The sequence below is a fragment of the Anopheles gambiae genome, chromosome 3 (genome assembly GCF_943734735.2).
Source record: "Anopheles gambiae chromosome 3, idAnoGambNW_F1_1, whole genome shotgun sequence".
NCBI lineage: Eukaryota > Metazoa > Arthropoda > Insecta > Diptera > Culicidae > Anopheles > Anopheles gambiae.
Genome location: NC_064602.1, coordinates 65,766,794 through 65,827,741, shown reverse-complemented (window position 1 = coordinate 65,827,741; position 60,948 = coordinate 65,766,794). Strand labels below are relative to the sequence as shown.

The 60,948-nt window shown below is 45.8% G+C and overlaps 1 protein-coding gene across 1 annotated transcript; it reads left to right on the top strand.

The window, feature by feature from the left end:
* Window positions 1-2,328: 2,328 nt before the first annotated feature.
* Window positions 2,329-8,883, top strand: LOC4577753 (uncharacterized). The gene is made up of 10 exons (XM_001230576.2): window positions 2,329-2,480; window positions 6,204-6,251; window positions 6,338-6,542; window positions 6,623-6,748; window positions 6,827-6,918; window positions 7,010-7,158; window positions 7,289-7,674; window positions 7,747-7,955; window positions 8,013-8,530; window positions 8,597-8,883. Exons 1-10 carry the CDS (start codon window positions 2,423-2,425, stop codon window positions 8,624-8,626), a joined length of 1,821 nt encoding a protein of 606 aa, XP_001230577.2. The 5' UTR covers window positions 2,329-2,422; the 3' UTR covers window positions 8,627-8,883.
* Window positions 8,884-60,948: the final 52,065 nt, after the last annotated feature.

The window sequence follows — 60,948 nt, the reverse complement described above, 5'->3', positions numbered from 1 at the left end:
AGCTTTTCCCCCCCAGCAGGTTGCATTTTGGTTTGCATGCTCCATTAACAAGTTCAAGAGTTAGGGGAGAGGCGAGAAAGGGAGTTGCTGGATAGTCCAGTGTAAGAGAATAACATTATTTTTGGTTATCCAGTCTTACAAATTGTAAATAATTGTCAAAGTATTATTTGTTTTTGTTTTTAACATGCAGCATTTTCTACAGCCCCTTTTCAAGCCTCAACTGCCTGGCAAATCACGGCCCTTGATATTTAGCGCTATAATTACTTGCCCCGCCTTAAGAACGGATTCAAACAAAAACGGTACAAAATTAGTAAAACATGATTTTCTGTTGGTACTAATCTAAAAGTCATACTTCTAGCTTTTGTTTCATTTTGCTCGATCATGCTGAATTTAAAGGGAGTTTTGGACCAGAAATGTTTGGTTTCAACAACCTTTCAGAATGTTCAGTTTCATTTGATTATTAAATTGGTCGTTTTTAATAAAATTAAGAAAGAAAGAAAGAAAGAATAAAATAATTTCTCCTGGGTCCTTGCTCTAATCAAACGTTAATTATAATGATACTGGTTTAAATTAACTCTAAATGATTCCACATTAAAAAAGCTACTTGTTAATTATCTAATACAAAATCCCAAACTTTTGCTCAATAGCTATAAGAAATAAAGTTTATGTGAGAATCATACGCTAATTATTCTAAAATTCTAAAAGTAAATATTTGATGCTTGATTTTGCCTTTAATCTTTTTTTCTGCTTAATCCATCTTGTGAATCACGGGTATGGGCCTTAATGTGTACAATTATTACGCTTTTGTATACGATTTTTTTAGATTGTATATTTCAAGTTTAACTAAAAAAACATTGTATCCTGTAATTAAAGCATATTTGTATGGCATGTTTTTTTGATTGCTGCCCGTGAAATTTACGCAGTAATAAGTACAGTTACTCCCCTTCATTACTCAGCAATGTATAGAGAAACTATGTTTGATTCCAATCCCTGTTTTTCTTAGCCTAGTGCTACTTAAAATATGGCTTCAACAACACCTCGATTCAACACAACCACTCTAAGAGATAACAATGTACAATGTACGGCAAAAAAGAGAAGCGTACATCTCAACCCAACAGCGATAACCATCGAAACAACTGTATTCCTTTTTTGTAGTTGGAGAGTGAATCTTCAAAAGGTACTCATCTTAAGAGGTAGAATGGTAGAACATTCTTCTCCCCAAGATGAGTTATATGAGATTTATCGTGACCCAAAACTCGTGAAGCGGGTTAAGAATCCGATGCGACACACTAAACCACTTCTCGATCTATCCAAAGCTGCCGATGCGCTGTGATGCGTATTACTTCTTGCAGGGTCGTTCGTGTGGTGCACCCTGATTGTTGACGCACATCTGCCACGAATATCCAAACATTCATTGATGCTAGTTGACACTGCATTACATGGTGAGGTGCAGAATAGATCGTTCCCCCATATGTAGGACTGACTATGCTGCTATGGTAACAATAAGTCACTGAAAGCCATGCTCACTTAACTGCACTAGTGAGTACAGGCAGGCCTTGACCGACATCGGTTGTTGTGCCAAAGAAGAAGAAGAGAAAGGAAGGCGAAGGAGGAGTATAATAGGAAAATATAAACTAAGAAAAGAATAACGAATTATAAACTAAGAAAAGAATAAGAAAAAAACTGAAAGGATAAGAAAAGAATGGAAGAACTTCTGTTAGTCGCTTTTCAGCTTATTGTAGCCCTTGCGAAAGTGGCAGTTGCCGAAGGTCTAAAGGACCACCATTTGCGTCCCCTTGCCGTTTACGCCACCTTACAGTTTGTGGACTCTCCACATTGCACCTTACTTGGAGTTTGGTGAAAATTGTCTTGGCTGCCGCGCGGACGGCCTCCCATGTTTCTCGACTGGCACACATCTCCGGCACAATGTTATCCATTATTAGTTAGGAACGGCACCGCTGCTGCATCTCAGTAAGGGCCTGGTCGAATCATGGACAGAGGAACAGCACGTATTCTACGTCTTCCACGGCGTTCTAGTACTGCATGCCTAAGAACCGTAGAACTCTCCGTAGTTTAATGAACAATAAGCTCACCAAAACTGGCAATTTTAATTGCAGTTAAACTAATAAAAATATATGTCTTTTAACATAGTTTAGAGTTTTATCACATTCACGAGCAAGGGCATAGTAGAAAAAACTGCTTCGTAGCAAGTTACAGTGTATGTAACGGTCAATGTAGCCATCAAATTTAATAAGCTCCACTTAAGTCATAATCAATATCAACTGCACTCATTATCATGAATTATGGTCAAAGTTCATTTCCGGATGCGTGGATGCAGTATAAATCAGAAAGCAACAGTTCATTCAACGTGTAACGTACCCTTTGAATTATCAGTCAGTCTTAGTTTTGTCTCTGGTTGAAGATGTCAGCATATATTTCTGTGTTTATAAGCGTGATCGTTTTAGGTTTAACAGCGCAAGGTAAGTGGAAATGTGTTTTTTATTCATTCCCCTCTTTACATCAAGAAAAAATCTTACCTCAAAATCAAGAATCTTCTTTGCAAGTCTTTTGCCGCTTGCATGTAACTTCTCCCGAGTATTCTCGGTAGAGTTGATATTTAAAAAAGTTTATCTGGTTTATATGAAGCATTGGTTATAGTTCTTTCGTAAAGATTAGTGATCCGGAAAAATAAACATTCGCTGGCCATAGGTTTCTGGTGACTGGATAGTGTCGATGCTGGTGTCTATCAGGATACGTTCCGCAGTGTAACCATTGCATTTGGTTAAGATGTAGTAGACGATGATGTCATAGAGGAGGGCTGGATTTATGAAATTATAAAGTGTAGGTATGCCGGGTGTGTTCATCCAAAAACGTGATAGTTCTCTTTTATGGATAGCCTGTCCAGGATATTGTTGTGGTCTTGGTGGTTCTCAAGAAAGAACATAGTAAGGCCGAAGTCAAATGAAGTCTCGGCGTGGAAGAGTGTTATGGTAGCAGGACGGGTTTTAGCGTCCTGCGTTCGCTAGTCGAACTGCTATGTCGTTTTCTTAAATTCCTGTGTGTCCACAGCCAGTCCATGAGTCCGAAGTATTTTTTTTATCGTTCAACCGATTGTGGTAAGTACCAGCACTAGGGACGACTACCGATTTTAATGAATTTGTTGACTGAAGGAAGAGTTGATTATGCCATCATGGAAAAATCGGCATTTGCCCAATGCATAAGGACATGAGGCGGTCCCGTCGTACAGTCGTTAACTCGAACGATTCAATAACATGCCCGTCACGGGTTCAAGCCTACAATGGACCGTCCCCCCGTAGCGAAGATTGACTATCCGGCTGCGTGGTAATGGATTGAGTCTTGAAAGCTTGTATAGGCCGGCATGTCCGCGTAGAACGTTACTCCAAATAGAAGAAGAAGATGATAAGGGCCGATGCTTTGATGTTTTTCTCGATCATTCCTATTGCAGCTGCTACTATCTTGTAGGTTTTGATGTGGTGGAGAGGTTAAAGTCCACTTTCACACAGAAGTTATGGGGCTTGTAATGAATGCCCCGGTAGCGCAGCTGATGGCGGTATGGTAGAGTGGTGCTATTTGTTTTTGAAAATGTTTCTGTTGTGGATACTATTTTGATACCGTAGAGAAGTTTTGGTAGAAGCCAACTGTTGATGATTTATAGCTGTGTTTGAAGGGAGGCGCGACGTTAACCAGTACCCAGTGTATCGATTAGCATGGTGGCTGTTCCTTTGCCATCCTTAATGCCTGCGGAAGGCGATGGACTCTCCCAAAAGGGGGATATTATATACCACTAATTGCTTGTCTTTTTGGTTTTGGTCTTGGTAGTTTCCGTGTCTTCAGTATCTGATGATGAGTAAATTCGTCCGATCTCAATCTTTTTCCAGTGTGTGTGTCATTACAGGGTTTTCGATGATATTATTGATATGTTCATCGAGTTGTTGATTCGTTCGAGCATATAATTGACTCTTTCAGCCTCTCTTGGTCAACTGCTCAGCATGATCCAAATTTGCCATTTCTACACTATGAGCCACTTACGCGGTTGGCTCTCTCCGCTCTATTTACGGACGGGATGCATCATAGCTGACTTCTCCAGCTCAATGGTCATCTTAACACCAGCGGACGCGTTTAAAACCTGGTATTTGTGAATAGTGCTGTTGCTTCTGTTTGCCTTCCGCTAGAACTGTGCCTCATCCCGGTGTTAGCAATTAACGCCTAACATCCTAGGCTTGAGTTGGCTATCCCGGTACCACGAGAGAATTCAGCCGTTGCTGCGCTATCACCACGCCTTCACTACGCGCGGACGGACTTTAACAGTCTTCTACCGATGATCGCCTCGTTCGCAAATGTCTTCGATTGTTCCAATTACGCCAATCTTGATCTCGCCGTAAACGATTTTGAGCGGTTCATGTCGCAAGCCCTTAACGAGTGCACCCCGGTTAAACGACCTAAACGAGACCCTCCCTGGGGTGACCGAACGCTGCGCAGGCTCAAAACGGCTAAGACTGCTGCATATCGTGATTATCTGTTGCGTGTCCCGCATCAATGCGCTATTACAGGGGTTTCGATGATAACAGGTTGGCTGATAAGTCCCCGGTCTGACACATAGATGGCGCCGCTAGTATTAAATTGATATTATTTTTATATAGTACCAACCTTCAAATGATTCGTGTCAAAATTTGACGTCTGTATGTCAATTAGTTTGTGAGACAGAGCGTCTTTTGTCAAGCAACTTTTGTTATTGTGAAAAAAATGGAAAAAAAGGAATTTCGTGTTTTGATAAAATACTGTTTTTTGAAGGGAAAGAATACAGTGGAAGCAAAAACTTGGCTTGATAATGAGTTTCCGGACTCTGCCCCAGGGAAATCAACAATAATTGATTGGTATGCAAAATTCAAGCGTGGTGAAATGAGCACGGAGAACGGTGAACGCAGTGGACGCCCGAAAGAGGTAATACACCCGAGTTTTTGCGTCGATATGTGACAATGGATGAAACATGGCTCCATCACTACACTCCTGAGTCCAATCGACAGTCGGCTCAGTGGACAGCGACCGATGAACCGGCTCCGAAGCGTGGAAAGACTCAAAAGTCCGCTGGCAAAGTAATGGCCTCTGTTTTTTGGGATGCGCATGGAATAATTTTTATCGATTATCTTGAGAAGGGAAAAACCATCAACAGTGACTATTATATGGCGTTATTGGAGCGTTTGAAGGTCGAAATCGCGGCAAAACGGCCCCATATCAAGAAGAAAAAAGTGTTGTTCCACCAAGACAACGCACCGTGCCACAAGTCATTGAGAACGATGGCAAAAATTCATGAATTGGGCTTCGAATTGCTTCCCCACCCACCGTATTCTAAAGATCTGGCCCCCAGCGACTTTTTCTTGTTCTCAGACCTCAAAAGGATGCTCGCAGGAAAAAAATTTGGCTGCAATGAAGAGGTGGTCGCCGAAACTGAGGCCTATTTTGAGGCGAAACCGAAGGAGTACTACCAAAATGGTATCAAAAAATTGGAAGGTCGTTATAATCGTTGTATCGCTCTATGTTGAATAATAAAAACGAATTTTGACAAAAAAAATGTGTTTTCTTTGTTAGACCGGGGACTTATCAGACAACCTGTTATTATTGACATGTTCAGCAAGTTGATTCGTTCGAGAATATAATTGACTCTCTCAGCGAGATATTGAATTGTTCGGAAGCAGGTATAACTCTTGTGTGTGAATTATCAATTAACATTTATTGCGTCCTGTCTCAATAACGGTCAGCGAGCAAAGAGATCGAGCTAAGGGCCGCATGTCCTTAGTTCCCTAATTCTCACTCCGGTTGCCAACGCAGTTGGCAACCATGGCCTAACTTGATTCAGTGGAAGGTTGAGGTGCACAGCGACAGGTGGCGTACATGCTATAATTTGTTGCCTGCTAGGCGAAGATCGCTAGAACTGGTCTAACGCGAATCGAACGGTTAGAACTGGTCTAACGCCGTAACGGTCACTACACAGGCATTAATATGTTCGGCGATACTATTGAGCTATCGTTTGTTTTGTTTACACCCTGTGCCGAAGCGTGTAATTTTTCATTCCTAGATGTCCTATCAGCAGTCAATGTATTGTCAATGGTATTTGGGGTAATGGTTTGTAATCACTAAATTATTAGCATGATTATTCTATTTAAATCTCTCCATTTTCGTTACAGTCACCGCGAATTCACAGTTCACGCTTTATCAAAATGGGGAAAGTGTTGGTAAATAGGCTTGTTATATTAGTTAGTCTATGTGTATTAGTTTGAATTGATGAAACAAATCTTTATGTTTAATATTTTTTTGGCAGACAAAAAAGACGTATATCTTAACAGATATAAAAGGCAGGAAGCTACGCATAACATTTCTACATACCAAGACGCTGATCATATATTGTACAAAGAAATTCCGTTTTTAGTTTTCGTAGAAACTGAAGTGCCGGGAATTGTAAATCCAGGGATATTAATATCAGAAAATTTTGTTCTGATACCGGCCCACCTCATAAAACGAAATACGTAGTGTATTATCTCCATAGAATAGGTTGTTACAACAATGAGTAATCATTTAATTAATTCACTATCTTACATAATTACAGCAAAGTTACATTTGTACTTATCGCTAGAGAACGTTTTACAATATCAAAGAAAATTCGTCATCCTATGTACCGTGGGAAACAAAAGCATTTTGACATTGGATTGCTAAAGCTCGAAAATAACGTCAAGTAAATTTTTCTAATCTACGAATTCTTTCATATTAGTTATGTTAAACATTTCAAACTCTTATTTAATATTCCCTGTAGCTTACAAAGCAATGTTTTACCCGCTTGTTTATGGCTGAATGATGAAAAAAGCAACGCTGAGTTGATAGTCGCTAGATGGAATCATCGCGAAGGTATGTTTTTGGAAGAAAAATTTACACACATCTTTTCTTGACTAATTATCTACTATCCTTGTTTTTTTTTATTATTTTTTATTACTGCCAGGCATATCATCATTAACGAAGCAAACGGAGATTGTTGTAAAAGATTTTGAAAGTTGCATTTCCTTCTTTGACCCAAATATCCTTGCAGCAAATAATATATCATTTTTAGATCATCAGATGTGTATCGTCAACGAAATGGAGGACGCAATGGTATGGTTGACTTTACTTAAAATAACCAATATACTTGTCAAATTAAAGTAGAAATAATAAAGTTGAACCTGAGTAACAATATATAACAAGAGCGATCTGTATGCATTTGTATCTATTCGTTTCTTTTCAGGATTTGAGTGGTGGACCGTTGTACATGGATTTGGTTCATGACGATCATAATGTTCCATTTGTGATTGGAATAGCTTCAACGGCCACAGGAGCTAATTTGTACGAAGTCGATATATTCACAAAACTCTCCAAATTTGGTAATTGGATTGCCGAAACAATGCGCGAGGAAGGTGAAGAAGTATCGTTTGAACCATTAGAATGCGCCAAACGTCATTTACAGTATCGACGTCAAATTAACGGTTCTAAATTATTCGATTCGAGCAACTCTATTGACTACATGGTATCCATTCACGGCAATCCAGATACAAATCAGACAATCAAATGTACTGGAGCATTAATCGGAAAAGATGTCGTGGTCACATTAGCACTGTGTGTGATTAATTTCATGTGAGCACATAAGTTGAAACTTTATATGAAAAGCTTTCAGCAAATAATATCGTTATGGTAATCTCTTTCCAGGCCTTATTCATCCTATGTGGTTTTGGACGATCGATCAACCATCAACGTAAAACATATCATCATACATCCTAACTACACGGCCAATACTCTATATAATAATATAGCAATATTAAAGCTTGTGTCGGAAGCATCTATTACTCCCGCTCAAATAGCAGCAATTCACTCAAAACATAATAAAATAACCTTGTACGCTACTGACGGATCAAAAGGCAAGCTGTTTTATGGGAAGGCTACATACATTATTTAATGATGCATTTTCTCTCCAGATAAGCACTACTTCTCCGTCAATGGACTTTCACTCAAGTTCAGTGACGGATGCGTCCTTTCCGACGACCACCGTTTTCTACTCCTAGAAGGATTGCAGCCGGAGCATATGTGTCTTCAAAGCGAGTATTCACTTGTTCCGGGAAGCTGCGAGGCACACCCAGGTTCACCTGTGTTTTGGGAGCGGTATAGTACAAAATACTTGGTAGGGTTGTACATGGATGGGAGACACTGTGGCTTTGGAGAACAAGCAATCGGTCTTTACATTTATGAGCATAATCTCTGGATCAAGTCGGTGATAAATTCACCATTAAGCAAGTCACGCGAGTACATCGATCCTTTCTTGAATCTATCACATGTATGTTCGTATGCAAATGGAAGGAGAGGTACATGCGTGAACCAAACGAGCTGTCCTAATGTGCGCCAACGGATGGAAAATAATTTGCCAATATTCTACTGCAAGAACAGATCAGTAGTTTGCTGTCTCTCAGATTCTGAAACACAACTGGAAGCGGAACATGTAAGTGAACTGTTACAATATGGATGCTGCTAAATCATTGAACCTTACGTTGTGTTTTTGTTTCAGGAAATAACGTTTGCGATAAATCGCTGTTAGACACCACTCTTATTGTAAATCGACGAATAATATTACACATATGATTATATTACCATGCTTTGTTTACTCATTAGATTATAAGAAACATAATCAAACTCTGTATAATATTTCAGGGGATCAGTTTTGCAATTTTGCACCATTAAAACTAAATATAATTTGGCTGAATGTTCATCTCAACATAAAGATGTTTCTATTATTCTCAATAAAGAGCATGAATCCTGTTCAGGCAGAATTCAGCCACCTTTTTTTATTTTTAATATGGTCACCAATTGTGCTACATGAAACTTATCCTTGGTAATTTGAAGGTATTGGAGCATACTATACAATTTTGCGGGCTTTCATAACCAATGACATAACAAAATCAAACATTTCTAAATAATAGTGCCTGTATCGATTACAGGCCATATCGGATTAACAGACCATAATCGTATATTAATAGACATACCATATCGGAATGTTCTTTAAATAAATAAATTTAAAAAAATAATACTCCTTAATAAATGAACTTTGTCTACTATCAAGAATTCGTGGCTGAGTAAAGCACTGACCAGCATTACCGTCGGGAAGTGTTAAAATGGTACAGCATTATAACTGCCCTAAATTTTTACCTAAAGTAAAATATTTGAAAATAATTCAACAAACATTAAAAAACAATCGAGAAAACTACTAAAAGACCTTTACAGATTGCATACAACTAGAACCTTAACAAGATGATACATCGGTTATGTGAAATCTAATGATAGGCATCGTCGGATAAGTCGTTACATTCATCTCTACAACAACATAATGAAATGTCAATGGAATACCTTTCGTTTGAAGCCAAAACACCGAGAAAGGCCTACATTCGCATAACCGCTTAGGGCCTTCACTCGTGTTAATCCGCCATTGCTTAGGGGAAAGCGTGACAAAATGGGCATGTGGGGTAATATGGGTACCCTCTATTTAAGCATTATTTCACTACTATTTCACTCAAAATGTATTCATCAGAGTGTTCTATTCACACCATGTAAGTTTCATACCCCTTACATAAGAAATAACTAAGAAAAATGCAAAATAAGCTAAGAAAAATGCTAAGAAAAATGCAACACGCTTAGCCGCAACCCAGCATGCTTCAGAAGGATTACTAACATTACGACCAAGTATTCCCGTACTTACAGCAATAGCTGGTCGCATACACACCGATATGTATAGAAGAGCACCAACAAGACTTCTAAATTGAGTAGTATCTTTCAAAATAGAGCTTGCTGCTTGCTGCTTAAAAAATCCTTCATCCATCGGATTTTTCGCAGTTTTTAATTAGCTCAATCCGAACTTACGAATCAATTTTTCAATGTAACCTTCGAGGCTAACGCCCTAGTTACCTTTTCCACAATTAACCTCCATTCCCAAAAAGTAACTAACTGGTCCCTGGTCCGTCATTTCGAAATGTTCGGTTAAAGCGTGATACACACAATCAATGAGAGTCTCGTCCACACAACCGACTATCATATCATCCATGTACACTAAAATGTAGACTCTTTTTCCATCTTCAGTTTTAATGTACAGACACTGATCAGCAGCACTTTGTTGCAAGTCAATCTCTATCAGAACACCGTGCTGTTTCTGGTTCCAACATCGAGCTGATTGTTTCAGACCATAAATACTCTTTTGCAATCGACAAACCAAATGCTTTTTGCCTTTTATCTCGTATTCAGGTTGTTGCATAAAAAGCTCCTGATCTAGATCACCATATATAGGCCGTTTTAATATCTAAATGCCATAATTTCATCTGTGTTTTAGAAGTTATAGCGAGCATCAAACGAAATGTTGAATGGCTTGTGACCAGAGCAAATACTTGATCATAGTCTTCGCCAAATTGCTGGGAATAGCCTTGCGCCACTAGACGAGCTTTGTGTTTGATTACTTGTCCAGCTGCATTTCTCTTCAACTTAAAAATCCAGCGGCAACCAACAACCTTTCTGCCAGCAGGTAGCTCTACCAATGCATCACATGTTCCGTTTTCTTCGTGTGATTTCAGCTCATTTTCCATTGCCGATATCCAATTTTTCGCGCGCTTCACAGACGAAAACTTCTTTCAAATTTCTGGGTTCTTCATTTTGTGCAGAAGATTCCGCCATATAACTTTCCTCCCTGAATCGAACAGGTGCGATGCCTTTTGTAGTTCGCATAGATCTTCGTACACTTTGATGCATTTCAATAGCCCCTGGTTCATCTGATAGTTCGCCATCAGATGCACTGTTGTATGGTGTAACATCAAGTTCCTCTACGGTATCGTTCATGTTCGATTCCCTAATGCAGGAGGATTCAGCAGAAGCCTCCATTTGAACGATGTTTTCTCTCGTGGTAGTTTCTTCTGCGCGACATAATGAAGGAGTTGGTCCAAGTGGCAGTACCGCTACTCCTCCTGATGTCGTTGGTTTCGGTTTTGTTCCAATTTTCTCAACCACGCATTGTTCTAAAAATTTGCGTCACGACTAATGATGATTGTTTTCGTCTCCAGGTCTACGAATGGATAGGCCTTCTGATTTTCCGCGTATCCGACGAACACCAACTTTTCAGCATTTTTATCCAACTTACGCCGTTTTTCTTTAGGAATGTGTACGAAAACTTCTGAACCAAATACTCGAAGATGTTCATACGAAGGATTCTTTCCGTACCACATTTCGTAAGGTGTCGATTACAGTAAGGAGGATGGCAAGCGATTTTGTAAATAATTGGCAGTAGTGATCGCTTCACCCCACAACACCTTGTTCATGTTCGATTCTGTCAACATGTATCTCATCATCTCAACGAGGTACCGGTTCTTACGTTCAGCACCGCCGTTTTGTTGTGGAGAATATAGGGCAGTTTGTTGATGCACGATGCTGTGATCTACAAAAAATTCCTTTAAAGAATTGCTCCTGTACTCACTACCACTATCCGATCTAATGACTTTAGGATAGTGTCCAAACTGTGTTCATCATTCATATCACATTTCTGGGTCCTGTTTTTGAGTTCGTTTACAGTTCTTCCCTTAACTGCTATGGCCATGTCGTCGGCGAAGAGAAATAGTTTACAACCTTGAGGAAGAGGTGGTAGGTCTGATAGGTATATCATGAAGAGTGTGGGCGCCAGAATACTTCCTTGAGGAACTCCAGCCGGAATGATGGTGTTTCCAGAGGACTGCTTACCTAACGAGACTCGAAAGGATATCTGGCACAGATAACTCCGAATCACATTAATGATGAAGGTTGAATTTTGCATGTTGTTTGTTGTGCTCGATAGTGTTGCGCAATCGGACTAGTTGATGTGTAGACGAGTGACCCGGACGAAACCCGAACTGTTTGGGAGGAAGGATACGCAGTTCATCGATTATCTCGGGTCAGTCAGATGAACTACGCGAAGGAGTTAAGTCGTAACAATAAAGGTTGTGCGTACAGGAAATTTACCGTGTTCATTGCGATAGAAAATATCCGCTGAGATAACATAGCGTGTGTACCCATTTCCAATACAACGGGTATGGACTAGTGATGTTTCGGGCCTGGTGGCAGCGGAGGTTGGAGGCATTACTTTCATCAGCTGCTATGCTCCTCCTCGCCTCAACGTCAATGAGTATGAGTGCTTGAAGCCTGTTCCCACGCAAAAGTCATAATCGCCGGCGATTTCAACGCATAGCACGAGGAGTGGGGAAGCACTAGATCCAATGAGAGAGGAAAACTGCTTCTCAACACCATCGAGCAGTTGGTTCTCCAAGTGCTAAATCGCGGTGTCACCCCTACATTTCGGAGCTATGATGAGATCAGATCAAGTGTCATCGACGTCACCTTCGCGAGCTCGTTCATCACCCACGATGATACATGGTCAGTGAGCCCTCTATATACGGCATCAGACCACCGATATGTGTCTTATTCTGTTAGGTTAACAGCATCAGCATCATCCGGACAGCGAACACAGCCACAGCAAACAGGATTGCCACCAAACCATCAGCCTTCACAACAGAGCAATGATATTCCACCATCTCGAAATCGCCTACAGCACGCCGGCAGGAGGTGGAAAACAACACAATTTTCCGCTGAAGCGTTCATAGAGACACTTCGCTCACTACGATTCGAGCAGCGTGCGGTTACGCATGAGACCATGGTCGCAATCATGCTGAAAGCGTGCGATCAAACAATGCAGCGCGCATCTAAACTCCACCGAGAGCCGCATGCCGATATGTATTGGTGGACACCGGAGTTGGCGCAACTTCGCAAGGACTGCGAAGCAGCGAGAGATCGCGTGCAGAGAACGATGGATCTGGAGGAAAGGAGCTTCGCATCGGCGGACTACAGGACAGCTAGGAGTGAGCTAAGCCGAGCAATTAGAGACAGCAAAAGAACACAGTTCCAGGAGCTAATAAATATTGCGGAGGAGAACGAATTCGGCACTGGTTTTCAGGTCGTTATGTCTCACCTCCGTGGCAATCGAACGCCACCAGAGACGGAACGAGATAGACTGGAGCTTATAGTGTCCGACCTTTTCCCGATACGCCCATCCTTTGAGTGGCCCGAGACCACTGATCCAGCAGAGACAGACACGTCATCGACCAGTCCTGTGACTCCGGTAAATGAGATCGAACTAAAACTCATAGCCAGTCGAATGAGTAACCGCAAAGCTCCAGGGCTGGACGGTATACCTAATGCCGCCGTGAAGACTGCCATCATGGAGTTCCCGGAGGTCTTCAGAGCATTGTATCAGGACTGTCTCAACCGCGCCGTTTTTCCGGGGCAATGGAAGCGGCAACGCTTGGTACTTCTTCCGAAGCCAGGGAAACCTCCAGGAGAGAGTGGTTCGTATCGCCCCCTGTGCATGCTTGATGCACTGGGGAAGGTACTCGAGCGCCTTATCTTAAACCGGCTGAACGAACACCTGGAAGATCCTGCTGAGCCGAAGCTTTCCGACTGCCAGTTCGGCTTCAGGAAAGGGCGCTCAACTATTACCGCGATTCAACAAGTGGTCGACGCAGGAAAAAGAGCGATGTCGTTCCGCCGCACGAATCGGAGGGATAAACGCTTCCTATTAGTGGTCGCGCTGGACGTCCGCAATGCCTTTAATACGGCCAGCTGGCAGTCCATCGCCGAAGCATTGCGGACCAAAGAAGTTCCTATGGTCTTACAGCGCATCATAAGGAGTTACTTCGAAGATCGCCAGTTACTTTTCGAAACCAGCGAGGGCACCGTCGAACGGCCCGTCACCGCCGGAGTTCCACAGGGGTCCATATTGGGCCCCACGTTGTGGAATATAATGTATGACGGCGTACTAGACATGCAGTTTCCATCCGGGACAGAAATCGTCGGATACGCCGATGACTTGGTACTGTTGGTCCCGGGTACGTCAACGGAAGCGGTGCAGGCAGCAGCGGAGGAGGCGGTTGCACAAGTACAGCAGTGGATGGCGCAGCATTGTCTGGAACTTGCTCCGGCGAAAACGGAAACCGTGCTAATTGCCAGTGTGAAGCGCCCGCGAAAAGTGGTCATCCGCATTGGAGATGTAGAGGTACGATCGTCGCGCTCCATTAAGTACCTCGGCGTGATGCTGCACGATCACCTCTCCTGGCTGCCACACGTTCGGAAGGTGACCGAGAAAGCGACTCGTGTTGCGGTCGCTGTCTCGCGACTGATGCGGAACCACAGCGGTCCAAGGACGGCCAAGTCAAGGTTGTTAGCGCATGTGGTAGAGTCGATACTGAGGTACGCGGCTCCCATATGGTCGGAGGCGCTCGAGACCAGGGAGTGTCGTCGGCTGCTGCAACGTGTCCAACAGAAGACAGCAATCAGGGTGGCACGAGCATTCCGTTCTGTAAGGTACGAGACGGCCACCCTGCTCGCCGGTCTGACACCGATATGCCTGGTAAAAGAAGATGCCCGCGTGTATAACCGCATACATGCACCTGAACGAACGGAAACACGGGACGAGATTCGAAGGACGGAGCGTCAGCAGACCATCAGCAACTGGCAACAAGAATGGGACGATGACGCCGCCAGCGTCGGAGCCAGTCGATACACGCGATGGGCCCATCGTGTGTTACCCAACATTGACGCCTGGCAATCACGGAAACATGGAGACGTGTCGTTCCATCTGGCCCAAGTGCTCTCGGGACATGGTTTTTTCCGGAGGTATTTGTGCATCAAGGGCTTCACGTCGTCCCCGGACTGCCAGTGGTGCGTTGGCGTCCCAGAGGATGCCGGGCACGTCATCTTCGAATGTCCTCGATTTGCATCAGTCCGTCAAGAACTGCTCGGCGAGGGAGGGCCGGACCCAGTAACACCTGACACGTTGCAGGAGTACTTGCTGCGGGATGCGGACAGCTGGAGCCGCGTATGCGAAGCCGCTCGTCGTATAACGGCTGAGCTTCAGCGGTGCTGGGACGAGGAAAGGGCTAACCGAGCAGAACAGGTGATAGTCGAACACGACGAAGAAATCGTGAACATGGAGGCGCGTCGTACGGCAGTAGCAGCAGCACGAAACGAACGACGCAACGCTGCACGGAGAGCGGCTAGAGCGCAACGCAGGGAAGAACAGAGCACCGGGCTTCGTCTAGCTCCACCAGCGTCACCAACGACGGCAGCTCGCCGTGAGACAAACAGGCCGAGTTCGGCGAGGTATACACAGAGGCGGCGACAACAAACAGGAAGGGACCTGCAGCGCCTTTATGGAGATCCGGAGCGGCAATCCACAACGGATGACAGCAGCGAGAGCAGCCAAGGCGATGACGGTAATGGCAGATTCCTCGCACCTACTATAGACGGACTATCTGGTGTAATGTCAGCTGGTGGGCTCAGTGCTGCAGAAATGGCAGCAGCGATCGAGGCAGATGTCGCTTCCCGCTAGCAAACTGCAACGGCGAAGCATCTATAGTGGCATAATGGGGGCTATTTTACACTGAGATGGGATAAAATGGGAGATAAAAAGATAAAGGGGGAAATACAGGGAGAATAAGTGCGTATTGCACAAATGTGTAAGGTCCATGGACCACAAACCCCTCACAAAAAAGCCCTCGCGGGACAGTTTGTAGGGGACGGGAGAGGGTTTTTTTTTATATATATATATACATGTAATATAATAAAGAATCCGCTGTTAAAAAAAAAGCGTGTGTACCCATTTTATGTCGGACTCAAAATACAGAAATACATTAGGCACATTTAATACATTCCATTATATTGTTTCATAGAAAACTATTTCATTTCAGCTTAATTTGGAGACAAATGTGCTGAGCTGTTGTAAAACACTTTTGCTTAATAATTCTTATTGTGTTATCCGAGCTTGTTGCGCACGCGAAAAGGGTTTTTGGAACGCTTAGTACAGGCGTAGTACACGCTGTCTGTAACACAAAGAAAAGAACGCATCGATCGATTTGTAGCTATTAACATTTTTATTCGTAAGCATATATCCTATTTTTTCTCTTTACACTTTTCTATTACAAGTGTCCCCCGAGAAACGGCTGTATTTGGGACCGAACAAATGTCCCAAAGCAAGGCGTAAGTCGAAAAAGTCATATGTCGAATATCTATGAATATAAAGTTTACAACCGAAATTGGAGAGTTGCAATCTATGATATGGTGTATTTTATCTATATCTATATATATATATATATATATATATATATATATATATATATATATATATATATATATATATATATATATATAGAGAATCGAACATGTCGATTAGAGAAGGACGTGCGCCCAATTCTAGTTCGCCGGAGTCCTTGATGGTGGTGAATCTCTCCACCTATCGGATTGAAGGCGAATTCGATGCTGGTGGCTGCGGCACGGTGTTGGTGGGCAGCCATGCCCGCTCCAAGCAGCTGGTGGTGATGAAAATGGCCAGCAAAGAGGTGGACCGGCTCCTGCTCGCCACGGAGCGCCGGATCTATGCGCGGCTGCCGAAGGCCCGTGGATGGCCCAGACTCATCGACGCCGGTACGTATCGCAAACGCGACGTGCTGGTTTTGGAGCGCCTGGGGCCATCACTGCAGGACTTACTGAACTTGTGCGGAGGACGCTTCGGTCTGAAGACGGTTTCGCAGCTAGCGCTGCAACTGCTCGACAGGCTGGAAACATTCCACGAGCTGGGGTACGTTCACCGCGACCTGAAGCCGGACAATGTCCTGCTGGGTCGCGGAACGACCCGCAAGACGCTGCACTTGATCGACTTCGGTCTTGCCGAGCCGTATCGGCACCCACGCACGGGGGAACACATAGCGCAGGATGCGTTTTTCCCGTTCGCCGGAACGATCGAGTTTGCACCAGTGTTCGCTCATCTGGAGTATACACCGAGCAGGCGAGATGACATTTTGTCACTCGCCTACATGCTGGTGTTTTTGCTCCGCGGTGGCCTACCGTGGTATGGTACCGAGGAGCGATTTGATCCGGACGAGGCACTGCTTCTGAAGTTGTGCATTACGCCCAGCGAGCTGTGTAGAGGACTGCCGGCTGAGTTTCAGCGGTTGACCGAGTACGCGTTGCAGATGGAATTCTGTGACGCGCCGGACTATACCGAGCTGAAGCGGATGTTCCGGAATCTGCTGCGCCAACATTCCATGCAGCACGATTTGCATTTCGATTGGAACCGGTTTGGCTGCTAAACCAGCACCTAATTTCTTTTCTTCTCTCTCTCTCTCTCTCTTCGTTCCAGCTTTCGTAAAGTGACGTGTAAGTCACCCCAGTATAAGGCGCCGTGAAGGAACAGCCCGATGCTGGGACGGTGGCCAAATCCGATCCTCTGCCTCCTCGTGGCGCCACTGGATGTTGGCCTCTGGTGTTGTCAGACTCACCAGCGGCCTAACCAAAGAGGACGGTCAGTGGGACACCAAGCGTTTGCTCAACGAAGCTACACGTACATTTGATGCTATGGGGGTTGAAGGGAAATAAATATGTATTTATTGTATTTTAGTGTAAGATTGAGGCCATGTAAAAATACACGTATAGCATTGGAATAAATTGAAATGTACAAATGCCTATATAAAACGAGTTAATTTTCGAGTTTGCAATGATTGCGATTTTCCACTCTTTCTCGCCGGACAGCATCAACTTCAAACGTACATTGTGGGGATGTTTTCCACTGCCGACGCCGATCCACGCACAAATTTTGATAGGCCACCTGTACATGAGCATAGCTTTCGAACGCGAGCTTATATAAGGGCGTGCGTGCGGGGCATCGATGGAAAGCTCTCGCCAAGTACTATCCGACGGTGGGGTATTGCACCTCCTCCCGCCCTCCCTGTTCCATACTGCAGGAAGGAAAAACGTCAAATTGATTTCGAACGGAAGCTAATACAAAGCTATATCAGGCAGCGACAGACGCGTCGGTACAAGTTGTGCAACTTTTGTCTCACAAGCGTGTCCTCCTAGGAACCACTCAGGTCAACTCTTCCAGTCAAAAAACGTGATTTTGTGTGAAATTTTCACCGTTTTACACACAGGTGTGGGAATGTTTTTCCCCCCTTCCCGGATCCATTGCTATCCCTCGTTGGATAGGGCGCGGCTAGTAGACCAAATTTGGTACGACCATTTGCGTAGGTACGACCAACACTCGTTACTCAAAATCGGAGTCAAAGTCCTTCTGCAGAACGCGCCACGGGCTGTCATTTGAAAACGGCCTCCGGAAAATGAACCGAATTTTTGTGATTCGGTTTCACATGTGATTCGTGATGGAAAAAGCCATCGAACACTTCAATTTACATCGAGATTTGGATGCGTGTAGCGAAAGAGAACGTTTCTCCTTCGACGCTTAGATAATCGAGATAATTCATTTGCTGCTACTCGCCATTTGTCTGAAGCATTCTTACCCCGGTTTAGTAGCGATGTCCAAATCTGCAACCGAATGTAGAGGAAAGAACTTCATTCCGGAATCAATGGCCTACAAAAATGGACCACTAAAACGAAATATCAGGGAAATGTAAAATTGTTCACACCAAACAACCTTAAAGCTTGGGTTGTTCCAAAAATATTTTATCGAATAGAAATAATGTCTCCGAAAGTCTCTGGCTCCTCTTTACCGTACTGCTCTGAGGCATTCTATCGGGGCCTTTATAGTCCAGTCCTATTCCATCACTGTTCTGCAAAAGCGGGCAGCTTTCTTTCTCACATATCATCACAGATTGGATTACAGAAGCCTTCATTGAAAGTGCCAAACAGGCATTCACGGAACTGACGGAAGGAAGAACGGTTGCCACAAACTGCAGAACAATCACGAAATGGAGAAAGGTTATGGGTCCAAAACAGCCCCAGAGTTGATTGGGAAATGCAAAACAGAACCGATAAATGATGCTAAATTCAGATGGTTCGTGTTCGAAGAGGCGAATGACCTGCGATTCGTGCGCGATCGGGTTTCTCGCCATCGCAAATTGAAACTCCCTACCTTCGTTGGATCGAACACGGATCATGCGCTAAGAGAATGATGCGAAGCGCATGTCTCCCATGGAACGTGTTGAGACTGTAACGCAGATGAAGCTGTGCCGCAAACCACGTAACAAAGCCTTGTCGATCGAGATTCTCCTGTGTCGTGTACCGGGTTGTGCAAGCGTTGAACAAGCGAGTGCGAGACACGCACGCAATTTCTGGATGAAGGATCATCATTGACGCTGAAGTTATCCTAGCAGCGAGTATCAGATTGAAGGGCCAGCCGGGCCCCCACTTGAGTTGCAGTGGACGGCCAACGTGAAACGCAAGGAGACGTTTCAGCTTCACGTTTGACCTGGAGCCTGGAGATTGCTGCACGCGGGGGAGAGCGGTCGTTCACGGCGACGGTTTCAACAGCTAAGTTTGCCACAACAAAATATTCATTATCCCACACTGACAAGTTCGAATGATTACTTACAGGATCGGCCAGCGGAACATCAGGAGGATGATACACCGAGAACCAGGCTAGGAAAATCCCAATCGGCTTGGAGAATGTGCTCCTACTACTTCCACCGCTGGAGCCTCAATCTGGGTGACCGATTGCAGTGAGGACGATGTTGGGATGGGCTGTTTACGGGACACAAAAGGGAAACACCACCAGGCGAGTGACGATACCGGGTGGTGAGATAGTATGCACCACCAAACACACAAGCAGCGGGAAAGGCAGCGTCGACGTACCAGGACCAGGGCATCCTGCAGCAGCACAGCGGTGTCTATGAGCAGCTGTTATGACGGCCGAATGCCAGCGGTAGCAGCCAACCTTACGACAATTCCAGCGGCAGCAGCAGTACGTACGATCCACATTAGCCATCGCGCAAATATCCGGCATAAACTCGATCACATCGGCTGCTGCACAAATACTCTACCGCTACGACCGCAGACGGAAAGCGAAACACGAAAAAAGTTATGCGACTAGGAAGAGCAAACCAGAAAGCGAGGAGTAGGTTAAGTTTACAGATGGATACGCCAAAGCACATGGAGTACAGGCGTGCACCGAGTTACAATCCCCTCGAGTTACGACGATTCGCAGATACGACGAATTTGATTTTGAGAGTTAAAAGTTGTCATTGACAAGAAATGGATATATTTTTTTTATATTTCTGAGTGATAACCGTTATACACACATTTCCAAAGATTTCATAATTACCCAATCTTGAATATTTTTATTGTGTACGGCTTTTGGAATATAAATATTACATTATCGAACATTATTTTAAACTAGCTGACCCGACAAACTTAGCTATTCAAAAAAAAAAATAAATATTTTATTATTGATATGTTACTTGGGATAGTTATATCGTGCCCGTAACCCCTCAGAATTCGATGATCGATCGTAAACCGCCAGGCTCCTCACGCCAAGTGTCAATATGCCGTATACAACACAACAACAATCCTGCTCTTTGTATGGGAGTTAGAAAATCATTTTTAAATTAAATTTAGTGTAACATCTGAACGATTTTTAGGTCTTAAAACCTATTCTCATACCACCATAAGGTGTGTGCAAAGTTTCGTTGAAAATGATCCAGCCGTTTCGGAGTTTGCTCGCAACAAACACCGTGACACGAGATTTATATATATATATATATATATATATATATATATATATATATATATATATATATATATATATATATATATATATATATATATATATATATATATATATATATATATATATATATATATATATATATATATATATACAGGCGGTCCCCGAGATACACGGTTAATGGGGACCGAAAACGGCCACAAAATACCGCGTATCTCGAATTTCCGCGTAAGTCGAATCTCGTGGTTTCCAGCTAAAATATCACAAATTTTCGTGTAATTTTGCAAGTAAGGGGAGGTTATAGTTACTTTATGAATTAGTTGATGTGATTCTTACAGAATATAACAGTTTTAAACCAATTGAAATAGTTTTTAACATTCGATCAAAACGGAAATTATTTGGCAATTTAAAATTGATGTGTCAAATCAGTACAATTTGCTCAAAGAATTGTCATATTTAGAAAACCGCGTATCTCCGAATCCGCGTGTAAGAGGTACCGTGTATCTCGGGGACCGCCTGTATATATATATATATATATTTCTGGTTTGCTCTTCCTAGTCGCATAACTTTTTTCGTGTTTCGCTTTCCGTCTGCGGTCGTAGCGGTAGAGTATTTGTGCAGCAGCCGATGTGATCGAGTTTATGCCGGATATTTGCGCGATGGCTAATGTGGATCGTACGTACTGCTGCTGCCGCTGGAATTGTCGTAAGGTTGGCTGCTACCGCTGGCATTCGGCCGTCATAACAGCTGCTCATAGACACCGCTGTGCTGCTGCAGGATGCCCTGGTCCTGGTACGTCGACGCTGCCTTTCCCGCTGCTTGTGTGTTTGGTGGTGCATACTATCTCACCACCCGGTATCGTCACTCGCCTGGTGGTGTTTCCCTTTTGTGTCCCGTAAACAGCCCATCCCAACATCGTCCTCACTGCAATCGGTCACCCAGATTGAGGCTCCAGCGGTGGAAGTAGTAGGAGCACATTCTCCAAGCCGATTGGGATTTTCCAAGCCTGGTTCTCGGTGTATCATCCTCCTGATGTTCCGCTGGCCGATCCTGTAAGTAATCATTCGAACTTGTCAGTGTGGGATAATGAATATTTTGTTGTGGCAAACTTAGCTGTTGAAACCGTCGCCGTGAACGACCGCTCTCCCCCGCGTGCAGCAATCTCCAGGCTCCAGGTCAAACGTGAAGCTGAAACGTCTCCTTGCGTTTCACGTTGGCCGTCCACTGCAACTCAAGTGGGGGCCCGGCTGGCCCTTCAATCTGATACTCGCTGCTAGGATAACTTCAGCGTCAATGATGATCCTTCATCCAGAAATTGCGTGCGTGTCTCGCACTCGCTTGTTCAACGCTTGCACAACCCGGTACACGACACAGGAGAATCTCGATCGACAAGGCTTTGTTACGTGGTTTGCGGCACAGCTTCATCTGCGTTACAGTCTCAACACGTTCCATGGGAGACATGCGCTTCGCATCATTCTCTTAGCGCATGATCCGTGTTCGATCCAACGAAGGTAGGGAGTTTCAATTTGCGATGGCGAGAAACCCGATCGCGCACGAATCGCAGGTCATTCGCCTCTTCGAACACGAACCATCTGAATTTAGCATCATTTATCGGTTCTGTTTTGCATTTCCCAATCAACTCTGGGGCTGTTTTGGACCCATAACCTTTCTCCATTTCGTGATTGTTCTGCAGTTTGTGGCAACCGTTCTTCCTTCCGTCAGTTCCGTGAATGCCTGTTTGGCACTTTCAATGAAGGCTTCTGTAATCCAATCTGTGATGATATGTGAGAAAGAAAGCTGCCCGCTTTTGCAGAACAGTGATGGAATAGGACTGGACTATAAAGGCCCCGATAGAATGCCTCAGAGCAGTACGGTAAAGAGGAGCCAGAGACTTTCGGAGACATTATTTCTATTCGATAAAATATGTTTGGAACTACCCAAGCTTTAAGGTTGTTTGGTGTGAACAATTTTACATTTCCCTGATATTTCGTTTTAGTTGTCCATTTTTGTAGGCCATTGATTCCGGAATGAAGTTCTTTCCTCTACATTCGGTTGCAGATTTGGACATCGCTACTAAACCGGGGTAAGAATGCTTCAGACAAATGGCGAGTAGCAGCAAATGAATTATCTCGATTATCTAAGCGTCGAAGGAGAAACGTTCTCTTTCGCTACACGCATCCAAATCTCGATGTAAATTGAAGTGTTCGATGGCTTTTTCCATCACGAATCACATGTGAAACCGAATCACAAAAATTCGGTTAATTTTCCGGAGGCCGTTTTCAAATGACAGCCCGTGGCGCGTTCTGCAGAAGGACTTTGACTCCGATTTTGAGTAACGAGTGTTGGTCGTACCTACGCAAATGGTCGTACCAAATTTGGTCTACTAGCCGCGCCCTATCCAACGAGGGATAGCAATGGATCCGGGAAGGGGGGAAAAACATTCCCACACCTGTGTGTAAAACGGTGAAAATTTCACACAAAATCACGTTTTTTGACTGGAAGAGTTGACCTGAGTGGTTCCTAGGAGGACACGCTTGTGAGACAAAAGTTGCACAACTTGTACCGACGCGTCTGTCGCTGCCTGATATAGCTTTGTATTAGCTTCCGTTCGAAAGCAATTTGACGTTTTTCCTTCCTGCAGTATGGAACAGGGAGGGCGGGAGGAGGTGCAATACCCCACCGTCGGATAGTACTTGGCGAGAGCTTTCCATCGATGCCCCGCACGCACGCCCTTATATAAGCTCGCGTTCGAAAGCTATGCTCATGTAAAGGTGGCCTATCAAAATTTGTGTTCGTGGATCGGCGTCGGCAGTGGAAAACATCCCCACTATGTACGTTTGATGTTGATGCTATTCGGCGAGAAAGAGTGGAAAATCGCAATCATTGCAAACTCGAAAATTAACTCGTTTTATATAGGCATTTGTACATTTCAATTTATTCCAATGCTATACGTGTATTTTTACATGGCCTCAATCTTACACTAAAATACAATAAATACATATTTATTTCCCTTCAACCCCCATAGCATCAAATGTACGTGTAGCTTCGTTGAGCAAACGCTTGGTGTCCCACTGACCGTCCTCTTTGGTTAGGCCGCTGGTGAGTCTGACAACACCAGAGGCCAACATCCAGTGGCGCCACGAGGAGGCAGAGGATCGGATTTGGCCACCGTCCCAGCATCGGGCTGTTCCTTCACGGCGCCTTATACTGGGGTGACTTACACGTCACTTTACGAAAGCTGGAACGAAGAGAGAGAGAGAGAGAGAAGAAAAGAAATTAGGTGCTGGTTTAGCAGCCAAACCGGTTCCAATCGAAATGCAAATCGTGCTGCATGGAATGTTGGCGCAGCAGATTCCGGAACATCCGCTTCAGCTCGGTATAGTCCGGCGCGTCGCAGAATTCCATCTGCAACGCGTACTCGGTCAACCGCTGAAACTCAGCCGGCAGTCCTCTACACAGCTCGCTGGGCGTAATGCACAACTTCAGAAGCAGTGCCTCGTCCGGATCAAATCGCTCCTCGGTACCATACCACGGTAGGCCACCGCGGAGCAAAAACACCAGCATGTAGGCGAGTGACAAAATGTCATCTCGCCTGCTCGGTGTATACTCCAGATGAGCGAACACTGGTGCAAACTCGATCGTTCCGGCGAACGGGAAAAACGCATCCTGCGCTATGTGTTCCCCCGTGCGTGGGTGCCGATACGGCTCGGCAAGACCGAAGTCGATCAAGTGCAGCGTCTTGCGGGTCGTTCCGCGACCCAGCAGGACATTGTCCGGCTTCAGGTCGCGGTGAACGTACCCCAGCTCGTGGAATGTTTCCAGCCTGTCGAGCAGTTGCAGCGCTAGCTGCGAAACCGTCTTCAGACCGAAGCGTCCTCCGCACAAGTTCAGTAAGTCCTGCAGTGATGGCCCCAGGCGCTCCAAAACCAGCACGTCGCGTTTGCGATACGTACCGGCGTCGATGAGTCTGGGCCATCCACGGGCCTTCGGCAGCCGCGCATAGATCCGGCGCTCCGTGGCGAGCAGGAGCCGGTCCACCTCTTTGCTGGCCATTTTCATCACCACCGGCTGCTTGGAGCGGGCATGGCTGCCCACCAACACCGTGCCGCAGCCACCAGCATCGAATTCGCCTTCAATCCGATAGGTGGAGAGATTCACCACCATCAAGGACTCCGGCGAACTAGAATTGGGCGCACGTCCTTCTCTAATCGACATGTTCGATTCTCTTTGGCCACCTGCGAAATGTAACTGGAAGCAACAGCAGAATCAATTTTTCACAAAAACACTCGAAAAAACCGTTAAAAGTGAGAGCGAGCGAAAACACGTCACCTTGCGTTTACTCGTAGTGAGGATATAACCTGATGCATAAGTGTGGTTTACATATATAGCCTTTGGTTGGGTGATGTTCACATGTGTACTACGATCGAAACAGCAACTTGACAGATTAGGCATTTTCGGCTGGTAACCATCTAGTTACCTGTGGTGTGTGGGTTTTGGAAAACGCATCCAAGTGTTGTTACATTTCCAGGTCCGATTTTGGTTCATTTCGTCGTACCGGTGTCCTGGCCTGGCGTAGCCTGTGCGAGTTCTGTGCAGATCCTGTGTCGCGTCCTGTGTGCTTCTTTTATTGGGTTTTTCTCTTTTACGGTTTTTTTTTTTTTTTTGTACGGGTAAAAGTGATGGTTTTCTGGGACAGTGGCGCTCAGCCGCCACCGTGCGTCTCCATGAGAATGCGTCAAAGTGGTGGACGCTTTTATCTCCGAAACAGGATCAACATCAAAGCATCAACCGGCGGCAGAATTTAAAAAAGAACTTATTACCCAGGCTGGATGGACGCAAGCCTTTAAAGTATGAATGCAAAAGTATTGAAAACCTCGCCCGGATTGGAACATAGAGAACTAAAAAAAAACATGAAATTTTTTTGTGAACATTAACATTTAATCGCGTAGCGAAAACGTTTCCTTTTTTTTGCAGGGAGAGTCTTCCAAACACGCGGATGTGTGCCTTTGATGGAAACGGTTTATTGCGCGGATTCTAATTACACCTCGTAAAATGGTACCCGTTTTTCGGTCGCGATGTCGAGATGCCGCCGAGATGAAGCGTGCGAATTTGCGAATTGCGATGGCGAGAAATCACCCGATCGCGCACGAATCGCGCAGCTCATTCGCCTCCTCGAACACGAACCAATGTCCCAATGTCCAGCGTCATCTATCGGCGAGATTTAGTACTATTCAGAACCGCTGCATCTTTTACTGTCAACCGAAGCTCTACGCAAGGTGGATGCAATCCGAGATCAGGTGAGGACAGATAGAGACGAAGACTAAGAAATCATTAATTTATTTGCTATTTTCACCTTTATTCCGCATCATCTACGAGACACATGGACACGCGAGGACAATTGCAGTAAGTGTTGCCTGATTTTGTATCTCTGATGTTTGTTCAATAAAATGAATAAATACAAAAATGCACTTGCCTATAAGCAAGAAAGAAAGTTTTCTGTTTGCTATACTTTTTGAAACCAACGGTGTGTAGCGGGTTTAAAATGACACCAAAGTCCCCCCAACTATGGCGACCCACCCAAGGTGGATTTAAAAATATCAGGTGGTGGACTCTGGTGCATTTTGACAATTCGTCACTTGCCGTAAGGTCCCCAGGATTCAAACTTTGTTTACATTAATTAAATTTGTTCATATAATTTATCTACCCCATTTTTTCGAATAAATATTCTTTAAAAATATATTTTGGACTTTGTGAGTTCTTATTTAACATTGAAACATACATTAAAGTGTGTTATTTTGTGTTATTCTGTGAATTTATTCTAGAATTCTTTGTGTTTTCGACATTTTTGATGATAAAAATTAAGAAATCATTTTTTTTTTTCAATTTTTACATTAATTCCTCATTATCTACGAGCCGCATGGCCGCAATTTACTTGAGATTAGAACTCATGCTAGCATGATTTTAAATTTCGTGCATAAACAAATCATCAAATCTTTTGTTAATATATTACGTTTTTTCGATAAAATCAATAGACACACTAAAATGCACATAATAACAAAGAAATCTGTTATATTTGCTAAGCTTTGTGTGCGGAAACCAATGGTCAACGGTTCTAAAATGACGTAAAGTCCCTCAACTATGGCGACCCCCCAAAGGCCCTAATCCACCACCTGATATTTTTAATCCACCTTGGACCCACCACCGGGTAAAGGGCCTTTTCCAGCACCTGATATTTTGAATCCACCTTGGCAACGCACCCCATCCCGTGCTACAACGGGTTCAACAACTGTCATCGTTTTTTCCCGATTTACACTTTACACTTTCCGTGCTCAGATGCGCTTTCCGTGCTCAGATGCGCTTTCCGTGCGCGGCCGTGTAGCGGTGGAGTAATTGCGCGATGGGTGTTGTGGATCGTACGTACTGCTGCTGCCGCTGGAATTGTCGTAAGGATGGCTGCTACCGGTGGCATTCGGCCGTCATAGCAGCTGCTCATAGACACCGCTGTGCTGCTGCAGGATGCCCTGGTCCTGGTACGTCGACGCTGCCTTTCCCGCTGCTTGTGTGTTTGGTGGTGCATACTATCTCACCACCCGGTATCGTCACTCGCCTGATGGTGTTTCCCTTTTGTGTCCCGTAAACAGCCCATCCCAACATCGCCCTCACCGATTGAGATCACCCAGATTGAGGCTCCAGCGGTGGAAGTAGTAGGAGCACATTCTCCAAGCCGATTGGGATTTTCCAAGCCTGGTTCTCGGTGTACCATCCTTCTGATGTTCCGCTGGCCGATCCTGTAAGTAATCATTCGAACTTGTCAGTGTGGGATAATGAATATTTTGTTGTGGCAAACTTAGCTGTTGAAACCGTCGCCGTGAACGACCGCTCTCCCCCGCGTGCGGCAATCTCCAGGCTCCAGGTCAAACGTGAAGCTGAAACGTCTCCTTGCGTTTCACGTTGGCCGTCCACTGCAACTCAAGTGGGGGCCCGGCTGGCCCTTCAATCTGATACTCGCTGCTAAGGTAACTTCAGCGTCAATGATGATCCTTCATCCAGAAATTGCGTGCGTGTCTCGCACTCGCTTGTTCAACGCTTGCACAACCCGGTACACGACACAGGAGAATCTCGATCGACAAGGCTTTGTTACGTGGTTTGCGGCACAGCTTCATCTGCGTTACAGTCTCAACACGTTCCATGGGAGACATGCGCTTCGCATCATTCTCTTAGCGTATGATCCGTGTTCGATCCAACGAAGGTAGGGAGTTTCAATTTGCGATGGCGAGAAACCCGATCGCGCACGAATCGCGCAGCTCATTCGCCTCCTCGAACACGAACCATCTGAATTTAGCATCATCTATCGGCTCTGTTTTGCATTTCCCAATCAACTCTGGGGCTGTTTTGGACCCATAACCTTTCTCCATTTCGTGATTGTTCTGCAGTTTGTGGCAACCGTTCTTCCTTCCGTCAGTTCCGTGAATGCCTGTTTGACACTTTCAATGAAGGCTTCTGTAATCCAATCTGTGATGATATGTGAGAAATAAAGCTGCTCGCTTTTGCAGAACAGTGATGGAATAGGACTGGACTATAAAGGCCCCGATAGAATGCCTCAGAGCAGTACGGTAAAGAGGAGCCAGAGACTTTCGAAGACACTATTTCTATTCGATACAATATTTTTGGAACAACCCAAGCTTTAAGGTTGTTTGGTGTGAAATATTTTACATTTCCCTGATATCCCGTTTTAGTTGTCCATTTTTGTAGGCCATTGATTCCGGACTGAAGTTCTTTCCTCTACATTCGGTTGCAGATTTGGACATCGCTACTAAACCGGGGTAAGAATGCTTCAGACAAACGGCGAGTAGCAGCAAATGAATTATCTCGATTATCTAAGCGTCGAAGGAGAAACGTTCTCTTTCGCTACACGCATCCAAATCCCGATGTAAATTGAAGTGTTCGATGGCTTTTTCCATCACGAATCACATACCAAAATTCGGTTAATTTTCCGGAGGCCGTTTTCAAATGACAGCCCGTGGCGCGTTCTGCAGAAGGACTTTGACTCCGATTTTGAGTAACGAGTGTTGGTCGTACCTACGCAAATGGTCGTACCAAATTTGGTCTACTAGCCGCGCCCTATCCAACGAGGGATAGCAATGGATCCGGGAAGGGGGGAAAAACATTCCCACACCTGTGTGTAAAACGGTGAAAATTTCACACAAAATCACGTTTTTTGACTGGAAGAGTTGACCTGAGTGGTTCCTAGGAGGACACGCTTGTGAGACAAAAGTTGCACAACTTGTACCGACGCGTCTGTCGCTGCCTGATATAGCTTTGTATTAGCTTCCGTTCGAAATCAATTTGACGTTTTTCCTTCCTGCAGTATGGAACAGGGAGGGCGGGAGGAGGTGCAATACCCCACCGTCGGATAGTACTTGGCGAGAGCTTTCCATCGATGCCCCGCACGCACGCCCTTATATAAGCTCGCGTTCGAAAGCTATGCTCATGTACAGGTGGCCTATCAAAATTTGTGTTCGTGGATCGGCGTCGGCAGTGGAAAACATCCCCACAATGTACGTTTGAAGTTGATGCTGTCCGGCGAGAAAGAGTGGAAAATCGCAATCATTGCAAACTCGAAAATTAACTCGTTTTATATAGGCATTTGTACATTTCAATTTATTCCAATGCTATACGTGTATTTTTACATGGCCTCAATCTTACACTAAAATACAATAAATACATATTTATTTCCCTTCAACCCCCATAGGATCAAATGTACGTGTAGCTTCGTTGAGCAAACGCTTGGTGTCCCACTGACCGTCCTCTTTGGTTAGGCCGCTGGTGAGTCTGACAACACCAGAGGCCAACATCCAGTGGCGCCACGAGGAGGCAGAGGATCGGATTTGGCCACCGTCCCAGCATCGGGCTGTTCCTTCACGGCGCCTTATACTGGGGTGACTTACACGTCACTTTACGAAAGCTGGAACGAAGAGAGAGAGAGAGAGAGAGAAGAAAAGAAATTAGGTGCTGGTTTAGCAGCCAAACCGGTTCCAATCGAAATGCAAATCGTGCTGCATGGAATGTTGGCGCAGCAGATTCCGGAACATCCGCTTCAGCTCGGTATAGTCCGGCGCGTCGCAGAATTCCATCTGCAACGCGTACTCGGTCAACCGCTGAAACTGCAAATCGCGTCCTCTACACAGCTCGCTGGGCGTAATGCACAACTTCAGAAGCAGTGCCTCGTCCGGATCAAATCGCTCCTCGGTACCATACCACGGTAGGCCACCGCGGAGCAAAAACACCAGCATGTAGGCGAGCGACAAAATGTCATCTCGCCTGCTCGGTGTATACTCCAGATGAGCGAACACTGGTGCAAACTCGATCGTTCCGGCGAACGGGAAAAACGCATCCTGCGCTATGTGTTCCCCCGTGCGTGGGTGCCGATACGGCTCGGCAAGACCGAAGTCAATCATGTGCAGCGTCTTGCGGGTCGTTCCGCGACCCAGCAGGACATTGTCCGGCTTCAGGTCGCGGTGAACGTACCCCAGCTCGTGGAATGTTTCCAGCCTGTCGAGCAGTTGCAGCGCTAGCTGCGAAACCGTCTTCAGACCGAAGCGTCCTCCGCACAAGTTCAGTAAGTCCTGCAGGGATGGCCCCAGGCGCTCCAAAACCAGCACGTCGCGTTTGCGATACGTACCGGCGTCGATGAGTCTGGGCCATCCACGGGCCTTCGGCAGCCGCGCATAGATCCGGCGCTCCGTGGCGAGCAGGAGCCGGTCCACCTCTTTGCTGGCCATTTTCATCACCACCGGCTGCTTGGAGCGGGCATGGCTGCCCACCAACACCGTGCCGCAGCCACCAGCATCGAATTCGCCTTCAATCCGATAGGTGGAGAGATTCACCACCATCAAGGACTCCGGCGAACTAGAATTGGGCGCACGTCCTTCTCTAATCGACATGTTCGATTCTCTTTGGCCACCTGCGAAATGTAACTAGAAGCAACAGCAGAATCAATTTTTCGCAAAAACACTCGAAAAAACCGTTAAAAGTGAGAGTGAGCGAAAACACGTCACCTTGCGTTTACTCGTAGTGAGGATATAACCTGATGCATAAGTGTGGTCTACATATATAGCCTTTGGTTGGGTGATGTTCACATGTGTACTACGATCGAAACAGCAACTTGACAGATTACGCATTTTCGGCTGGTAACCATCTAGTTACCTGTGGTGTGTGGGTTCTGGAAAACGCATCCAAGTGTTGTTACATTTCCAGGTCCGATTTTGGTTCATTTCGTCGTACCGGTGTCCTGGCCTGGCGTAGCCTGTGCGAGTTCTGTGCAGATCCTGTGTCGCGTCCTGTGTGCTTCTTTTATTGGGTTTTTCTTTTCTACGGTTTTTTTTTTTTTTTTTTTTTTTTTTGTACGGGTAAAAGTGATGGTTTTCTGGGACAGTGGCGCTCAGCCGCCACCGTGCGTCTCCATGAGAATGCGTCAAAGTGGTGGACGCTTTTATCTCCGAAACAGGATCAACATCAAAGCATCAACCGGCGGCAGAATTTAAAAAAGAACTTATTACCCAGGCTGGATGGACGCAAGCCTTTAAAGTATGAATGCAAAAGTATTGAAAACCTCGCCCGGATTGGAACATAGAGAACTAAAAAAAAACATGAAATTTTTTTGTGAACATTAACATTTAATCGCGTAGCGAAAACGTTTCCTTTTTTTTGCAGGGAGAGTCTTCCAAACACGCGGATGTGTGCCTTTGATGGAAACGGTTTATTGCGCGGATTCTAATTACACCTCGTAAAATGGTACCCGTTTTTCGGTCGCGATGTCGAGATGCCGCCGAGATGAAGCGTGCGAATTTGCGAATTGCGATGGCGAGAAATCACCCGATCGCGCACGAATCGCGCAGCTCATTCGCCTCCTCGAACACAAACCAATGTCCCAATGTCCAGCGTCATCTATCGGCGAGATTTAGTACTATTCAGAACCGCTGCATCTTTTACTGTCAACCGAAGCTCTACGCAAGGTGGATGCAATCCGAGATCAGGTGAGGACAGATAGAGACGAAGACTAAGAAATCATTAATTTATTTGCTATTTTCACCTTTATTCCGCATCATCTACGAGACACATGGACACGCGAGGACAATTGCAGTAAGTGTTGCCTGATTTTGTATCTCTGATGTTTGTTCAATAAAATGAATAAATACAAAAATGCACTTGCCTATAAGCAAGAAAGAAAGTTTTCTGTTTGCTATACTTTTTGAAACCAACGGTGTGTAGCGGGTTTAAAATGACACCAAAGTCCCCCCAACTATGGCGACCCACCCAAGGTGGATTTAAAAATATCAGGTGGTGGACTCTAGTGCATTTTGACAATTCGTCACTTGCCGTAAGGTCCCCAGGATTCAAACTTTGTTTACATTAATTAAATTTGTTCATATAATTTATCTACCCCATTTTTTCGAATAAATATTCTTTAAAAATATATTTTGGACTTTGTGAGTTCTTATTTAACATTGAAACATACATTAAAGTGTGTTATTTTGTGTTATTCTGTGAATTTATTCTAGAATTCTTTGTGTTTTCGACATTTTTGATGATAAAAATTAAGAAATCATTATTTTTTTTTTCAATTTTTACATTAATTCCTCATTATCTACGAGCCGCATGGCCGCAATTTACTTGAGATTAGAACTCATGCTAGCATGATTTTAAATTTCGTGCATAAACAAATGATCAAATCTTTTGTTAATATATTACGTTTTTTCGATAAAATCAATAGACACACTAAAATGCACATAATAACAAAGAAATCTGTTATATTTGCTAAGCTTTGTGTGCGGAAACCAATGGTCAACGGTTCTAAAATGACGTAAAGTCCCTCAACTATGGCGACCCCCCAAAGGCCCTAATCCACCACCTGATATTTTTAATCCACCTTGGACCCACCACCGGGTAAAGGGCCTTTTCCAGCACCTGATATTTTGAATCCACCTTGGCAACGCACCCCATCCCGTGCTACAACGGGTTCAACAACTGTCATCGTTTTTTCCCGATTTACACTTTACACTTTCCGTGCTCAGATGCGCTTTCCGTGCTCAGATGCGCTTTCCGTGCGCGGCCGTGTAGCGGTGGAGTAATTGCGCGATGGGTGTTGTGGATCGTACGTACTGCTGCTGCCGCTGGAATTGTCGTAAGGATGGCTGCTACCGGTGGCATTCGGCCGTCATAGCAGCTGCTCATAGACACCGCTGTGCTGCTGCAGGATGCCCTGGTCCTGGTACGTCGACGTTGCCTTTCCCGCTGCTTGTGTGTTTGGTGGTGCATACTATCTCACCACCCGGTATCGTCACTCGCCTGATGGTGTTTCCCTTTTGTGTCCCGTAAACAGCCCATCCCAACATCGCCCTCACCGATTGAGATCACCCAGATTGAGGCTCCAGCGGTGGAAGTAGTAGGAGCACATTCTCCAAGCCGATTGGGATTTTCCAAGCCTGGTTCTCGGTGTACCATCCTTCTGATGTTCCGCTGGCCGATCCTGTAAGTAATCATTCGAACTTGTCAGTGTGGGATAATGAATATTTTGTTGTGGCAAACTTAGCTGTTGAAACCGTCGCCGTGAACGACCGCTCTCCCCCGCGTGCGGCAATCTCCAGGCTCCAGGTCAAACGTGAAGCTGAAACGTCTCCTTGCGTTTCACGTTGGCCGTCCACTGCAACTCAAGTGGGGGCCCGGCTGGCCCTTCAATCTGATACTCGCTGCTAGGGTAACTTCAGCGTCAATGATGATCCTTCATCCAGAAATTGCGTGCGTGTCTCGCACTCGCTTGTTCAACGCTTGCACAACCCGGTACACGACACAGGAGAATCTCGATCGACAAGGCTTTGTTACGTGGTTTGCGGCACAGCTTCATCTGCGTTACAGTCTCAACACGTTCCATGGGAGACATGCGCTTCGCATCATTCTCTTAGCGTATGATCCGTGTTCGATCCAACGAAGGTAGGGAGTTTCAATTTGCGATGGCGAGAAACCCGATCGCGCACGAATCGCGCAGCTCATTCGCCTCCTCGAACACGAACCATCTGAATTTAGCATCATCTATCGGTTCTGTTTTGCATTTCCCAATCAACTCTGGGGCTGTTTTGGACCCATAACCTTTCTCCATTTCGTGATTGTTCTGCAGTTTGTGGCAACCGTTCTTCCTTCCGTCAGCACCGTGAATGCCTGTTTGGCACTTTCAATGAAGGCTTCTGTAATCCAATCTGTGATGATATGTAAGAAATAAAGCTGCTCGCTTTTGCAGAACAGTGATGGAATAGGACTGGACTATAAAGGCCCCGATAGAATGCCTCAGAGCAGTACGGTAAAGAGGAGCCAGAGACTTTCGAAGACACTATTTCTATTCGATACAATATTTTTGGAACAACCCAAGCTTTAAGGTTGTTTGGTGTGAAATATTTTACATTTCCCTGATATCCCGTTTTAGTTGTCCATTTTTGTAGGCCATTGATTCCGGACTGAAGTTCTTTCCTCTACATTCGGTTGCAGATTTGGACATCGCTACTAAACCGGGGTAAGAATGCTTCAGACAAACGGCGAGTAGCAGCAAATGAATTATCTCGATTATCTAAGCGTCGAAGGAGAAACGTTCTCTTTCGCTACACGCATCCAAATCCCGATGTAAATTGAAGTGTTCGATGGCTTTTTCCATCACGAATCACATACCAAAATTCGGTTAATTTTCCGGAGGCCGTTTTCAAATGACAGCCCGTGGCGCGTTCTGCAGAAGGACTTTGACTCCGATTTTGAGTAACGAGTGTTGGTCGTACCTACGCAAATGGTCGTACCAAATTTGGTCTACTAGCCGCGCCCTATCCAACGAGGGATAGCAATGGATCCTTGAAGGGGGAAAAAACATTCCCACACCTGTGTGTAAAACGGTGAAAATTTCACACAAAATCACGTTTTTTGACTGGAAGAGTTGACCTGAGTGGTTCCTAGGAGGACACGCTTGTGAGACAAAAGTTGCACAACTTGTACCGACGCGTCTGTCGCTGCCTGATATAGCTTTGTATTAGCTTCCGTTCGAAATCAATTTGACGTTTTTCCTTCCTGCACTATGGAACAGGGAGGGCGGGAGGAGGTGCAATACCCTACCGTCGGATAGTACTTGGCGAGAGCTTTCCATCGATGCCCCGCACGCACGCCCTTATATAAGCTCGCGTTCGAAAGCTATGCTCATGTACAGGTGGCCTATCAAAATTTGTGTTCGTGGATCGGCGTCGGCAGTGGAAAACATCCCCACAATGTACGTTTGAAGTTGATGCTGTCCGGCGAGAAAGAGTGGAAAATCGCAATCATTGCAAACTCGAAAATTAACTCGTTTTATATAGGCATTTGTACATTTCAATTTATTCCAATGCTATACGTGTATTTTTACATGGCCTCAATCTTACACTAAAATACAATAAATACATATTTATTTCCCTTCAACCCCCATAGCATCAAATGTACGTGTAGCTTCGTTGAGCAAACGCTTGGTGTCCCACTGACCGTCCTCTTTGGTTAGGCCGCTGGTGAGTCTGACAACACCAGAGGCCAACATCCAGTGGCGCCACGAGGAGGCAGAGGATCGGATTTGGCCACCGTCCCAGCATCGGGCTGTTCCTTCACGGCGCCTTATACTGGGGTGACTTACACGTCACTTTACGAAAGCTGGAACGAAGAGAGAGAGAGAGAGAGAAGAAAAGAAATTAGGTGCTGGTTTAGCAGCCAAACCGGTTCCAATCGAAATGCAAATCGTGCTGCATGGAATGTTGGCGCAGCAGATTCCGGAACATCCGCTTCAGCTCGGTATAGTCCGGCGCGTCGCAGAATTCCATCTGCAACGCGTACTCGGTCAACCGCTGAAACTCAGCCGGCAGTCCTCTACACAGCTCGCTGGGCGTAATGCACAACTTCAGAAGCAGTGCCTCGTCCGGATCAAATCGCTCCTCGGTACCATACCACGGTAGGCCACCGCGGAGCAAAAACACCAGCATGTAGGCGAGCGACAAAATGTCATCTCGCCTGCTCGGTGTATACTCCAGATGAGCGAACACTGGTGCAAACTCGATCGTTCCGGCGAACGGGAAAAACGCATCCTGCGCTATGTGTTCCCCCGTGCGTGGGTGCCGATACGGCTCGGCAAGACCGAAGTCAATCATGTGCAGCGTCTTGCGGGTCGTTCCGCGACCCAGCAGGACATTGTCCGGCTTCAGGTCGCGGTGAACGTACCCCAGCTCGTGGTATGTTTCCAGCCTGTCGAGCAGTTGCAGCGCTAGCTGCGAAACCGTCTTCAGACCGAAGCGTCCTCCGCACAAGTTCAGTAAGTCCTGCAGGGATGGCCCCAGGCGCTCCAAAACCAGCACGTCGCGTTTGCGATACGTACCGGTGTCGATGAGTCTGGGCCATCCACGGGCCTTCGGCAGCCGCGCATAGATCCGGCGCTCCGTGGCGAGCAGGAGCCGGTCCACCTCTTTGCTGGCCATTTTCATCACCACCGGCTGCTTGGAGCGGGCATGGCTGCCCACCAACACCGTGCCGCAGCCACCAGCATCGAATTCGCCTTCAATCCGATAGGTGGAGAGATTCACCACCATCAAGGACTCCGGCGAACTAGAATTGGGCGCACGTCCTTCTCTAATCGACATGTTCGATTCTCTTTGGCCACCTGCGAAATGTAACTGGAAGCAACAGCAGAATCAATTTTTCGCAAAAACACTCGAAAAAACCGTTAAAAGTGAGAGTGAGCGAAAACACGTCACCTTGCGTTTACTCGTAGTGAGGATATAACCTGATGCATAAGTGTGGTCTACATATATAGCCTTTGGTTGGGTGATGTTCACATGTGTACTACGATCGAAACAGCAACTTGACAGATTACGCATTTTCGGCTGGTAACCATCTAGTTACCTGTGGTGTGTGGGTTCTGGAAAACGCATCCAAGTGTTGTTACATTTCCAGGTCCGATTTTGGTTCATTTCGTCGTACCGGTGTCCTGGCCTGGCGTAGCCTGTGCGAGTTCTGTGCAGATCTGTTGTAATCTAGCAATCGTTGTAGATTGAACACAGTTCACAGTAGTCTATGAACGTAGTTAAGGATTAGTTAGTTGCAATAAAACCTTCAATCAGAACAGACGTCTTTAGGTTATGGGCGACAAGCACAAAGAAGTGGCGGTTCACGGAATACCGCAGTTTTCCGGAACAGGCTACGACACCTGGAAATTTCGAGTCGAAGTGTTTTTGAAAGCGTCGAAAGTATGGGACGCAGTGGTAAAGGACGTTCCATCAGTGGCCAGTGAAGTGACCAAGTTTGAGGAAATGGACGCGAAGGCAATGTCTCTACTGGTGAGCTTTATTTCTGACGAATACTTGGGATGTATTCGAGAAAAATCCACTACGAAGGAAATGTGGGAAGCACTAGAGAATACATTCGCCAAGAAATCCTCGGGAAGGCAAATGGTCTTAAGGAACCAGATCGCTCGTCTGAAGTTGAAGGAAGGGACATCGTTGCGCGCCCACCTTCAACAATTTGAGGATCTGGTTCGGCAGCTTCGGGTGGCCGGATCAAAACTTGAAGAAAGTGACGTCTGTTCGGCTTTGAGTTTAACGCTTCCGGAGTCCTATGATCCCCTGATGACGGCATTAGAAAACCTTCCTGAATCACAATTAACGTATGAATTAATGAAGACCCGGTTGCTAGGCGACGAATGCAAGCGCTTGGATAGAATCGAAAATTCTGAGGAGAAGCCTACTGCATTTGCTGGAAAAAATCGAAATAGGAACGGTTTTGAAAAATTCAACGGAAAATGTCACAACTGTGGAAAGAAAGGGCATATGAAAAAGGACTGTCGAATTAAAACGAAAGCCAACGTTGCCAGTGAATCAAGACAAGTTGTGTTCATGGCGGATGGAATCGGACGTAGGGTACAAACCGGTGATCAGCTTCAATTCCTGCTGGATTCAGGAGCTAGTGACCACATGGTAAATTCAAAAAAGTTTTTTACAACCGTGGAAAACTTGAAACAGCCAGTTTTCATCGATGTAGCGAAGAATGGGGAATCTCTCGTGGCCAAAGAAAGCGGCGTTATTAACGGAATGAGCAACCATGGCGTTCTGATGAGTGCTGAAAACGTTCTGTATGTGCCGACTTTAAGAGAAAACCTCATGTCTGTGAAAAAGCTAACGAAGGCTGGTGTGGATGTAATATTTCAAGAAACGCAAGTGATAATGAAAATCAATGGAAAAATAATTGCAACTGGAAAACAGCGAGGAAATCTGTACGCTATCGAATTGAAAATTGAACGGGCTAATGCAAGTATAGCAGAAGTGGAGTATGCTGATCTTTGGCACCGTCGTCTCGGTCACATCAGTGAAAGGGCCATGTCTACTATGATACGTGAAGACCTTGCTCTGGGTGTGCACTTCAAACCAGAAAAGCTCAAGTTTTGTGACGTGTGTGTCTTGGGTAGACACTGTCGGGAGCCGTTCAATGGTGCCAGAGACAGGGCAACCCGACCGTTGGAACGTATCCACTCTGACGTATGTGGACCGATCGACACGCCATCGTGGGAAGGTCATCGCTACTTCGTCTCGTTCATAGACGATCAGTCCCATTTTGCTGTGGTGTATTTGCTTCGAAAGAAATCGGAGGTCTTTGAAAAATTCAAAGAATTTTCAGCAATGGCGACTGCGATGTTTGGTACGAAAATTTCAAAACTCACTGTAGACCAGGGACGTGAGTATTTTTCGAATAATCAACAAAAGTACTACAAGGCGATGGGAATTCAGGTGGAGCCAACAGTAGCCTACTCACCGCAACAGAACGGGGTCGCGGAACGGTTCAACCGAACTCTTATCGAAAAGGTACGTACTATGTTAATTGGATCGAATGCGCCCAAGTCATTGTGGAGTGAAGCTGTGCTAGCAGCTGTGTTCATCTTAAATCGAAGTCCAACGTCTGCGATATCAAAGAACGTTACGCCTGCTGAACTATGGTATGGAAGAAAGCCAAGTCTGGAAAAGGCTCGTGTCTTTGGATGTCAAGCATTTGCATGGGTGCCGAATCAACAAAGAAAGAAGCTTGATGCAAAAAGTCGACAGTTATTCATGGTCGGATATGCACCAAACGGCTATCGGCTATGGGACAAGGATTCTAAACAAATCGTTATTGCTCGAGATGTGAAGTTTAACGAAACATATTTTCCATGGACGAATGATACACAAAATAACGGAAAATTAATTGTACCGCTAACCTACGAGCAAGAGGGGGAAGAAGTAATCGAGGAAGAAGTGATCGAGGATGCCGTTAATGTACATTCGGAAGAAGAAGATCCAGACGAGCAATATGGGGAAAACTCTTCAACTGAATCACTTGACTGCGATGGTGTCCAATCGTGTAATGATGATGAAGATGCAGCGGAAGCAGACGATACCGCGCTCCCTTCGCATCTAGATCTGGACTTGTCTTCCGGCCCTAGTGGCGAACAGTCTAGGAGGCGCAGCGAACGGGAGCGCCGATTTCCCGGTAAGTTCCTTGACTATATTACCGGATTCAGTGCTTGTGCTGTTGGCCCTCCGTTTTCTTCAGACGTTCCAGAAATGTATAACGACATTAATGCTCGTGAGGATCGTGACCGATGGTACCAAGCGGTACAAGATGAACTAAACTCCATGAAGGTCAACGATGTGTGGAAGTTGACGGTGTGTCCAGCCGGTGTGAAACCGCTAAAAACAAAGTGGGTGTTCCGGCTGAAGGAGGATGAAACCGGACAACAGGTCCGGTACAAGGCACGACTTGTAGTCAAAGGGTTTCTACAACGGCCCGGGATTGACTTTGAAGACACATTTGCACCCGTTGCTAGGCTGTCGACAGTTAGAGTAGTACTAGCTGTTGCCGTCCATCGTGGCTTACACGTACACCAAATGGACGTCAAAACGGCTTTCTTACACGGAGTGTTAAAGGAGGACCTGTACATGGAAGTGCCCCAAGGCGTGAGGGCTAGACCAGGCATCGTGTGCAAACTTAGAAAATCGCTTTATGGTCTAAAACAAGCTCCACGATGTTGGAATGACCGCTTCAACTCGTCATTATTGAAGTTTGGGTTCCGTAGATCAAACCGGGACTACTGTCTGTACGTTTCAACTGAAAAAGATGATGAAATTTATCTGGTGCTTTATGTCGACGATCTTCTGATTGTTGGACGAAATATTCGAACGATGGAGAGACTGAAACGGCGGCTCACAGATGAATTTGAAATGACCGATTGTGGGCAAACGAAGTTTTTCCTGGGAATGCGAATGGAGTACAACCGTAATCGTGGCGAACTGAAGCTGTCACAGGAGGCAGCTGCAAACAAAATTTTAGAAAAATTTGGAATGTCGGAATGTAATCCAGCGAAGACCCCGATGGAGAAAGGACTTCAGTTGAGTCGAAAAGGAAATCATACTGCACAGCCATATCGAGAGTCGCTAGGCAGTTTGATGTATCAAATGCTATGTGTGCGACCTGATTTGTGCTATCCCGTAGCTTACATGGGACGATTTCAACAATCACCAACGGCGATAAGCGTATCATGAGATACCTTAAAGGAACCGCTACTATGGGACTTCACTATAAGAAAAATCCAGGAAGTAGATCACTCGAAGGATATGTCGATGCTGACTGGGCGTCCGATGCAGAAGATCGCAAATCCGTAACTGGTTTCTTGTTTAAGGTATATGGTTCAACAGTATCTTGGGCAAGCCGGAAGCAGTCAACAGTCTCCTTGTCATCAAGTGAGTCTGAATATGTAGCGCTAAGTGCTGCTGTTTCCGAAGGAATCTGGTTGGCTGGTATTTTGGAAGATTTGCAATGCAAAACACCATCGGATCCAGTTATTATATACGAAGACAACCGTGGCTGTATTGGTCTGGCTAAGAATGCTGAATCCAAAAGGATAAAGCACTTGGATATTAAACATCATTTCATTAAAGACCATGTTGCTGCTGGTAATGTTAAGATTGAACCGATAAGTACTACTGAACAGCAAGCGGATATATTAACGAAAGCTTTGGATGCAAACCTATTTGAATATCTCAGAAGCAAAATTGGAGTCAGCGATTGAGAGGGGGTGTTGTAATCTAGCAATCGTTGTAGATTGAACACAGTTCACAGTAGTCTATGAACGTAGTTAAGGATTAGTTAGTTGCAATAAAACCTTCAATCAGAACAGACGTCTTTAAGATCCTGTGTCGCGTCCTGTGTGCTTCTTTTATTGGGTTTTTCTTTTCTACGGTTTTTTTTTTTTTTTTTTTTTTTTTGTACGGGTAAAAGTGATGGTTTTCTGGGACAGTGGCGCTCAGCCGCCACCGTGCGTCTCCATGAGAATGCGTCAAAGTGGTGGACGCTTTTATCTCCGAAACAGGATCAACATCAAAGCATCAACCGGCGGCAGAATTTAAAAAAGAACTTATTACCCAGGCTGGATGGACGCAAGCCTTTAAAGTATGAATGCAAAAGTATTGAAAACCTCGCCCGGATTGGAACATAGAGAACTAAAAAAAAACATGAAATTTTTTTGTGAACATTAACATTTAATCGCGTAGCGAAAACGTTTCCTTTTTTTTGCAGGGAGAGTCTTCCAAACACGCGGATGTGTGCCTTTGATGGAAACGGTTTATTGCGCGGATTCTAATTACACCTCGTAAAATGGTACCCGTTTTTCGGTCGCGATGTCGAGATGCCGCCGAGATGAAGCGTGCGAATTTGCGAATTGCGATGGCGAGAAATCACCCGATCGCGCACGAATCGCGCAGCTCATTCGCCTCCTCGAACACAAACCAATGTCCCAATGTCCAGCGTCATCTATCGGCGAGATTTAGTACTATTCAGAACCGCTGCATCTTTTACTGTCAACCGAAGCTCTACGCAAGGTGGATGCAATCCGAGATCAGGTGAGGACAGATAGAGACGAAGACTAAGAAATCATTAATTTATTTGCTATTTTCACCTTTATTCCGCATCATCTACGAGACACATGGACACGCGAGGACAATTGCAGTAAGTGTTGCCTGATTTTGTATCTCTGATGTTTGTTCAATAAAATGAATAAATACAAAAATGCACTTGCCTATAAGCAAGAAAGAAAGTTTTCTGTTTGCTATACTTTTTGAAACCAACGGTGTGTAGCGGGTTTAAAATGACACCAAAGTCCCCCCAACTATGGCGACCCACCCAAGGTGGATTTAAAAATATCAGGTGGTGGACTCTAGTGCATTTTGACAATTCGTCACTTGCCGTAAGGTCCCCAGGATTCAAACTTTGTTTACATTAATTAAATTTGTTCATATAATTTATCTACCCCATTTTTTCGAATAAATATTCTTTAAAAATATATTTTGGACTTTGTGAGTTCTTATTTAACATTGAAACATACATTAAAGTGTGTTATTTTGTGTTATTCTGTGAATTTATTCTAGAATTCTTTGTGTTTTCGACATTTTTGATGATAAAAATTAAGAAATCATTATTTTTTTTTCAATTTTTACATTAATTCCTCATTATCTACGAGCCGCATGGCCGCAATTTACTTGAGATTAGAACTCATGCTAGCATGATTTTAAATTTCGTGCATAAACAAATCATCAAATCTTTTGTTAATATATTACGTTTTTTCGATAAAATCAATAGACACACTAAAATGCACATAATAACAAAGAAATCTGTTATATTTGCTAAGCTTTGTGTGCGGAAACCAATGGTCAACGGTTCTAAAATGACGTAAAGTCCCTCAACTATGGCGACCCCCCAAAGGCCCTAATCCACCACCTGATATTTTTAATCCACCTTGGACCCACCACCGGGTAAAGGGCCTTTTCCAGCACCTGATATTTTGAATCCACCTTGGCAACGCACCCCATCCCGTGCTACAACGGGTTCAACAACTGTCATCGTTTTTTCCCGATTTACACTTTACACTTTCCGTGCTCAGATGCGCTTTCCGTGCTCAGATGCGCTTTCCGTGCGCGGCCGTGTAGCGGTGGAGTAATTGCGCGATGGGTGTTGTGGATCGTACGTACTGCTGCTGCCGCTGGAATTGTCGTAAGGATGGCTGCTACCGGTGGCATTCGGCCGTCATAGCAGCTGCTCATAGACACCGCTGTGCTGCTGCAGGATGCCCTGGTCCTGGTACGTCGACGTTGCCTTTCCCGCTGCTTGTGTGTTTGGTGGTGCATACTATCTCACCACCCGGTATCGTCACTCGCCTGATGGTGTTTCCCTTTTGTGTCCCGTAAACAGCCCATCCCAACATCGCCCTCACCGATTGAGATCACCCAGATTGAGGCTCCAGCGGTGGAAGTAGTAGGAGCACATTCTCCAAGCCGATTGGGATTTTCCAAGCCTGGTTCTCGGTGTACCATCCTTCTGATGTTCCGCTGGCCGATCCTGTAAGTAATCATTCGAACTTGTCAGTGTGGGATAATGAATATTTTGTTGTGGCAAACTTAGCTGTTGAAACCGTCGCCGTGAACGACCGCTCTCCCCCGCGTGCGGCAATCTCCAGGCTCCAGGTCAAACGTGAAGCTGAAACGTCTCCTTGCGTTTCACGTTGGCCGTCCACTGCAACTCAAGTGGGGGCCCGGCTGGCCCTTCAATCTGATACTCGCTGCTAGGGTAACTTCAGCGTCAATGATGATCCTTCATCCAGAAATTGCGTGCGTGTCTCGCACTCGCTTGTTCAACGCTTGCACAACCCGGTACACGACACAGGAGAATCTCGATCGACAAGGCTTTGTTACGTGGTTTGCGGCACAGCTTCATCTGCGTTACAGTCTCAACACGTTCCATGGGAGACATGCGCTTCGCATCATTCTCTTAGCGTATGATCCGTGTTCGATCCAACGAAGGTAGGGAGTTTCAATTTGCGATGGCGAGAAACCCGATCGCGCACAAATCGCGCAACTCATTCGCCTCCTCGAACACGAACCATCTGAATTTAGCATCATCTATCGGCTCTGTTTTGCATTTCCCAATCAACTCTGGGGCTGTTTTGGACCCATAACCTTTCTCCATTTCGTGATTGTTCTGCAGTTTGTGGCAACCGTTCTTCCTTCCGTCAGTTCCGTGAATGCCTGTTTGGCACTTTCAATGAAGGCTTCTGTAATCCAATCTGTGATGATATGTAAGAAATAAAGCTGCTCGCTTTTGCAGAACAGTGATGGAATAGGACTGGACTATAAAGGCCCCGATAGAATGCCTCAGAGCAGTACGGTAAAGAGGAGCCAGAGACTTTCGAAGACACTATTTCTATTCGATACAATATTTTTGGAACAACCCAAGCTTTAAGGTTGTTTGGTGTGAAATATTTTACATTTCCCTGATATCCCGTTTTAGTTGTCCATTTTTGTAGGCCATTGATTCCGGACTGAAGTTCTTTCCTCTACATTCGGTTGCAGATTTGGACATCGCTACTAAACCGGGGTAAGAATGCTTCAGACAAACGGCGAGTAGCAGCAAATGAATTATCTCGATTATCTAAGCGTCGAAGGAGAAACGTTCTCTTTCGCTACACGCATCCAAATCCCGATGTAAATTGAAGTGTTCGAAGGCTTTTTCCATCACGAATCACATACCAAAATTCGGTTAATTTTCCGGAGGCCGTTTTCAAATGACAGCCCGTGGCGCGTTCTGCAGAAGGACTTTGACTCCGATTTTGAGTAACGAGTGTTGGTCGTACCTACGCAAATGGTCGTACCAAATTTGGTCTACTAGCCGCGCCCTATCCAACGAGGGATAGCAATGGATCCGGGAAGGGGGGAAAAACATTCCCACACCTGTGTGTAAAACGGTGAAAATTTCACACAAAATCACGTTTTTTGACTGGAAGAGTTGACCTGAGTGGTTCCTAGGAGGACACGCTTGTGAGACAAAAGTTGCACAACTTGTACCGACGCGTCTGTCGCTGCCTGATATAGCTTTGTATTAGCTTCCGTTCGAAATCAATTTGACGTTTTTCCTTCCTGCAGTATGGAACAGGGAGGGCGGGAGGAGGTGCAATACCCCACCGTCGGATAGTACTTGGCGAGAGCTTTCCATCGATGCCCCGCACGCACGCCCTTATATAAGCTCGCGTTCGAAAGCTATGCTCATGTACAGGTGGCCTATCAAAATTTGTGTTCGTGGATCGGCGTCGGCAGTGGAAAACATCCCCACAATGTACGTTTGAAGTTGATGCTGTCCGGCGAGAAAGAGTGGAAAATCGCAATCATTGCAAACTCGAAAATTAACTCGTTTTATATAGGCATTTGTACATTTCAATTTATTCCAATGCTATACGTGTATTTTTACATGGCCTCAATCTTACACTAAAATACAATAAATACATATTTATTTCCCTTCAACCCCCATAGCATCAAATGTACGTGTAGCTTCGTTGAGCAAACGCTTGGTGTCCCACTGACCGTCCTCTTTGGTTAGGCCGCTGGTGAGTCTGACAACACCAGAGGCCAACATCCAGTGGCGCCACGAGGAGGCAGAGGATCGGATTTGGCCACCGTCCCAGCATCGGGCTGTTCCTTCACGGCGCCTTATACTGGGGTGACTTACACGTCACTTTACGAAAGCTGGAACGAAGAGAGAGAGAGAGAGAGAAGAAAAGAAATTAGGTGCTGGTTTAGCAGCCAAACCGGTTCCAATCGAAATGCAAATCGTGCTGCATGGAATGTTGGCGCAGCAGATTCCGGAACATCCGCTTCAGCTCGGTATAGTCCGGCGCGTCGCAGAATTCCATCTGCAACGCGTACTCGGTCAACCGCTGAAACTCAGCCGGCAGTCCTCTACACAGCTCGCTGGGCGTAATGCACAACTTCAGAAGCAGTGCCTCGTCCGGATCAAATCGCTCCTCGGTACCATACCACGGTAGGCCACCGCGGAGCAAAAACACCAGCATGTAGGCGAGCGACAAAATGTCATCTCGCCTGCTCGGTGTATACTCCAGATGAGCGAACACTGGTGCAAACTCGATCGTTCCGGCGAACGGGAAAAACGCATCCTGCGCTATGTGTTCCCCCGTGCGTGGGTGCCGATACGGCTCGGCAAGACCGAAGTCAATCATGTGCAGCGTCTTGCGGGTCGTTCCGCGACCCAGCAGGACATTGTCCGGCTTCAGGTCGCGGTGAACGTACCCCAGCTCGTGGTATGTTTCCAGCCTGTCGAGCAGTTGCAGCGCTAGCTGCGAAACCGTCTTCAGACCGAAGCGTCCTCCGCACAAGTTCAGTAAGTCCTGCAGGGATGGCCCCAGGCGCTCCAAAACCAGCACGTCGCGTTTGCGATACGTACCGGTGTCGATGAGTCTGGGCCATCCACGGGCCTTCGGCAGCCGCGCATAGATCCGGCGCTCCGTGGCGAGCAGGAGCCGGTCCACCTCTTTGCTGGCCATTTTCATCACCACCGGCTGCTTGGAGCGGGCATGGCTGCCCACCAACACCGTGCCGCAGCCACCAGCATCGAATTCGCCTTCAATCCGATAGGTGGAGAGATTCACCACCATCAAGGACTCCGGCGAACTAGAATTGGGCGCACGTCCTTCTCTAATCGACATGTTCGATTCTCTTTGGCCACCTGCGAAATGTAACTGGAAGCAACAGCAGAATCAATTTTTCGCAAAAACACTCGAAAAAACCGTTAAAAGTGAGAGTGAGCGAAAACACGTCACCTTGCGTTTACTCGTAGTGAGGATATAACCTGATGCATAAGTGTGGTCTACATATATAGCCTTTGGTTGGGTGATGTTCACATGTGTACTACGATCGAAACAGCAACTTGACAGATTACGCATTTTCGGCTGGTAACCATCTAGTTACCTGTGGTGTGTGGGTTCTGGAAAACGCATCCAAGTGTTGTTACATTTCCAGGTCCGATTTTGGTTCATTTCGTCGTACCGGTGTCCTGGCCTGGCGTAGCCTGTGCGAGTTCTGTGCAGATCCTGTGTCGCGTCCTGTGTGCTTCTTTTATTGGGTTTTTCTTTTCTACGGTTTTTTTTTTTTTTTTTTTTTTTTGTACGGGTAAAAGTGATGGTTTTCTGGGACAGTGGCGCTCAGCCGCCACCGTGCGTCTCCATGAGAATGCGTCAAAGTGGTGGACGCTTTTATCTCCGAAACAGGATCAACATCAAAGCATCAACCGGCGGCAGAATTTAAAAAAGAACTTATTACCCAGGCTGGATGGACGCAAGCCTTTAAAGTATGAATGCAAAAGTATTGAAAACCTCGCCCGGATTGGAACATAGAGAACTAAAAAAAAACATGAAATTTTTTTGTGAACATTAACATTTAATCGCGTAGCGAAAACGTTTCCTTTTTTTTGCAGGGAGAGTCTTCCAAACACGCGGATGTGTGCCTTTGATGGAAACGGTTTATTGCGCGGATTCTAATTACACCTCGTAAAATGGTACCCGTTTTTCGGTCGCGATGTCGAGATGCCGCCGAGATGAAGCGTGCGAATTTGCGAATTGCGATGGCGAGAAATCACCCGATCGCGCACGAATCGCGCAGCTCATTCGCCTCCTCGAACACAAACCAATGTCCCAATGTCCAGCGTCATCTATCGGCGAGATTTAGTACTATTCAGAACCGCTGCATCTTTTACTGTCAACCGAAGCTCTACGCAAGGTGGATGCAATCCGAGATCAGGTGAGGACAGATAGAGACGAAGACTAAGAAATCATTAATTTATTTGCTATTTTCACCTTTATTCCGCATCATCTACGAGACACATGGACACGCGAGGACAATTGCAGTAAGTGTTGCCTGATTTTGTATCTCTGATGTTTGTTCAATAAAATGAATAAATACAAAAATGCACTTGCCTATAAGCAAGAAAGAAAGTTTTCTGTTTGCTATACTTTTTGAAACCAACGGTGTGTAGCGGGTTTAAAATGACACCAAAGTCCCCCCAACTATGGCGACCCACCCAAGGTGGATTTAAAAATATCAGGTGGTGGACTCTGGTGCATTTTGACAATTCGTCACTTGCCGTAAGGTCCCCAGGATTCAAACTTTGTTTACATTAATTAAATTTGTTCATATAATTTATCTACCCCATTTTTTCGAATAAATATTCTTTAAAAATATATTTTGGACTTTGTGAGTTCTTATTTAACATTGAAACATACATTAAAGTGTGTTATTTTGTGTTATTCTGTGAATTTATTCTAGAATTCTTTGTGTTTTCGACATTTTTGATGATAAAAATTAAGAAATCATTATTTTTTTTTCAATTTTTACATTAATTCCTCATTATCTACGAGCCGCATGGCCGCAATTTACTTGAGATTAGAACTCATGCTAGCATGATTTTAAATTTCGTGCATAAACAAATCATCAAATCTTTTGTTAATATATTACGTTTTTTCGATAAAATCAATAGACACACTAAAATGCACATAATAACAAAGAAATCTGTTATATTTGCTAAGCTTTGTGTGCGGAAACCAATGGTCAACGGTTCTAAAATGACGTAAAGTCCCTCAACTATGGCGACCCCCCAAAGGCCCTAATCCACCACCTGATATTTTTAATCCACCTTGGACCCACCACCGGGTAAAGGGCCTTTTCCAGCACCTGATATTTTGAATCCACCTTGGCAACGCACCCCATCCCGTGCTACAACGGGTTCAACAACTGTCATCGTTTTTTCCCGATTTACACTTTACACTTTCCGTGCTCAGATGCGCTTTCCGTGCTCAGATGCGCTTTCCGTGCGCGGCCGTGTAGCGGTGGAGTAATTGCGCGATGGGTGTTGTGGATCGTACGTACTGCTGCTGCCGCTGGAATTGTCGTAAGGATGGCTGCTACCGGTGGCATTCGGCCGTCATAGCAGCTGCTCATAGACACCGCTGTGCTGCTGCAGGATGCCCTGGTCCTGGTACGTCGACGTTGCCTTTCCCGCTGCTTGTGTGTTTGGTGGTGCATACTATCTCACCACCCGGTATCGTCACTCGCCTGATGGTGTTTCCCTTTTGTGTCCCGTAAACAGCCCATCCCAACATCGCCCTCACCGATTGAGATCACCCAGATTGAGGCTCCAGCGGTGGAAGTAGTAGGAGCACATTCTCCAAGCCGATTGGGATTTTCCAAGCCTGGTTCTCGGTGTACCATCCTTCTGATGTTCCGCTGGCCGATCCTGTAAGTAATCATTCGAACTTGTCAGTGTGGGATAATGAATATTTTGTTGTGGCAAACTTAGCTGTTGAAACCGTCGCCGTGAACGACCGCTCTCCCCCGCGTGCGGCAATCTCCAGGCTCCAGGTCAAACGTGAAGCTGAAACGTCTCCTTGCGTTTCACGTTGGCCGTCCACTGCAACTCAAGTGGGGGCCCGGCTGGCCCTTCAATCTGATACTCGCTGCTAGGGTAACTTCAGCGTCAATGATGATCCTTCATCCAGAAATTGCGTGCGTGTCTCGCACTCGCTTGTTCAACGCTTGCACAACCCGGTACACGACACAGGAGAATCTCGATCGACAAGGCTTTGTTACGTGGTTTGCGGCACAGCTTCATCTGCGTTACAGTCTCAACACGTTCCATGGGAGACATGCGCTTCGCATCATTCTCTTAGCGTATGATCCGTGTTCGATCCAACGAAGGTAGGGAGTTTCAATTTGCGATGGCGAGAAACCCGATCGCGCACAAATCGCGCAACTCATTCGCCTCCTCGAACACGAACCATCTGAATTTAGCATCATCTATCGGCTCTGTTTTGCATTTCCCAATCAACTCTGGGGCTGTTTTGGACCCATAACCTTTCTCCATTTCGTGATTGTTCTGCAGTTTGTGGCAACCGTTCTTCCTTCCGTCAGTTCCGTGAATGCCTGTTTGGCACTTTCAATGAAGGCTTCTGTAATCCAATCTGTGATGATATGTAAGAAATAAAGCTGCTCGCTTTTGCAGAACAGTGATGGAATAGGACTGGACTATAAAGGCCCCGATAGAATGCCTCAGAGCAGTACGGTAAAGAGGAGCCAGAGACTTTCGAAGACACTATTTCTATTCGATACAATATTTTTGGAACAACCCAAGCTTTAAGGTTGTTTGGTGTGAAATATTTTACATTTCCCTGATATCCCGTTTTAGTTGTCCATTTTTGTAGGCCATTGATTCCGGACTGAAGTTCTTTCCTCTACATTCGGTTGCAGATTTGGACATCGCTACTAAACCGGGGTAAGAATGCTTCAGACAAACGGCGAGTAGCAGCAAATGAATTATCTCGATTATCTAAGCGTCGAAGGAGAAACGTTCTCTTTCGCTACACGCATCCAAATCCCGATGTAAATTGAAGTGTTCGATGGCTTTTTCCATCACGAATCACATACCAAAATTCGGTTAATTTTCCGGAGGCCGTTTTCAAATGACAGCCCGTGGCGCGTTCTGCAGAAGGACTTTGACTCCGATTTTGAGTAACGAGTGTTGGTCGTACCTACGCAAATGGTCGTACCAAATTTGGTCTACTAGCCGCGCCCTATCCAACGAGGGATAGCAATGGATCCGGGAAGGGGGGAAAAACATTCCCACACCTGTGTGTAAAACGGTGAAAATTTCACACAAAATCACGTTTTTTGACTGGAAGAGTTGACCTGAGTGGTTCCTAGGAGGACACGCTTGTGAGACAAAAGTTGCACAACTTGTACCGACGCGTCTGTCGCTGCCTGATATAGCTTTGTATTAGCTTCCGTTCGAAATCAATTTGACGTTTTTCCTTCCTGCACTATGGAACAGGGAGGGCGGGAGGAGGTGCAATACCCTACCGTCGGATAGTACTTGGCGAGAGCTTTCCATCGATGCCCCGCACGCACGCCCTTATATAAGCTCGCGTTCGAAAGCTATGCTCATGTACAGGTGGCCTATCAAAATTTGTGTTCGTGGATCGGCGTCGGCAGTGGAAAACATCCCCACAATGTACGTTTGAAGTTGATGCTGTCCGGCGAGAAAGAGTGGAAAATCGCAATCATTGCAAACTCGAAAATTAACTCGTTTTATATAGGCATTTGTACATTTCAATTTATTCCAATGCTATACGTGTATTTTTACATGGCCTCAATCTTACACTAAAATACAATAAATACATATTTATTTCCCTTCAACCCCCATAGCATCAAATGTACGTGTAGCTTCGTTGAGCAAACGCTTGGTGTCCCACTGACCGTCCTCTTTGGTTAGGCCGCTGGTGAGTCTGACAACACCAGAGGCCAACATCCAGTGGCGCCACGAGGAGGCAGAGGATCGGATTTGGCCACCGTCCCAGCATCGGGCTGTTCCTTCACGGCGCCTTATACTGGGGTGACTTACACGTCACTTTACGAAAGCTGGAACGAAGAGAGAGAGAGAGAGAGAAGAAAAGAAATTAGGTGCTGGTTTAGCAGCCAAACCGGTTCCAATCGAAATGCAAATCGTGCTGCATGGAATGTTGGCGCAGCAGATTCCGGAACATCCGCTTCAGCTCGGTATAGTCCGGCGCGTCGCAGAATTCCATCTGCAACGCGTACTCGGTCAACCGCTGAAACTCAGCCGGCAGTCCTCTACACAGCTCGCTGGGCGTAATGCACAACTTCAGAAGCAGTGCCTCGTCCGGATCAAATCGCTCCTCGGTACCATACCACGGTAGGCCACCGCGGAGCAAAAACACCAGCATGTAGGCGAGCGACAAAATGTCATCTCGCCTGCTCGGTGTATACTCCAGATGAGCGAACACTGGTGCAAACTCGATCGTTCCGGCGAACGGGAAAAACGCATCCTGCGCTATGTGTTCCCCCGTGCGTGGGTGCCGATACGGCTCGGCAAGACCGAAGTCAATCATGTGCAGCGTCTTGCGGGTCGTTCCGCGACCCAGCAGGACATTGTCCGGCTTCAGGTCGCGGTGAACGTACCCCAGCTCGTGGTATGTTTCCAGCCTGTCGAGCAGTTGCAGCGCTAGCTGCGAAACCGTCTTCAGACCGAAGCGTCCTCCGCACAAGTTCAGTAAGTCCTGCAGGGATGGCCCCAGGCGCTCCAAAACCAGCACGTCGCGTTTGCGATACGTACCGGTGTCGATGAGTCTGGGCCATCCACGGGCCTTCGGCAGCCGCGCATAGATCCGGCGCTCCGTGGCGAGCAGGAGCCGGTCCACCTCTTTGCTGGCCATTTTCATCACCACCGGCTGCTTGGAGCGGGCATGGCTGCCCACCAACACCGTGCCGCAGCCACCAGCATCGAATTCGCCTTCAATCCGATAGGTGGAGAGATTCACCACCATCAAGGACTCCGGCGAACTAGAATTGGGCGCACGTCCTTCTCTAATCGACATGTTCGATTCTCTTTGGCCACCTGCGAAATGTAACTGGAAGCAACAGCAGAATCAATTTTTCGCAAAAACACTCGAAAAAACCGTTAAAAGTGAGAGTGAGCGAAAACACGTCACCTTGCGTTTACTCGTAGTGAGGATATAACCTGATGCATAAGTGTGGTCTACATATATAGCCTTTGGTTGGGTGATGTTCACATGTGTACTACGATCGAAACAGCAACTTGACAGATTACGCATTTTCGGCTGGTAACCATCTAGTTACCTGTGGTGTGTGGGTTCTGGAAAACGCATCCAAGTGTTGTTACATTTCCAGGTCCGATTTTGGTTCATTTCGTCGTACCGGTGTCCTGGCCTGGCGTAGCCTGTGCGAGTTCTGTGCAGATCCTGTGTCGCGTCCTGTGTGCTTCTTTTATTGGGTTTTTCTTTTCTACGGTTTTTTTTTTTTTTTTTTTTTTTTTTTTTGTACGGGTAAAAGTGATGGTTTTCTGGGACAGTGGCGCTCAGCCGCCACCGTGCGTCTCCATGAGAATGCGTCAAAGTGGTGGACGCTTTTATCTCCGAAACAGGATCAACATCAAAGCATCAACCGGCGGCAGAATTTAAAAAAGAACTTATTACCCAGGCTGGATGGACGCAAGCCTTTAAAGTATGAATGCAAAAGTATTGAAAACCTCGCCCGGATTGGAACATAGAGAACTAAAAAAAAACATGAAATTTTTTTGTGAACATTAACATTTAATCGCGTAGCGAAAACGTTTCCTTTTTTTTGCAGGGAGAGTCTTCCAAACACGCGGATGTGTGCCTTTGATGGAAACGGTTTATTGCGCGGATTCTAATTACACCTCGTAAAATGGTACCCGTTTTTCGGTCGCGATGTCGAGATGCCGCCGAGATGAAGCGTGCGAATTTGCGAATTGCGATGGCGAGAAATCACCCGATCGCGCACGAATCGCGCAGCTCATTCGCCTCCTCGAACACAAACCAATGTCCCAATGTCCAGCGTCATCTATCGGCGAGATTTAGTACTATTCAGAACCGCTGCATCTTTTACTGTCAACCGAAGCTCTACGCAAGGTGGATGCAATCCGAGATCAGGTGAGGACAGATAGAGACGAAGACTAAGAAATCATTAATTTATTTGCTATTTTCACCTTTATTCCGCATCATCTACGAGACACATGGACACGCGAGGACAATTGCAGTAAGTGTTGCCTGATTTTGTATCTCTGATGTTTGTTCAATAAAATGAATAAATACAAAAATGCACTTGCCTATAAGCAAGAAAGAAAGTTTTCTGTTTGCTATACTTTTTGAAACCAACGGTGTGTAGCGGGTTTAAAATGACACCAAAGTCCCCCCAACTATGGCGACCCACCCAAGGTGGATTTAAAAATATCAGGTGGTGGACTCTAGTGCATTTTGACAATTCGTCACTTGCCGTAAGGTCCCCAGGATTCAAACTTTGTTTACATTAATTAAATTTGTTCATATAATTTATCTACCCCATTTTTTCGAATAAATATTCTTTAAAAATATATGTTGCACTTTGTGAGTATTTCTTATTTAACATTGAAACATACATTAAAGTGTGTTATTTTGTGTTATTCTGTGAATTTATTCTAGAATTCTTTGTGTTTTCGACATTTTTGATGATAAAAATTAAGAAATCATTATTTTTTTTTCAATTTTTACATTAATTCCTCATTATCTACGAGCCGCATGGCCGCAATTTACTTGAGATTAGAACTCATGCTAGCATGATTTTAAATTTCGTGCATAAACAAATCATCAAATCTTTTGTTAATATATTACGTTTTTTCGATAAAATCAATAGACACACTAAAATGCACATAATAACAAAGAAATCTGTTATATTTGCTAAGCTTTGTGTGCGGAAACCAATGGTCAACGGTTCTAAAATGACGTAAAGTCCCTCAACTATGGCGACCCCCCAAAGGCCCTAATCCACCACCTGATATTTTTAATCCACCTTGGACCCACCACCGGGTAAAGGGCCTTTTCCAGCACCTGATATTTTGAATCCACCTTGGCAACGCACCCCATCCCGTGCTACAACGGGTTCAACAACTGTCATCGTTTTTTCCCGATTTACACTTTACACTTTCCGTGCTCAGATGCGCTTTCCGTGCTCAGATGCGCTTTCCGTGCGCGGCCGTGTAGCGGTGGAGTAATTGCGCGATGGGTGTTGTGGATCGTACGTACTGCTGCTGCCGCTGGAATTGTCGTAAGGATGGCTGCTACCGGTGGCATTCGGCCGTCATAGCAGCTGCTCATAGACACCGCTGTGCTGCTGCAGGATGCCCTGGTCCTGGTACGTCGACGTTGCCTTTCCCGCTGCTTGTGTGTTTGGTGGTGCATACTATCTCACCACCCGGTATCGTCACTCGCCTGATGGTGTTTCCCTTTTGTGTCCCGTAAACAGCCCATCCCAACATCGCCCTCACCGATTGAGATCACCCAGATTGAGGCTCCAGCGGTGGAAGTAGTAGGAGCACATTCTCCAAGCCGATTGGGATTTTCCAAGCCTGGTTCTCGGTGTACCATCCTTCTGATGTTCCGCTGGCCGATCCTGTAAGTAATCATTCGAACTTGTCAGTGTGGGATAATGAATATTTTGTTGTGGCAAACTTAGCTGTTGAAACCGTCGCCGTGAACGACCGCTCTCCCCCGCGTGCGGCAATCTCCAGGCTCCAGGTCAAACGTGAAGCTGAAACGTCTCCTTGCGTTTCACGTTGGCCGTCCACTGCAACTCAAGTGGGGGCCCGGCTGGCCCTTCAATCTGATACTCGCTGCTAGGGTAACTTCAGCGTCAATGATGATCCTTCATCCAGAAATTGCGTGCGTGTCTCGCACTCGCTTGTTCAACGCTTGCACAACCCGGTACACGACACAGGAGAATCTCGATCGACAAGGCTTTGTTACGTGGTTTGCGGCACAGCTTCATCTGCGTTACAGTCTCAACACGTTCCATGGGAGACATGCGCTTCGCATCATTCTCTTAGCGTATGATCCGTGTTCGATCCAACGAAGGTAGGGAGTTTCAATTTGCGATGGCGAGAAACCCGATCGCGCACAAATCGCGCAACTCATTCGCCTCCTCGAACACGAACCATCTGAATTTAGCATCATCTATCGGCTCTGTTTTGCATTTCCCAATCAACTCTGGGGCTGTTTTGGACCCATAACCTTTCTCCATTTCGTGATTGTTCTGCAGTTTGTGGCAACCGTTCTTCCTTCCGTCAGTTCCGTGAATGCCTGTTTGGCACTTTCAATGAAGGCTTCTGTAATCCAATCTGTGATGATATGTAAGAAATAAAGCTGCTCGCTTTTGCAGAACAGTGATGGAATAGGACTGGACTATAAAGGCCCCGATAGAATGCCTCAGAGCAGTACGGTAAAGAGGAGCCAGAGACTTTCGAAGACACTATTTCTATTCGATACAATATTTTTGGAACAACCCAAGCTTTAAGGTTGTTTGGTGTGAAATATTTTACATTTCCCTGATATCCCGTTTTAGTTGTCCATTTTTGTAGGCCATTGATTCCGGACTGAAGTTCTTTCCTCTACATTCGGTTGCAGATTTGGACATCGCTACTAAACCGGGGTAAGAATGCTTCAGACAAACGGCGAGTAGCAGCAAATGAATTATCTCGATTATCTAAGCGTCGAAGGAGAAACGTTCTCTTTCGCTACACGCATCCAAATCCCGATGTAAATTGAAGTGTTCGATGGCTTTTTCCATCACGAATCACATACCAAAATTCGGTTAATTTTCCGGAGGCCGTTTTCAAATGACAGCCCGTGGCGCGTTCTGCAGAAGGACTTTGACTCCGATTTTGAGTAACGAGTGTTGGTCGTACCTACGCAAATGGTCGTACCAAATTTGGTCTACTAGCCGCGCCCTATCCAACGAGGGATAGCAATGGATCCGGGAAGGGGGGAAAAACATTCCCACACCTGTGTGTAAAACGGTGAAAATTTCACACAAAATCACGTTTTTTGACTGGAAGAGTTGACCTGAGTGGTTCCTAGGAGGACACGCTTGTGAGACAAAAGTTGCACAACTTGTACCGACGCGTCTGTCGCTGCCTGATATAGCTTTGTATTAGCTTCCGTTCGAAATCAATTTGACGTTTTTCCTTCCTGCAGTATGGAACAGGGAGGGCGGGAGGAGGTGCAATACCCCACCGTCGGATAGTACTTGGCGAGAGCTTTCCATCGATGCCCCGCACGCACGCCCTTATATAAGCTCGCGTTCGAAAGCTATGCTCATGTACAGGTGGCCTATCAAAATTTGTGTTCGTGGATCGGCGTCGGCAGTGGAAAACATCCCCACAATGTACGTTTGAAGTTGATGCTGTCCGGCGAGAAAGAGTGGAAAATCGCAATCATTGCAAACTCGAAAATTAACTCGTTTTATATAGGCATTTGTACATTTCAATTTATTCCAATGCTATACGTGTATTTTTACATGGCCTCAATCTTACACTAAAATACAATAAATACATATTTATTTCCCTTCAACCCCCATAGCATCAAATGTACGTGTAGCTTCGTTGAGCAAACGCTTGGTGTCCCACTGACCGTCCTCTTTGGTTAGGCCGCTGGTGAGTCTGACAACACCAGAGGCCAACATCCAGTGGCGCCACGAGGAGGCAGAGGATCGGATTTGGCCACCGTCCCAGCATCGGGCTGTTCCTTCACGGCGCCTTATACTGGGGTGACTTACACGTCACTTTACGAAAGCTGGAACGAAGAGAGAGAGAGAGAGAGAAGAAAAGAAATTAGGTGCTGGTTTAGCAGCCAAACCGGTTCCAATCGAAATGCAAATCGTGCTGCATGGAATGTTGGCGCAGCAGATTCCGGAACATCCGCTTCAGCTCGGTATAGTCCGGCGCGTCGCAGAATTCCATCTGCAACGCGTACTCGGTCAACCGCTGAAACTCAGCCGGCAGTCCTCTACACAGCTCGCTGGGCGTAATGCACAACTTCAGAAGCAGTGCCTCGTCCGGATCAAATCGCTCCTCGGTACCATACCACGGTAGGCCACCGCGGAGCAAAAACACCAGCATGTAGGCGAGCGACAAAATGTCATCTCGCCTGCTCGGTGTATACTCCAGATGAGCGAACACTGGTGCAAACTCGATCGTTCCGGCGAACGGGAAAAACGCATCCTGCGCTATGTGTTCCCCCGTGCGTGGGTGCCGATACGGCTCGGCAAGACCGAAGTCAATCATGTGCAGCGTCTTGCGGGTCGTTCCGCGACCCAGCAGGACATTGTCCGGCTTCAGGTCGCGGTGAACGTACCCCAGCTCGTGGTATGTTTCCAGCCTGTCGAGCAGTTGCAGCGCTAGCTGCGAAACCGTCTTCAGACCGAAGCGTCCTCCGCACAAGTTCAGTAAGTCCTGCAGGGATGGCCCCAGGCGCTCCAAAACCAGCACGTCGCGTTTGCGATACGTACCGGTGTCGATGAGTCTGGGCCATCCACGGGCCTTCGGCAGCCGCGCATAGATCCGGCGCTCCGTGGCGAGCAGGAGCCGGTCCACCTCTTTGCTGGCCATTTTCATCACCACCGGCTGCTTGGAGCGGGCATGGCTGCCCACCAACACCGTGCCGCAGCCACCAGCATCGAATTCGCCTTCAATCCGATAGGTGGAGAGATTCACCACCATCAAGGACTCCGGCGAACTAGAATTGGGCGCACGTCCTTCTCTAATCGACATGTTCGATTCTCTTTGGCCACCTGCGAAATGTAACTGGAAGCAACAGCAGAATCAATTTTTCGCAAAAACACTCGAAAAAACCGTTAAAAGTGAGAGTGAGCGAAAACACGTCACCTTGCGTTTACTCGTAGTGAGGATATAACCTGATGCATAAGTGTGGTCTACATATATAGCCTTTGGTTGGGTGATGTTCACATGTGTACTACGATCGAAACAGCAACTTGACAGATTACGCATTTTCGGCTGGTAACCATCTAGTTACCTGTGGTGTGTGGGTTTTGGAAAACGCATCCAAGTGTTGTTACATTTCCAGGTCCGATTTTGGTTCATTTCGTCGTACCGGTGTCCTGGCCTGGCGTAGCCTGTGCGAGTTCTGTGCAGATCCTGTGTCGCGTCCTGTGTGCTTCTTTTATTGGGTTTTTCTTTTCTACGGTTTTTTTTTTTTTTTTTTTTTTTTTGTACGGGTAAAAGTGATGGTTTTCTGGGACAGTGGCGCTCAGCCGCCACCGTGCGTCTCCATGAGAATGCGTCAAAGTGGTGGACGCTTTTATCTCCGAAACAGGATCAACATCAAAGCATCAACCGGCGGCAGAATTTAAAAAAGAACTTATTACCCAGGCTGGATGGACGCAAGCCTTTAAAGTATGAATGCAAAAGTATTGAAAACCTCGCCCGGATTGGAACATAGAGAACTAAAAAAAAACATGAAATTTTTTTGTGAACATTAACATTTAATCGCGTAGCGAAAACGTTTCCTTTTTTTTGCAGGGAGAGTCTTCCAAACACGCGGATGTGTGCCTTTGATGGAAACGGTTTATTGCGCGGATTCTAATTACACCTCGTAAAATGGTACCCGTTTTTCGGTCGCGATGTCGAGATGCCGCCGAGATGAAGCGTGCGAATTTGCGAATTGCGATGGCGAGAAATCACCCGATCGCGCACGAATCGCGCAGCTCATTCGCCTCCTCGAACACAAACCAATGTCCCAATGTCCAGCGTCATCTATCGGCGAGATTTAGTACTATTCAGAACCGCTGCATCTTTTACTGTCAACCGAAGCTCTACGCAAGGTGGATGCAATCCGAGATCAGGTGAGGACAGATAGAGACGAAGACTAAGAAATCATTAATTTATTTGCTATTTTCACCTTTATTCCGCATCATCTACGAGACACATGGACACGCGAGGACAATTGCAGTAAGTGTTGCCTGATTTTGTATCTCTGATGTTTGTTCAATAAAATGAATAAATACAAAAATGCACTTGCCTATAAGCAAGAAAGAAAGTTTTCTGTTTGCTATACTTTTTGAAACCAACGGTGTGTAGCGGGTTTAAAATGACACCAAAGTCCCCCCAACTATGGCGACCCACCCAAGGTGGATTTAAAAATATCAGGTGGTGGACTCTAGTGCATTTTGACAATTCGTCACTTGCCGTAAGGTCCCCAGGATTCAAACTTTGTTTACATTAATTAAATTTGTTCATATAATTTATCTACCCCATTTTTTCGAATAAATATTCTTTAAAAATATATTTTGGACTTTGTGAGTTCTTATTTAACATTGAAACATACATTAAAGTGTGTTATTTTGTGTTATTCTGTGAATTTATTCTAGAATTCTTTGTGTTTTCGACATTTTTGATGATAAAAATTAAGAAATCATTATTTTTTTTTCAATTTTTACATTAATTCCTCATTATCTACGAGCCGCATGGCCGCAATTTACTTGAGATTAGAACTCATGCTAGCATGATTTTAAATTTCGTGCATAAACAAATCATCAAATCTTTTGTTAATATATTACGTTTTTTCGATAAAATCAATAGACACACTAAAATGCACATAATAACAAAGAAATCTGTTATATTTGCTAAGCTTTGTGTGCGGAAACCAATGGTCAACGGTTCTAAAATGACGTAAAGTCCCTCAACTATGGCGACCCCCCAAAGGCCCTAATCCACCACCTGATATTTTTAATCCACCTTGGACCCACCACCGGGTAAAGGGCCTTTTCCAGCACCTGATATTTTGAATCCACCTTGGCAACGCACCCCATCCCGTGCTACAACGGGTTCAACAACTGTCATCGTTTTTTCCCGATTTACACTTTACACTTTCCGTGCTCAGATGCGCTTTCCGTGCTCAGATGCGCTTTCCGTGCGCGGCCGTGTAGCGGTGGAGTAATTGCGCGATGGGTGTTGTGGATCGTACGTACTGCTGCTGCCGCTGGAATTGTCGTAAGGATGGCTGCTACCGGTGGCATTCGGCCGTCATAGCAGCTGCTCATAGACACCGCTGTGCTGCTGCAGGATGCCCTGGTCCTGGTACGTCGACGTTGCCTTTCCCGCTGCTTGTGTGTTTGGTGGTGCATACTATCTCACCACCCGGTATCGTCACTCGCCTGATGGTGTTTCCCTTTTGTGTCCCGTAAACAGCCCATCCCAACATCGCCCTCACCGATTGAGATCACCCAGATTGAGGCTCCAGCGGTGGAAGTAGTAGGAGCACATTCTCCAAGCCGATTGGGATTTTCCAAGCCTGGTTCTCGGTGTACCATCCTTCTGATGTTCCGCTGGCCGATCCTGTAAGTAATCATTCGAACTTGTCAGTGTGGGATAATGAATATTTTGTTGTGGCAAACTTAGCTGTTGAAACCGTCGCCGTGAACGACCGCTCTCCCCCGCGTGCGGCAATCTCCAGGCTCCAGGTCAAACGTGAAGCTGAAACGTCTCCTTGCGTTTCACGTTGGCCGTCCACTGCAACTCAAGTGGGGGCCCGGCTGGCCCTTCAATCTGAGACTCGCTGCTAGGGTAACTTCAGCGTCAATGATGATCCTTCATCCAGAAATTGCGTGCGTGTCTCGCACTCGCTTGTTCAACGCTTGCACAACCCGGTACACGACACAGGAGAATCTCGATCGACAAGGCTTTGTTACGTGGTTTGCGGCACAGCTTCATCTGCGTTACAGTCTCAACACGTTCCATGGGAGACATGCGCTTCGCATCATTCTCTTAGCGTATGATCCGTGTTCGATCCAACGAAGGTAGGGAGTTTCAATTTGCGATGGCGAGAAACCCGATCGCGCACAAATCGCGCAACTCATTCGCCTCCTCGAACACGAACCATCTGAATTTAGCATCATCTATCGGCTCTGTTTTGCATTTCCCAATCAACTCTGGGGCTGTTTTGGACCCATAACCTTTCTCCATTTCGTGATTGTTCTGCAGTTTGTGGCAACCGTTCTTCCTTCCGTCAGTTC

Coding starts and splice junctions, on each gene's coding strand:
- LOC4577753 (XM_001230576.2), top strand. CDS start 2,423: ATGTCAGCATATATTTCTGTGTTTATAAGCGTGATCGTTTTAGGTTTA. Junction 2,481..6,203: donor TTTAGGTTTAACAGCGCAAG/GTAAGTGGAAAT, acceptor TTTTCGTTACAG/TCACCGCGAATTCACAGTTC. Junction 6,749..6,826: donor AAGCTCGAAAATAACGTCAA/GTAAATTTTTCT, acceptor TATTCCCTGTAG/CTTACAAAGCAATGTTTTAC.